The 71,592-nt window shown below is 43.8% G+C and overlaps 2 protein-coding genes across 4 annotated transcripts; one reads left to right on the forward strand and one right to left on the reverse strand.

The window, feature by feature from the left end:
* Positions 1-3,675: 3,675 nt before the first annotated feature.
* Positions 3,676-39,100, reverse strand: EXOC5 (exocyst complex component 5). The gene is made up of 18 exons (XM_061612487.1): positions 38,606-39,100; positions 32,603-32,697; positions 31,146-31,293; positions 29,617-29,811; positions 22,899-22,963; positions 20,463-20,491; positions 20,232-20,341; positions 18,079-18,123; positions 17,831-17,971; positions 16,196-16,278; positions 14,920-15,129; positions 13,932-14,079; positions 11,697-11,805; positions 10,928-11,048; positions 9,777-9,863; positions 8,993-9,101; positions 7,277-7,492; positions 3,676-4,086 (listed from the first exon to the last, which is right to left on the reverse strand). Exons 1-18 carry the CDS (start codon positions 38,720-38,722, stop codon positions 3,898-3,900), a joined length of 2,217 nt encoding a protein of 738 aa, XP_061468471.1. The 5' UTR covers positions 38,723-39,100; the 3' UTR covers positions 3,676-3,897.
* AP5M1 (adaptor related protein complex 5 subunit mu 1) lies at positions 38,646-59,379 on the forward strand. 3 transcript variants are annotated; one of them, XM_061612489.1, is made up of 8 exons: positions 38,646-40,076; positions 43,960-44,608; positions 45,747-45,974; positions 48,882-49,021; positions 49,986-50,071; positions 50,742-50,857; positions 51,105-51,201; positions 56,494-59,379. In XM_061612489.1, the coding sequence occupies exons 1-8, from the start codon at positions 40,009-40,011 to the stop codon at positions 56,559-56,561; spliced, it is 1,452 nt and encodes a 483-aa protein (XP_061468473.1). In that variant the 5' UTR covers positions 38,646-40,008; the 3' UTR covers positions 56,562-59,379. The 3 variants fall into 3 exon arrangements, with proteins under 3 accessions (XP_061468473.1, XP_061468474.1, XP_061468472.1); XM_061612488.1 differs by lacking the exon at positions 56,494-59,379 and adding an exon at positions 51,835-52,992 and having other exon boundaries at positions 38,650-40,076; XM_061612490.1 differs by lacking the exons at positions 45,747-45,974; positions 56,494-59,379 and adding an exon at positions 51,835-52,992.
* Positions 59,380-71,592: the final 12,213 nt, after the last annotated feature.

Genomic DNA, 71,592 nt, shown 5'->3' on the forward strand with positions numbered 1-71,592 from the left:
TAGCCACTTATGGAATGCTCTCTCCAGGTAATCACACCTGGCACCATCGTTACCTATTTCTAGGCGCCAGGCAAAAACCTTCCTTTTTACTTTTACTTTGTACTTGGGCTTTTGGACTCTTTCAGGGTAGCAGGTTTTGCAAAACCTGTCTTGAATTTGTACAGATGTGTTGGTAAGGTTTATGAGCTTGTTTGTTATACAGTAGGGCCCCGCTCATACGGCGGGTTCTGTTCCGGACTGCCGCTGTAAAGCGAAATCCGCTGTAAAGTTGGACGCATTGACTAACATTGAAAAAAACACCATTAAAAAAAGCCATAAAACCAGAACAAGCGCTGTAGGAGCGGGTCCTTTCTGCGATTGACAACGGCTGTATCGGTGGAACGCTGTAAAGCGGAGCGCCGCAAAGAGGGGCCCTACTGTACTTGGTTTCACTGTTTTACTACTGTTGTGAGTCGCTTTCGGTCACTTTAGCAAGGAAAGCAACTTAAATAAATGCATACCCGTCATAGACTGAGACCCCGCGCTTACAGTCCCTGCTTCTAGATGCGGAGCTGAGCTATGGGAAGAGCCGTGGCTCAGTGGCAGAGCATCCGCTTTGCATCTAGAAGGTCGCAAGTTCAATCCCTGCCATCTCCAGGAAAGACTCCCAGTCAGTGCAGGCAATATTGAGCTTGATAGGTCATTGGTCTGATTTGTTATAAGGCAGCTTCCTATGTCTGGATATCTTAATTATTTAAAGCAGCCTTGCTCAATCTCCAGATGTTGCTGGACTACAGTTCCCATCAGCCCCAGCCAACATGGCTGTGCTGGCTCAAGCAGACAAAACATGCAGCCCAAAACATCTGGAGATCAGCAGGTTGGGGAAGGTTGGTTCAAAGGACAAAGCAGCACAAATGGGAAATGAGCCCGTGTAACCTTTACAAGACATAATGTGATGCACCTCCAAAAGTTTCAGATGTGCCAAATCTGCCTCCATGAACACCCCAAAATGGTATTACAGCTTTGAAGGCTAGTTTGGTGGCAGCAAGTTCTGGCTCCTCTAAACTATTTTCTTTCCATGAGCTGAACACTTAAGACAATCTAAAGCCCCTATGAAGGGGACAGGACAGAACCTCAGGCAAGGAGCGTATGATTCAAAAGGAGCTGTCAACATTCTTCTCTGCCAGTATTGATGTTAACGGCCAGAGTAAAGAAACATCTATACAAGCTTTAAGACTTTGTGTGTGTACAACCATAGGGAGCTTTGAAGTATTCTTCTGGTGCCATTTGCAGACTTATGACAATGCCAAATGTTTCTTGCCATTTTGAAATCTTTTATAAATTGACTTTTTTCCATTTTTTATCTTTGGTAGAATGATTTATAATACCGGTTAAGCTTTTTTAAAAAAAGAGCCTTAAAATGCTGGCTCTTAAGATTCAGAGGTATCAGAGAGGTATGTTTGGAATCCACATCACAGCTCCAGAAAATGACAGCTGTACAGCAAAAGTGCCTCCTCCAGTGTCCACGAAACCCTTTGTGCCTCCGCCATGGCCAACGAAGAGAGCGATGCAACCGAATAAAGCTTGAGCTTTCCCAGAATGCTTTGGGAAAGCTTGGCATGATTCTCCCTCTCTTATTTATCACTGTAATACTGTGATCATTTTCCCCCCCTTCAAAAGGAAAATCTACAGCATTATAAACCAGGCAGTACTTACTGGGCCTGGAGACATTTAAAAGGTTGCAGGAGGATACTTGTGCCTTTCAATGTTAAGAGCAGGCTGCCTGCTCAAAGTGGAGGGGAAGACAAACGGGCTTTCTGTAAGATACACTGAAAATATAGGCCAGCCATCTCCTTGGGGGAAACTCAAGTGGGATTAATCATTGCATCCCAACAGTAATACAACATGCATCTTTGTCGTGACAAACTGCCCTCTGGTGCACATGCTCCAACTCAAAATGTTCTATTTGGCTTGATTTTATCCAACCCATAGGTTTTCCCTGCCCTGCTGCGGGCCCGACTGCCCAGTATCATCTCATTCCCACCGCAGAGCTGAGAAGGAATCCAGTACAAAGCCAGAGGGACCAAGAAGTCCTCTGGAGATGCGCCTCAGCACGCCAGATCTGTGCACGTAACACAAAATTAGGAGCTGTTTGCAAATCACGACGGCACAATCTTTCCCATGAACTGTCTACAGATATGTCTCCAATATATCTTCCACAGGTTACTTTTCTGTTCGCTTAGAGCTCATGCACGTGCAAACTCCATGCCACTTCTAAGAGAAGGAAAGGGTTAACATTTCACCTATTAACGTATGGAGGATATTAACTGGCAAGGCATCTCAGTGCAATGGCTTTGGCTCCAAGTTTGTGTCTAGTCAGTTCTAGAGTGCAAAAACTGAAGGCTTGTGTGTCATCTTCCTGCTTATGAATGGGAAAAAGAGGTCCCATTAAATGATTTCATGGAGGACTTCTTGATCTCACTGGAATTAAGTCAAGTGCATTCACTTAGTGACCTTGTGAAAATTACATGAAGAGATACTGCATATATGTAAGTCACTGGGTGGTATTTAACTAACCCGCCCCGTCAGTGCACGTATTACTGCTAGCACAGTGGGATACCTCCCTCCCCCCATGCATGCTCCACACCCTCCCCAAATCTGCTCCAGAGGGTTGGGGAAACTCTTAGAACAGATTAAGGGAGTGCACAGGGAAAGGAAGGGGGAAAGTTCTGTTGCACATCAATTAATTCTTGTCTTGTGCTGACCGAACTACTTATTTAGTGCTGTTGAATACAACCCCGTTAACTGGAGTGCTAGCACCACTTTCCCATCTATATACTGCCAACTTGTGTGTGTCATGTTTCTTTTTACACCTACATAACAGTCTATGTGAAGTTTTTCCTAATCCGACTGCTGCATCTGCACGATGGGGAAAAAGTTTAGCGGTTGAACTTCTACCCATCATGCAACAGTCAAAGGCGAAGGAGCTTTGCCAGAAAAAAAGGGGGCAACCCTGCTTGCTGTTACCTGCCCCACATACAGCAAGCCCCATCGCTACGTTTTATCAGAATACTTCACCCATGTGCGCAAACACAGAGCTGCAAAGAAAAGGAGGCTGCAAGAACTGGTCCGTTGGTGGCTACTGGGAATGAGGAGGGGGAAGAATGGAGACAAAGTGAATGGAAAAAAAGAAGAGCAGAGAAAGGAGGCTTGTTCAGCTAAACAGAGATGCCTGCTGTAGAACAGGAGCTCTGCATCAGCAACAACAGCACCATTTACCTCTGTGGGGGAGGCCATTCCTGATACTTTTCAACCTCGCTCACAGCAGATTCCAAGTTTAATCAAGAGCACATTATTACATGTGGTGGATGCCATTTTGAGAGATCACAAAGCGGTTTTAAGGAACACTCGTCTATAAAAGAGCAGATTCACAGGGCCGCTTCCCCCTGGCTTGTTCAATGTGCTTTCCACCACAGGGTGACTGGAAGGTGTTACCTTGTGGTGAAGGACAAGAAAGAGAGAGGGTAGTGCGAATCCATTTGGGATGTACTGAAACCTACGTTATTCTTTTTTTGGAGAAATGCTGAAAATATTTATTTAATTCGTTCAGAAGAGGAGAAGGTAGAAAGACTTGCATCCCTCCCTTTCTTACTTAGCAGCCACAAACTATTCCCATGAACAGACGACAGGAGGTGCTTTTCCAGAACCTTAATTTCTGGAGACTGTTTTTATTTTACAAGGAAGATGAAAAGAGGACAATGGAAAGGCCCAGTTAAAGTGACATCTGCCATTTTTCTACTGAGCACTCCCCTCCACCCCACCTCCCAGCCCATTCCCTCTCCCCCCAAAAGAAGCCACCACTGTGCTATCTAGTAAGACAAGTCCCAAACAATGCTTGGTTTTGCTTCTTCTGCACTCTCAGCTGAAGTGGCGGCCAAGACGAGCAGATCTGTAGTCAAGGCGGAGCTGTACAAAGGAATGGAGGATGTTCTTGTCCAGAATAGCCAGTTGCTCTCCTGAACAGACCTGCTTCAAGTTATCGGGAGCTACAACAAGGAGGTTGCAAAGGGAATGGAGCGTGTCAAAAAGCTGCAAAACCAGTGCAATCTGTAGCAATGGGGGAAAGCAAAGCGAGATCAGCATAAATATTCATTCATTCATTCATTGAATTTATGTCCCACCCTTCCCCCCCAGTAGGAGCCCAGGGCGGCAAACAAAAACACTAAAAACTCCCTAAAATATCATAAAACAGACTTTAAAATATATTGAAACGTCTTTAAAAACATGTTAAAACAAAACATCTTTAAAAACATCATTTTTTAAAAGCTTTAAAAACATCTTAAAAAGCAAGTCAGTAGCTTATGTTCTTATGTTCTTAAGTCCAGCACAGACGCAGACTGGGAAAAGGTCTCTGCTTAAAAGGCTTGTTGAAAGAGGAAAGTCTTCAAAAGGCGCCAAAAAGATAGCAGAGATGGCACCTGCCTAATATTTAAGGGGAGGGAATTCCAAAGGGCATGCGCCAGTATACTAAAGGTCCGTTTCCTATGTTGTGCAGAATGGACTTCCTGATGAGATGGTATCTGCAGGAGACCCTCACCTGCAGAGCTCAGTGATCGACTGGGTATATAAGGGGCAAGACGGTCTTTCAGGTATCCTGGTTCCAAAGCTGTATGGGGCTTTGTATACCAAAACCAGAAGCTTGGACATACCCCAGTAGCTAAGGGCAGCCAGTGCACTTCTTTCAGCAGTGGGGTGACATGTTGGCGAAACCCTGCCGCAGTGAGCAGTCGCACTGTTGCATTTTGCACCAACTGCAGCTTCCGGACCAACCTCAAGGGCAGCCCCACATAGAGCACATTACAGTAATCCAGCCTGGAGGTTACCAATGCATGGTCAAGCCATCCCAGTCCAGAAATGGCCACAGCTGTCTTATCAGCTGAAGCTAGTAAAAGGCACTCCTAGCCACTGAGGTCACCTGGGCCTCTAGCGACAAAGCTGGATCCAGGAGCACCCCCAGACTACAAACCTGCTCTTTCAAAGAAGTATGACCCCATCCACAGCAGGCAATTATCCGAACTTCGGAACCACCAACCCACAGCATCTCTGTCTTGCTAGGATTCAGACTCAGTTTATTGGCCCTCATCCAGCCCACCACCAAGTCTAGGCAGCAGTCCAGGGCTTGCACGACCTCTCCTGATTCAGATGTTACAGAGAAACAGAGCTGGGTATCGTCAGTGTACTGCTGACACCTCGCCCCAAATCTCCTGATGACCATTCCCAAGGGCTTCATATAGATGTTAAACAGTATGGGGGACAAGATGGTACCCTGCGGTACCCCACAGCACCAAAAGACAATCACCCAATGCTATTCTCTGAAAATGACCTTGGAGATAGGATTGGAACCACTGTAAAACTGCCTCCAATACCCATTTCACCAAGTCGGCCCAGAAGGATACCATGGTCAATGGTATCAAAAGCCACCGAGAGATCAAGTAAGAGTAACAGGGTCGCACTCCCCCTGTCCTTCACCTGATAAAGGTCATCCATCAAGGCAACCAAGGCCGATTCAATCCCATAACCAGGCCTGAACCCAGATTGGAACGGGTCAAGATAATCTGTTTCATCCAAGAGTACTTGCAATTGCTGCGCCACAACCCTCTCAATCACCTTCCCTAAGTAGGGGACATTTGCGACCGGTCGGGAATTGTCACAGACAATGGGTCCAGGGTGGGCTTTTTCAGGAGCAGTCGGATCACTGTCTCTTTCAGGGCTCCACTCCCTCCCACAACTATGCATTGACCACACCCTGGATCCACTCGGTCAAACCCCCTTGGAAAGCTTTAATAAGCCAAGAACAGCAAGGGTTGAGAGGACATGTTGCTGGCCGCATCATCACAAGCACCTTGTCTACATCATCCAGGGTGCATCAACTGAAACCATTCCCAAAAAGCTGCAGCAAACGTTGCACTGGACACCTCACTGGGGACTACAGTAGGTGTGGATGGGGCATCAAGATTGCTATCGAGGCGAGTAACTTTACCCTCAAAGTGCCTTGCAAACAATTCACATTGGGCCTCCGAAGGGTCTAAAACTCCATTTCCTGGAGTTGATGTCAACAGACTCCTGACAATACGGAAAAGCTCCCCTGGAACGCTACTTGAGGATGCAGTGGAGGCAGAGAAGTGGGCCTTCTTCACTGCCCTCACTGCCACACAGTAGGCACTATTATGATGTTTTACTCGTGCCCTATTAGCCTCACAGCACATCTTTTGCCAATTGTGCTCTAGCCGTCGTCCAGCTTGTTTCATTGCCCTTAGTTCAGTGGTGTACCTAGGTGCAAACTGGCTTCCACAATTCTGGAAAGGGCGCTTGGGGACAACCGTATTAAGAGCGTGATGCACCTTGCTGTTCCACAGCGTGACAAGGGCTTCAACAGGGTCATCTGCTTTATCTACTGGGAATTCCCTCAGGGCATTCAGGAATCCAGTGGATTCCATTAGTCTCCGGGGCAGACCATGTTAATCTGCCCACCACCCCTGCAGGGGAGGGTTGGAGCCGTAAGTCTAAACTTCAGCAGGACGTGGTCTGACCATGACAACGGGGTGACATCCTCCTCCCCATCTACAGAACATCCCTTCCTCCATCTGGAGCAAAAATCAAGTTGAGGGTGTGCTCTGCCCTATGCATCGGGCTGGTGACAACTTGAGACAGATCCATGGTCATCATGGAGGCCATGAAGTTCTGAGCCAGAACACTAGAGGCAGACTCAGTGTGGTCATCGAAATCACCCAGGACTATCGTTCTGGGCTTCTCGAATACCACAGCTGAGACAGCCTCCGCCAGCTCAGTCAGAGAAGCTGCCGGGCAGCAGGGTGGACAGTATACCAGCAGCAACCCTAGTTTCCTGTCTCCTTGGCTGGACACCCTCACAGCCAGCTCCAAGACAGAGTGGATTCCTGGTGACAGAGATGGAAGTTCTGTAGACCACAGCAACTCCTCCCCCCCCCCGGTCCCTGCAGCCTGTGCTGGTGTTGCACCGAGTAGCCAGGTGGGCAAAGCTGGGTCAGATCAACTCCTCCCAGCTCACCCACCCAAGTCTTGGTAACAGCGCTTTACAGATATCCAGAGATTGTTTACACAGTGCTCTTAATGCACAGTCACTTTTGTCACTTTGTTCATGAACACAAAAACCTTGGAAGTAGATTGTTTAATTATTCCCATTTTACCAAAAAAATCCCCATTTCAGCAGAAGATGCTGCTTCTCATATAGCATCTGGCAAGTCTATCTGCCTCTTACCTTGAACTCTTTGGCACATTTCCTGTATTCAGCTACATCGCAGATTGCCAACATACCGCCCATGCAGCTGTAGGAATATTGTTGCAAATGCTCGTAGATGAGCCGATGGAAACGAACTCCAAACTCCATCAGGACACTGTCCACATTCTTGCCATCCATAGAATTCCTGATTTTTTCCACTTGCTTTCTGACATACATACAGACTTTGGCACAGGCCTGAAAAGGTAAGTAGAAAAGTTAAGAGGAGAAAAGAAAAGGGCTTTCTCAAGCTTGACCACCACTGAGGGCAGAAATGGTGGGTCCAGAATGAACAGTGTGTGCAATATGCAAGGTGACATCTTTTGCTACACACATTTCTCAATAAAATAAAGAACTGACAATTTTCTCTTTCTCCAGTCTCTCAACTGCCATCTTAAAAAACTAGTACAACACTTTTAGATGACATTCCTATTATAATGAGTACAAAAGACAAGTTGTAATCCTATGCCCACTTACCTGAGAGTAAGCACTACTGAACTCAATGAGACTTGCTCATCAGTAGACATTTCTAGAATTGGGTTGTAACTCTTGCTTACCACTATGTTACACTTGTTTCAAGTGAAAAAATATTGGTTGTGTAGCAACTATATGAAGCGACTTGTGTAAGAATCATACCTGAGATTTAATCAATTTTCCAGTTTGTCTAACAAATAGTTCTGTGTAACCTAAAGGCTTGCATACTCATATATACACATAGAGAGAGAGAGATGCTGTTGCAACCTTACCTATTTCATATCTCTTATTTTAAGAAGCACTCTGACATCCCAATATACACATAATTTACCTGAAAGTAAATTCTACTGACATCAATCAAACTGTAATATCAGGTAAGCCATAGCAGTGGTCTTAATGTGCCCCCCATCTCTTCTCCCTCCCTCCCTCCCTCCCACACACTCTTCAGATAAATACAAGTCCAATAATTACCCCAATACTTTGGATGCTCCCAAGGCCAATCAGGATTCTAGAGTTATACTGTATTTATTTTATGTAATGCACAAAAAGGCCTTCAAATGTGATTGCAAAAAGTATGTCACTATTAAAATAAGCACCTTGACATTTTAGGCATCATTCATTCTGAATGTGTTACTCTATGTCTAATATTTTGATTTCTTCATAGATCGTGGCTCTGTTGACGGCAGAAGTCTAGAAGCACGAAGGGCACAGTTAGGAGCATATCCATTGACCTTTGGTGGTGGGAACATTTGTATCCTTGCTCTTTGCATGAGTCGGGATGTTGTGAATTACTCCACAGGGTGGGAGGGTAGTTTGGCTGCTGGTGCTATATAAATGCTAAATCACAGTGGTAAATAATGTGGCTTAGTGCATAAGAAGATACAACCTTATTGCAGGGGGCTGGACTAAATTATCTGCAAGTCTCACCCTGCTCTACGATTCCTCGTTTTTATGATTTCTATACAGCACGACACGACACCCAAATACTATAAATATGCTGAGCATTTAGGAACTACTATTGTTCTCACCCAGGCTGAAATCACACAATGGAAATGTGTCAGAATTCCTAGAAAAGTGGAAGAAAACTTGACTATTAAGTGAGGCGCACGTGTGATAAAACGTATTCACCAAGCAGAGACAGCGGCCTGGAGGGGAGAATGCCAGCAGCAGTCCAATTACTTGCTGTGCCACTTGTCATTGACTAATCTATATATAGTTACTCACATTAGTGTACTGAATCAGAACATTGTTCTCATCTTCTGGTTTGAAATCGGTCTTCTTTTGTTCCGCCGCCAAGATGTGCTTCATCTGTCCAATCATGCAATTCAGCGTCCTTCAAAGTTAAAATACCAGGTGGCTGTTTTAAAGAGAGTATTTTGAGCCCTACGAAGCCCCAGCCAACACGATCCCCTTCTTAAAGCAACCACTAACTTGTGGTGAAGTGTGCAGTGGCATACCTATTCCCAGGCACTACTTGAAACGGGTGGGGTGGGGGTTGCTAAGAGTAGCAAAGATGATTTTAGAAATTACTGCTCAATTATGGGGAAGATGCACACATATTATTTATATAGCACCAGCAATGTACGTGCCGCTTCACAAAGAAGAAAGGGGCTTGGAATCTAAAACAGATACAGGGAACAACAGAAGAAGGGGGGAACTGGAGAAATGGATAGGCACATACCTACAGTTCCCCCTCTGAATTTTTCATTATTTGCCAGAAGAATGAACTGTCCAAGTCCATGGAACAGTTGATGTAAAAACAGAAACTGAGGTCCGTATTCAGTTAAATAATTGCACAAGTGCAAGGATTACCACAAGCCCCACGCACACGCCATCCCCAATCTGTTCCAAAGGGTTGGAGGAACCCCCTGAACATACACAGGGAAAAGAGAGGGGGAGAATGTTCCATTGCTCAAAGAGAAATCTTTGCGCTGACAGGATGTTCACCTTAGCACTACACTAAATACAACTCTTGAGTGACAGCCTGAAAGGTGAAATCTTTACTTGCCTATCAATGCCCATGTCCAGTTTCACCTCCATTTGTTCCGTGATGTCCTTTTTCTTCTGAAGACATTCAGAGAGCTTAGGGGAAGAACTGTGACAAATCAAGGGAGAAGTCATTATCTACGTGAATCAACTCCAAGCACCGGAGATTCCAAAGCAGTTGGATCTGCAAGGATGTCTCAGCTCATCCTCCCTTTTATTTTCGCCTCTCATGAAAGAGGCCTCCAAGTCACAGTTTCCCAATGAGAGTCATTCAGAGGTAATGTACGGCCATCGTGTTTAATCGCCTTATACTTTATGACTTGTGTAAAGCCTTTTCTGGGCACCAGCATCTGACAGCGTTTGCAGAATAATCTCAGTTTACAAATTAACTATTTAATCAAAAAGAAAAAGCAAGAGCAAATTTCTAACCCTTGAGAGGATTGCATGAATAGGTAAGTGATCTCAGGATGGAGGCTTCTGCTAGATCAGGGAGCAAGACATGCCACCATCAATCCTCCTCCAAAAACCGCAGGACCCTTTACTGCCCTCCTCCAAATCCACTTCCATGAGTGCTCTCTTTCCTACAGTCTTTGCCAACAACAACTATATCCCAGTCTACATCTGTGTTGGAATTGCTTTTTAATATATTTTTAAACCTTTTTTTTAAAAAAAGATGTCTTGAAAGCTTTTTAAAAAAATGTTTTTAAAGATGTTTTGTTTTAATGTATTTTAAAGTCTGTTTTTATGATGTTTTAAAGTGTTCATAGTGCTTTTGTTTGCTGCCCTGGGCTCCTGCTGGGAGGAAGGGTGGGATATAAATCAAATAAATAAACATACATACATAAACATGTGCAGTAAATCAGGGCTTGTACGTAAATGGGCATAATCACATGGCTAAAACCTAGAGATAAGGAATGGAAAATCCACACCCCAGTTTGCAACTCAAGGGCAGGCAGGCTTCAGGCAGTGAGGACAAACCACTGACTCACAAGGTGCAAAGAAGGATCCTACTGTATCTTTACCATGCTAAAGCAGGTTTCCCGCTTGTTCTGGACCTTCTTTATGGCCTCAGCCAGGGGATGATAACACTTTTTCCTTTATGAAGGAATATTCACAAGTCAGAATGCAAACTCTAGATGGCTCCTGGGCTCAAAGACACAACACGTAACCTACCTGACCAATGGCATCAGGTGGTCATTGAACTGTTTGTCAAAGAGATGAAAAATGGTGTTAGCCTGGTTCACGACATCCAGGAAGTAAAGGTTTGCATTTTTGGCATCAGGGGAAGGAATGCCTAGACGCAAGTAAATAATGAAACTAGTAAAACCATATGAAGGAGGCCAAGCAAATAATCCAGTCAATAAGCAACACTGCCAGAGATAATTAGAAAATTGACTTTAAGCTGCGTGAAGACAAGTGTTTGATTAACTCTATTTAAAAAAAAAAAGTTGAGCATAGAACTATTTTATTTATTTATTTATTAGATTTATTAGTCGCCCATCTGGCTGGTTGTCCAGCTACTCTGGGCGATGTACAGAATAAAAACATACAAATACATTAAAACATTAAAATCTCAACAGTAGTAATAAACCTAACCCACCCCAAAAGCCTGTCTGAAGAGCCAGGTCTTCAAGGCCCGGCAGAAGCTCATCATAGCGGGGGCATGACGGAGATCGTTTGGGAGGGAATTCCACAGAGTGGATGTTATTTCTAAGCTATATACATATAAGAGTGTTTTATTTTACACTACATTTTATTTGTTTAGTTTTTTTACATTACCGTTGTTTGTTTGGAGCCTAAGCCACTAAGGCAAGTATGTTAAAATAGTGCACCCTAAGACTAAATGACATTTTTCAAATTGTATAATTTCAAGAAAAGGACAACAATTTTAGCTACTTTACAATATAGTATTTAAAGGGAATAAAGGCAGTACTGCACTTACCAGCCAGCCCAGTTTCCAGAGCATAATCAATGTGCTCGATACACAAGAAGTCCACAAGCAAAGAGAAAACTCTGAAGGCGTTTTTCGGCAAATCTGAAGGGTCTGAAAGCTTTAAAAGTGGAAAAGAGCCTGTTAGCACTTTTGTAGCATTGAGATGTGAAGAATTCTGTGCAAACTATTTCAAACACAAGACTATTTTGCATGGATTCATGCAAATATCAATAAAGATCATGAAACTATGGAGAGGTGAGGCAACATGCAAGTGGCAGGTTTGTGTTAGCATCCCAAGAACCCCTGCTTTTATTTCCCAGATAAAAAGTCTAGCCGTCCTGGGCTCCTACTGGGAGGAAAGGCAGGATATACATTTCTCCTTTTCATCTTCTTCAGGTGAGGCTGTCAATGTGCTGAACCGGTGCCTGGCTGCAACAATGGACTGGATGAGGTCTAATAAACTGAGGCTCAATCCAGACAAGACTGAGATGCTGCTAGTGGGTGGTTCTTCTGACCAGATGGTGGATGTCCAACCTGTCCTGGATGGGGTTGCACTCCCCTTGAAGGAGCAGGTTCGTAGCTTGGGGGTTCTCCTAGAACCATCTCTGTCACTTGAGGCTCAGGTAGCCTCGGTGGCACGGAGTGCCTTCTACCAACTTCGGTTGGTGGCCCAACTACGTCCCTATCTGGACAGGGATAACCTGGCTTCAGTTGTCCATGCTCTGGTAACCTCCAAATTAGATTACTGCAATGCACTCTATGTGGGCTGCCTTTGAAGACGGTTCAGAAACTGCAGCTTGTGCAAAATGCAGTGGCCAGATTGGTAACAGGGACCATATGGTCCGAACATATAAAACCGATTCTGGCCTGCTTGCATTGGCTGCCTGTATGTTTCCGCGCTCGATCCAAGGTGCTGTTTTTGACCTATAAAGCCTTACATGGCTTGGGACCACAATACCTGATGGAACCCCTCTCCAGATAGAAACCCACCCGTACACTACGTTCAAGATCAAAGGCCCTCCTCCAGGTGCCTACTCCAAGGGAAGTTTGGAGGGTGGCAACAAGGGAGAGGGCCTTCTCAGTGGTGGCCCCCAAATGATGAAATGATTTCTTTGACGAGGTGCGCCTGGCGCCAACACTGTTATCTTTTCGGCGCCAGGTCAAGACTTTCCTCTTCTCCCAGGCATTTTAGCATGTGTTTTATACTGTTTAAATTTTTAAATTGTGTTTTAAATTGTTTTTATAAGATCTGTTTTAAATTGTATTTGTTTTAATGTTTTTAGTTACTGTAAACCGCACAGACAGATTCGGCTATGAGGCGGTATACAAGTATAATAAAATAAAATAAATAAATATAAATTCAATAAATAAATAAATGGCCCTTGTGGTGATGCTTAGAGATGTACAGAATGCATCTGCTAAAGGGGGAGTAGCCTTTTTTCAGACCAAGACCCACACTGCCTTCTGGGCAACCTTCTGAGGGCCACATGGCTGTGGTGGGTGGGCAAACGTGGGAAGGAAAATTTTGCCTTTGTACAGTAGGCTGGTTTCTAAACACACACACACACACACACACACACACACACACACAAACACACACACACACACACACACACACTCCTCTACCTTTACTCCCCATCGGGACAAGCAAGAAGTATTATCAGAGTTCAAGGACACATTGCCAGCCAGACAAAAACACTCAAGGGGAGTAGGAAGAAAAGTTGGCGAGGGGAGAATTCTGAGGGCCACAGAGAGGCCTGGAGGACCACATTTGGCACCTGGGCCCAAGGTTCCCCACCCCTGTGCTAAAGTCTCCAAACATTCCATCCACCTTCAGAGTCCTGTGCAGCTCCTTGTATTTTGCACAAAACAACTCTTTCTGCTCCTCCTCTTGACCATCTCTCCCTCTCTCCCAACTCAATACTATCATCCTTTCCTTCAGCAATTTCTACAAATGCTGAGAGCCCTTGAACATGGAGGTGAGCTTTGGAACCTGGACTGATGATCTCAGTGATCGAGCTGGACATAAGAGCTCAGACAGAAACATTTCATCTACTCATATGCCACTTTTCTACTGTTTTTTTTTTTCAAAAGTGGCGTAAAAACATATAAAAAACTATTAAAAGATGTAAAAACAGCAAAATACAGCAGAGACTAAGATCATGCGTACACATTCACACGCACAATGGATTTTAGTAAATCATTAGAGATATTCTAAAATAATTATATTGTGCCTATACGTACCCTGTGGCACCTTTCAAAAGCTTGTTTAGTTTCTTGCAAGAGATTAACCACTACATCCTGGGACAGGAAAGTCTCCCCGTGGGTATCGATACTTGGGCCCAATGGCAGGTTTGTCCGTTGCCGTATCCTCTCTTTGAGGTCCTGAATGCTAGAAAGAGATGCCCCAAAGTAGAACCATTTATGCAAGTAAAGTTACTTGAGTTAGCTTTTCAGACACACAAAGAACATCACTAGCAACTTTACATCACTAGCAACTTTGCCGCCCTGGGAGGAAGGGCAGGATTTAACTCAAATAAATACATAGAGCAAGCAATTATCTTGAGTTTTTGAAAAACAACAACACACATCAATGCAGAAGAGTTTAACTAAAAAATGAAATGTATCTACATTTGACCAAGAGCACCCTCTCTGGCTGGAGACAGACAATGTTTTTAAGAAAGATGACGGATATGGCAGAGGCAAACTTACCTGTGGGATACAGACCCATTTCTTTCGTCCTGCTATTGTCTCTTGTCTAACAGATTTTGCAGGTTCGGTTGTGCTTCTGAACCAGCAAAGCCTACTGGACCAGGAATAATCACAGGACAAAGATGTGAATGAGCCCACCACAGGCCATGATGACTCCCGTCTGATTGATTGATTGATTGCATTTGTATACTGCCCCATAGCCGAAGCTCTCTGGGCAGTTTACAACAACATATTTCCTCCACCACCCTCTTAAAACCTACAGCTTGACTCCAGACTTAGCCTCACTACCCTATGTATGGCAAGTTAGCACAGCCAGGAAACAGAGAGGTGGTCTTGGTGGCAATTATCTGCAATGGGGAAATGTCTTTCTGCTGGAGTATCACTAGAGCCTGGACAAAATCCCTGTAGCTAATATTTTAAAGCAAAAGCTGTGGCTTTAAAGTGGGGTTGAGAACACTGCAAATTTAAAATTAACCAGAAAAAAATACAGTAAATAAGACTGAAAGCCAAAAAAACTTACCCTCCACTTCCAATGGCTCTCTTTTGGTGGTTTTTCGACTCATAATAGCGCTGTAAAATCATGGAGCTCCTGCTTCTCAAATAACCAATTTCCACCTCAATGTAATTCTCCAAGTAGGAAACGAAGATGGATTTGATAAGCTTAGACAAGAAAGTCTGCTTATCAGTGCCCAAGTTAAACTCCATCAATTTGCTTGAAAGATTAGTAGTCCTTTATGTTAAGGAAAGGGGGGGGGAGAGAAGGAAGCAATGTATTTATAAGAATGTATTCAGGAATAAAGTTTTTGCAGTGTTCACTAAAGGGGAGTAATGAGGAGTCTGGGTACACCTAATGGCCCAGCATTGCTGAAACTAAGCAAGTGTGGGCCTGGTCAGTCCCCTGGATTGGAGAGCCCCCTGTAAGAACAGGATATAAGTTGAACAAATCAGTATTTTTAAGTTCAACTAGACGAGGAGTAGCCAAAATAGTGCCCTCCAGATTTTTAGGACTAGGGAGTTGTGATGGCCCTCTGATATTGGCCATGCTGCCTGGGGCTGATGGGAATTGTAGTCCAAAACATCTGGAGGGCACCACGTTGGCTGCCCCTGAACCAAAGAATGCCAGCACCAACTCCTCCCAGTTTATTTGTATTTGACTGGAAAAAGAATAGCTTGCACAGTCTAACACAGCTCCCCATACCCTGTTAAAATTAGCACTGCCCTCTCTGTTTATTTAGCATGAAGCTTCTTATTTCACGAACAGGCACCAACCTTCATGCGGACACAGTGCAATCCTCTCTTTCCCCAGCCACCCCCCTGCCACTTCTCTTCCATCGTCAATCAAAGCTTTTCTTCCCCTCTGAGTAAAAATAGTCTTGACTATACTTAGATCAAATATTCACCTGGAGCCACCAACAATAGTCACTTTTGTCTGACAGGTTTCTTTTGATGCTAGAAAGCCCTGGCTATTGACACTTTTTGAATACCACAGCGGCAGAGTGGTCTAGCCTTCTCCCCAGTCCTCATCGTCCCCTTTCATATTCTAGCAAAGTTAGGCATGTGTGTGCATGTAAAGGGGCACAGCTGTCAGGAAGCACATCTTTTTTAAAAAGAAAGAGGATTCAGTTCAAAGAACAGCCCGCTGTTCTGGAAGGAGGCAGCACCTACGGACAGAATATATCCACAAAAAGCTGAAGGAGGACAAACCAAATGGGACAGGGGGAGGAAAACAGACCTGGGCCTTTCCCAATCTTATAAATGTTGTGATTTAAAAAAAGGTATTACAAAACAGCACCAACCTTGTATACAGTTCATGGAGGTTCTGAAGATACTGCTCCGCATCAGATTTCTTATGCTCTTCCAACTGTTCTTTTATATAACTCTGAAATGAAGGCCAACATTTCCAGTTATCTATCTTTCTTAAGGACGTAGGCAACCTGTACAGTGATATATAATTATCCAGTTTGGGAGAATTTCTTATCCAAGTCATTGGGAGTTCTCAGAAAAGCAAAGTTTCCAGAATAATCAATAGCAATATCGCATGAGAATATAGGAAGCGCCCTGAAGCTGAATCAGCCCAACAGTCCATCTAGTCCAGCATCCTGTTCTCACAGTGGCCAACACCAGATGCCCCAATGGGAAGCCTGAAAGCAGCACTCTCCCCTCCTAAGGTTTCCAGCAATTGGTATACAGAGCTATACTGCCTCCGACAGTGGAGGTAGAACATAGCCATTGTGGCTAGTAGCCACGGATAGCCTTATCATCCACAAATTTGTCTAATCTTCTTTTAAAGCCATCCAAGCTGGTGGCCGTCACTGCCTCTTGTGAAAGCAAATTCCATAGTTCAACTATGCACTGCGTGAAGAAGTACATTTCCTCCATTAATCCCTGCCATTTCAAAAGCCACACTCTTTTATTTCTGCACTGATCAATTTCACCTTTTCACTGTAACCTAACCACCACTGTTCTCCCTCTTCATCTATATGCCGGAGGAAGGTGGGGAGTGGAAATGTGGCTATTTTTATTCCCCTTCTACCATTTCCACTAACGTGCTGCATACACTTCCCCTTGAACAACCCACCTCCCCATTACATAAGAAGTGCCAAAATATCTGAATGCTCAATTAACTACAGGTGGACAGACGGTCAGCACAACCATCGGGGAGCTTTGGCCTACTCACAAATTGTTCCTCTATCCCAGCCTTTCCCAACTAGTGGGCCACCAGATGTTGTTGGACCACAATTCTCATCTTTCCTGACCATTAGCAATGCTGGCTGAGGCTGATGGGAGTTGTGGTCCAACAACATCTGCTGGCCCACTAGTTGGGAAAGGCTGCTCTATCCCTTCTCCACACTAAGGGATACAGCCAGGGGGGAAAGCCCAGGGGGTCCAGAGAGAAAACAGCGCAGCTCATAAGCCAAGGGACAACAGGCAATGAACCAAAGTAGCTGCTCTCTGGCACGTCAAGCTCACTTGGCAGCTGTTTGAGGTGGCATTCCGTTCTTACCAGCAAATTGTTCCACAATCCATTTCTTGCCCATGCATGCAGGTTCTGTGCAGTAGGTCATAACTATTTTCAGTGTGCAAATGGGAACCTGAGGCTGTTTGTGAGGATTAGCCAGTTAAGCCTAGCATGACTACAGGCAAGCTAGAGTTCAATATTCTCCACACATGATGACTCTAGCCAAGGGAGAGACCAAGCAGGAGGCACAGCACAGAGCCATAACTGCATATTCTGTATCAAACTCAATGCATTCCTTCACTAAAAAAATTGCTAACATTTGTTGTAATTAAGGTCTGAAAAGTTGCTACAGATAACCATGGTGGGCAGGTATGTACTACGCAAAGAACACAATGAAACAAAATGATTTATATTAAAAAACACTTGAAACTGGGCAAAAAGCTTTTTAAAAGTACAAGTTCTTGTAAGTCACCTGAAGTCTGATTTCAAAGATATTCTGGATAAGTTTGGCCATTACAGTCTCTGGGCTGCTAAATATGTCGCCAACCTGCTTGTTCACATTCTGGCAGAGAACAGCAGTATCTTCAAATATATCATTCCTCAAATAGGCACCCTGTATATTAGAATAAAATCAGGAGAAAGTTTCCACCATTAAAATATCCAGTTGAGAAACAGCAACATATTTATATATATATATATCCTTTGTTAACAAAACCTTACCTCTTGGCACTGTTTTATATACACATCAACACAGTGGGAATAGCCCTATGGGGGAAAAAAGAGATTGCAATTCAGCCACATTGTTAGTATTGTTAATGGCTGTTTCAAATTCTATTTTGGTAGGGGCACTGGGTGAGGAGCATCCTTCCTTCCAGCTCTTTCTTTCCTCAGTACCCTGGGAGCTCTACACTGAAGATATTAGCAGGAGAACAAAATAGATGGTCTATTGAATAGACCACTGGTCTCTCCCCAAAAATGCAAATGCTTATTTCAGCCCCATATGCAATATACTGTACTTTTAAAGCATTATCATACCACCTTAAGCAGTCATGGCTTCCCCCAAAGAATCCTGGGAACTGTAGTTTGTTAAGCTTGCTAAGAGTTGCTAGGAGACCTCGATTCTCCTCCCAGAGCCACAGCTCCCCAAGTGGTTTAATAATCAATCCCTCTTCCCAGGGGCCTCTGCAAATTGTAGCTCTGGGAGGGGTATAGGGATTCAGGAGAGTGTTTAAGGTGGCATGATACTGCTTTAAATATATAGTACAGATGGGGGCCTTAGTTTGTCAATCTAAACAGCCTGTCAGGCCTACAATTTGCAGAACAAAATGGGTAGCGAAGGGCCTGGCGCTATTCGTTCAGAACAAGGCCTTCGTTATGAAATATTTGGAGCGCCAAACTGCTTCACCTTGAGATAGGTAAGAAAAGAATTAACAGGAAGTATTAACACTTCTGTTATTAACAGTATTAACACTATGCCCCTAAATATATGTGCCTTTCCATGTAATTGGTGGCCATGTAATCATGGCCACCAATTGCAGCCCACATAGATCTTACAAAGTGCTTCCAAAAGATACTCAGTTTTGAGCCTGGGAAAGTTTCTAGAGAAAAAGAAACCCACACTTGTGGGGCAGTCACTGACAGTTCCATTCTATGGGTCCCAGTGGTCTGAACATGCACACAGATGTTTGACTCAAATATGGAGTTCTCTGTCAAGACAGAACAGACATTTTGATTCAAAGGACCTTTCCCCGCCACAAGTTGTTTACAGCTGTGTTAAAAATACAACTAATAGTATGTTTCCTGAATTCCTGATTTGCATTGTTAGATGTGAGAACGCTTTTTTGTAATATTCATGTGAGTTTTATATAGATATAGATATACACTGTAATTATGTTATATTCTATCACTGTATTTTTGTTCTGTATATGATTCATTTGTGTTTTCATTTTATTTACTATTATTTTTTCATTAGAAGTATTAGCCACTTGGTACCCAAAAGTCTCCAAGTGATTTATGACTTGTTTAGATTTATTGCCCAATTGCGTTACTTACAATGCAGATTATTGATATTATTGTTATTACTATTAGCAGTTGTATTGAATGTAGAATTTGTATTTTTATATAATACATATTAATTTTTCTCGAGATGTATGCTGCTTTGAGATTTCTTGTAATATCAAGTGCTATACAAGTTGAATTAACGAACAAACTGCGAGATGACAGCATGGCAGCACAGGCCTTTGCACATCTGCATGTGTTTCCATCAGTTTGGGTGAAGGATCAGAATCACACTACTGGAAACATACTGGAAGGAAGGACTGCACAGTTTTTTGGGGAGGAGTGAAAGAGAAACTAAGAAAAGGAAATGGCGCAAGCTTTTGAAATGATAGGTAGGACAGGAGAACCTTGTGACATTGAGCAGGGGGTTGGACTCGATGGCCTTGTAGGCCCCTTCCAACTCTACTATTCTATGTGACGTTCCTTGCAGTAACCACTGACTGCTACCCATAAACACCAGTGCAACTGCCATCCAGACAGGTAAAAAAATAAAAAATAAATAAATAAAAGTACAAAAATAAAATGTGTAAAGCACAAAACAAACAACTTTTCCCAGCAGCAAAACGTATTGCTAGGAAACTCCTTGCTGGAGCCAAGTAATCTGGGTGGATGAAACAATGGCTGCAATTTGGAAGGCCCTGTTTTGAGCTAAATTCATTCAGGTACCTGTAGGTCAAAAACCAAACTGGGCCCAGAGTGGCTGAGGTTGCAATCCTACACATATCTCCTTAGAAGTAAATCCCCCTGAGTTCAATGGGGCTTACTCCCAAGTAAGTGTGAATGGGATCGCAGCCTTAGAAAGACTCGCTGCTTACCTTAAAGTGAAGCAAGACTGCAGCTACTTCTCTCATCCTGTAGATTTGCCCTCTTCTTTGCGCACTGGTAAACTCCTGGATCAGTTGGCACTCTAAATCATGATACTTACCTGAGCACAAAGAGGCAGGGGGTGAGGGGTAAAATAAAATGTCACCATTAGTGAAGAAGGAGCAACAAGATCATTTGCAAGTAGATTAAACAAATCAAGGGCAGCAGAGAGGGGAACTTACTTGCTATTTTGGATTTTACTTCAGAAAACCTGTTGACAAAACAACATTAAAAATTAAAGCCCTCTCATTTCAACCTTCTAGCCAAGAGCCACTTCACATTGCATTTTTATATTTATGTGTCACCTGCCAAGTCTCAATGTGGTCCACAACAATATATTAAAATATTAATATTCAATACAGTAAAATACATATCACACCATTAAAACGCACAAAAAAATGCAAATAAAAAACTGGGGCAGAGTTACAATTATAGTATAAAATTATAATTATTTTTTAGTTGTAACATCCAAGATGTTTTAGGTGGCCACTAAAACATGTAAAACACGAATGCAACAAGATGTGTGGGCTACACAAGCACACTCTCTCAGAAGATGGACTTGAGAGCCACTCCCTGCCAAGCTATACTTTGAGGTCTCCAACCTTTTGGGGCCTGTAGGCACGTTTGCAAACTGGAGAAACTGTCATGGGCACCTCATACACACTGCAACCGAGAACCTACCACATCCTTTTCTACTGGCAATAGAGTGCTTCTTTCAAGCCTAATTTCAGCAGGGGGAGGGGACTCTGTGGGTTCAGTATTTTTATCTGTACAATTCTAACAGTCACAAACTTCTCTACCTACATTTTCAAGGGGAGGTCTGTGAGGCAGCAGGCTCAGAGACACTGCTAGAAGATGTACAAGACAAACTTTCAACATGTGCAGTGAAGAATTTATAGCTAAGCAAATTTCCCAGGACAATTTCAACCATGCAAGTTCTTCCTCAGGGGCCATCCCAATCAAGATATGAAAGTAGCCTTCTAGAGAGCAAGAGACTAGAACATTTCTGCTTTATCTTAGTTGTGATTTTCCCCAGAGAAGAATTTCCAAGTTCCAAATGTGTCAGGAATCAGCTGGGCAATAAAATTATTTTCCATGCACACTGGTTTCTACCTTTCAAATCGTCTTGCCAGGCAGCGTGGCCCTCCTTCTATCTGAAATTAATGGCTTAGCTGCCTGACGTTCTGCTTCTAATATTATCCTGAGTTATAGAGCATAGGCAGAGGACTCCAAGGCCAAGCTCCAAAACAGGAAAGACAAACAACAACAAATAAACGCAGCCTTCACTTAAAATAAGGACGGCTAACTTTTCTTTTTGCTAGAGGGTCACATTCATCCCTGGCCAGCCCTTCAAGGGCAACATGCCAGCACAGGGTGGGTCAAAAATGGGTGTGCCCACCCACTCTTCTCCCACCCACACCCACAGAGCTCTGTACAGATCAACTGAGGAGGGAAGGCTATCACCCCTTCTCTGCTCATTAAATGATTAATCTGATGACTGGGGAGGGGGCAATTTGCATACGTATCAGAGAGCTGAGCTCCACCCACCCCAGCACTGTTGGTGCTGTTTAGTATACTTGCTTTTTGTTGCTGCTGTACAAAAAAATGTGTTGGGAGGCCAGAGCAGGCCCCGAAACTGGGAATCAGCCACCCCTGCCTTAAAAGTAAGTGAACCCTACAATGAATAACCATATAACCTGCAGGCTAATTGGGACAAATATTTGGAGAGGCAAAACCCCAACAGGTTGCAAAGGAAGGGAGTGGCGCTCAAGGAGACCCAATGGGGTGTAGCAAAGAGAGTAACGGACTGAGACTCGGGAGATCTGGATTGGGTTCCATTCTCCACTCAGCATGGTATTGATTGTACGGCCTTCAAGTCGATCTCGACTTATGTTGACCCTACGAATAGGGTTTTCATAGTAAGTGGTATTCAGAGGGGGTTTACCATTGCCTTCCTCTGGGGCTGAGAGGCAGTGACTGGCCCAAGGTCACTCAGTGAGCTTCATGGCTGTGTGGGGATTCGAACCCTGGTCTCCCAGGTAGTAGTCCAGCATCTTAACCACTACACCACACTGGCTCTATTTACTGGTAGCCTTGGGCAAGTCACCATTTATTGTTGTTGTTGTGCTTGTTAAAACATCTTAAAAGATACTTTAAAATAGATTAAAACATTTAAAAAAACATTTCTCAACGTAACCACCCCCAAGATTCCAGGGGGGGGGGGGAGTCCACCTATGCCACTCTGAGCTCCTTGGAGAAAAGGTAGGATTAAAAAATTGTTTAAATATCAAGGTTCTTGGGTAAAGTCTGCCTCCTGCTGATTGAATAATCCTGCAGCCCTATGCCTAGTTACCTGAGAGCAAGTGCCTGTGGACATAGGAGCACTTACTTCAGAGTAAAGAGGCACAGGATTTCATTGTAAGTCACCATCACCTGGCACAGAAGTGAAAAATGTCATTAAGCAGATGGTGGTCTATAATGAAAGTATTTTTTAAATGAATTTTTTCACTTGAAATGCATCATGCCCTTAGGATTTCAGCTCATGAAAGCTAGCAAGAGACAGGTGAAATCCAACAGAAATCACAAAGATAATTTTACAGCTGTCAGTCACACTTCACCTGTCAAAAGGCAATTCCTGTGCTATCAGATGCAGCTTCTGGATAATATCAGCTGCCTCTTCAATCTATAAGGAAAAGATATACAATCCATCGTAAGAGAAAAACCACGCCAATAGATCAATTGCTCCCACAAATGGAAATAATTTCTCAGTGCCCTTTTTCATACACAGAAGTTATATATACCACTTTTTTTAAAAAAAACTGAAATATTTCCATAATCCATCTGTTGAGTACTTCTCACCCCCCACCCCCCCACCCCCCACTCCATTTCAAATCCTCTTTCTAAAATGTCTTGCCAAGAGTTTATTTCAAACTTTATTTTCCTGACTTCATTCCTGAAAGCTACAACAATCTCCTTTATGGAAATGGACCAGACTAATGTCGTTTTGTGGGACGTTCCTAACAGCTTCTTGCATCTGCCACTCCTTTTGGCGCAGTCGTTGCTTCACTGCTTTTCTGCACAAGACAGGTAAAGCACAGTATAATGGCTCTCTGATAAGTCAAGGGATAAATTATACTGCAGCCTTTGCACACAGTCCAGGGGTGATGCTAACCTTTCCTCTAGATGGTTTTTCCCCCCATTCTAAAGCCAGAGCCAGTCTTGACACAGTGTTTACTGTGCTGGACTATGACAGGGCAGCTCCAGTTTCAAATCTTCACACAGATCACAGGGAGCACCACTAGCCCAGTGGAAGTGCACATGCTTTACATGCAGAGCGCAACATCTCAGGTTCAATCCCCAGCATCCCTAGTTAATACTGGAAAAGATCCCTCATCTGAAAACCGTAGTGAGCTGCTGCTGCCCAGTGTAGGCAAAACTGAGCTAGGTGGACCAATGGTCTGACTCAGTATAAAGCAGCTCCCTCTGTTCTCACTGGGTTACCCTCAGCCAGTCACCTCACTCAGTCTAATATACTTCACAGGGTTGTTGTATGGATAAAATGGGAAGAAGGAAGACTACCCTGAGCCACTTAGAAGAAGGGCATGGTTAAAAACATAAAATATATAATCTTACACTCTTTGGTCAGGAAAAATCCTCAAAATAAATTAAGAGTAGCTCCTCAACACTCCAATTTTTAAAGGCTAAGAGCTGGCCTTGGGCCTGCATGAAGGAAACATTCACCTAACGATCAGGGCCAAAAACATACCAACTGCATAAAAGAGGTTCTGCAGAATTCTAGTCTGTGTGGCACAGCGCAAGACAGCCTAGCCTGACAAGTTGAAGGGAGTGATTCATCTTTTTATGACCGCTTTTCATGGCAGGCAAGGGTAGCTGAGCAGGTTTTATCACCCAGGCTAGTAAACGTCAGTGAGATTTATAAAGTCAGGCTAAAAATAGGCAAAAAGCACCGTTCTGAAAACTGCTTAGCAGGCAGTTAAAAACCCTTTCAAGTATGAAGTGGCCCTGTGAACAGAGAGACATTTGGGCATTTGCTTGTGGAGAAAAAAACAGAGAACATCCTGTGGGAAGTTATGAAAATTTCTTGCCCAGATATCACAGGGACTTGATGTCACAACATTTAAAAAACATCTAGGAAGGGGAGATCACAAGGGAGGACTGTTCTCCCTTGCCTGGGCTTTGGTGTTCTGTCCCCAACTCAGATGCACTTCGCCAGGTTCAACTCATCTGCTTTGAGCAAAAATATATTGAATGAGGCAGGGGGAGGGAGAGGCACAGGAGGATAAGAGGGAGATGCACACAAAATTCAGTGGGGTTCTATTTAGCCCTATTAGGACCTTGCACACATGGACAGCATGGCCGCAGTACAAATAGATCATGCAATAGGTATACCACATACAGAAAACAATAGTAACCTATAAAGCTGAGGATGGAAAGAGATTTCTGGATTATATAATCAAAGAGCGCCCTCTAACATATGATACCTCCCCAGGACAACTTTTCTCAACCTGATGAACTCCATATGTGCTGGCTGACATGGAGTGACGTTAGAAACACCTGAAGGGCACCAAGCTAAGGAAGGCTGGCCTAGGATTATAATACCTCTTGTCACTGAGGCCCCAATTCCAGGTCCATTTGTTCCTGAGGCCATATCATCATCTACCATAGGAGTGAGGAACCTGTAGCCCTCCAAATGTTGTTGGACTACAACGCCCATCATCCCTGAGCACTAGCCATGTTGGCTGGCTGATGGAAGCTGTGGTCCAGCAACATTTAGAAGGCCACAGGTTCCCCATTCCTGTTCTACTGGGAGCAGGGCCTTCTCTATTGTGGCCCTCGGCTATCCAATACTCTCTCAAGGAGTTTATCAGACTTCTACCCTCAATGCTTCAGAAGCAGGTTAAGAGATACTGATTCTACCAGAAATTTGAAAACTGAGATCGTTTACTATTAATTTTACTATTTTCATTGGTTATACAGAGATTACCAAAACAAGCGGTAAACAAAAAAAATCTAATTTTGTTATATATTGAAAGATTTATAAATACTGTTAATAAAATAAAGAAGAACAAGAAAAGGGTTAAGAAGGAGAGAAAATTAAGGCATATACACAAAAAGAAAAGAGTTCAGTAGAGGATATAAAAATCAATGAACAGAATTACAGCCAGATTCTAAAGCATGTCTGGTCTAACGTGAGCCCTAATGTATTCAGTGGAGCTTATTCCTATGTAAGTATATACAAGATTGTAACCTAGAAATTTGGAGAGGTTAAGAAAAAATTATGAGAAATGGGATGGGTCCAAAAGGAGGGAGTCATTAGAAGTATAATCACTGGAAATATGTCAGAGAGACTTACTATCTACATAGTTATCAATAAATAAAAATGAACCTAATACGCACACCCAAAAATAGCGGATTGGACTTTATGTTATGTAGAGTGAAAGACTGCTCATACAATGTGGCTTCCCTGCACTTTCTCAACTGCAGCCCTCTGAGACTTCCCAAAGCAAGTTTAGAGGATTGCAACCTTAGAAACCAAGTGGAAACTATTTTGTTAAAATATCTGGAGGCCATTACCCTCAGAAGACAGAGATTATACATTCTTCCCTTGCCCTCATGGATCATATTCTAGAATATCTTTTTAAAATGCAAATGTATTGCCTTCAAGTCAATTCCAACTTATGGCGACCCTATGAATACGTTTTCATGAGGCTGAGAGGCAGTGACTGGCCCAAGGTCACCCAGTGAGCTTCATGGCTATGTGGGGATTTGAACCCTGGTCTCCCAGGTCATAGTCCAACACCTTAACCACTACACCACACTGGCTCTCAGAATCTCTTTTTATGCATCACATAAATGGCATATAATGTTAGAAAGAATTGTGAATATTATAATTACATGTGGAACCTATAACACTCCATTCCCTAATCCTGGCTTTCTGTCCTGTCCCCCACACATATTGGACAATCAACATGCCATGGCCAGTAAGCATGCTCAGTCTTCACAGGGCTATTTTCAGATCCCCAGAGGTTGTTTTCTAGCTGTTTTGGCACTTTTCCAAACCTTGAGATTCCTGTAAGCCAGCTGATACCTCCCTCTTGTGCAAGCAATGCGCTCTTCTGGCTACAGAAGAACCAGCAAACAGAAGGCTGAGTTTGCTGTTAATATATATGATGTAAAGGGGGGAGGGAGAGAAAAAATGGTTGCATTTATTGATGGGGAAAAGGCATTTAATTGCATGGAATGGGAGTATGCCTTTCATAGGTTAAAACCTGCCGTCTTTCGAACAACATTTATCAACTGCATCCTTCCACATATGCATAGTCATGAATAGTAATTTAACACTGACAATTGAACTGACTTGTTTGACTAGACAAGATGGCCCCTTGTCTCCCACTTCTGTTGAAATTCGGAGCTACTTGCTCTTATGATAACAAACAATTCTAAAGACCAAAAGGTTAGAAATCAGTGGGAATGAATTTAAAGTGTGCACAGATGCTGGCAATGTTGCTATTATTTTGTACTCAACCAGAACATTCATTAAAATAAACAACAATGGAAATAACAACAATCAACGGAAGTATCAGGTTACAAACAAACAAGGAAGTCTGACGTATGGTGCTTTGAAAGAAGAAGATGGTAATATACAGGACATAAATAACTTGCTTCAGGTTTTAGAAAGAGAACAAGGTGTTTAATAAGTACAACCATGGAAGCTTGAAAGGAAAAATAAAATCAGATTTAGATAAATGGACTCTGTTGAAACCTATTTTTGATGGGAAGATAACAACAGATACAATGAACATTAATTTTTGCCGATAAGCTCAAGTTTCACTGATGGAGAGAATGCTGAAAAATTGGCAACACCTATCTTCATCTGGGAGAAAAAACAAAGCCCAGGGGAGACACAAAGACAATGGCTTGGATCCAAATTGCTCCTCTATTTAAGAAAGAGAGGGAGCAATTTTGCCAACTCCCTCCTCCACCTGCAGCCCTGCACCATTCCCAAAAGTTCCCCAACACCCAGGAGCAGCATTTCAAGAGCACAGGGTCCTGCAGACGAAAGGGGGAAGCAGGAAAACTCTGATTCACAGAAGGAAACTCAGGGTTTAAACCATTCTGTAAAAACAGAGAAGAAAGAAGCAAGGCGTTCCTAGCATTTATCTGCAATACTACACAAATTATTTGAACTGGGTCATGGAATGATATAGAAATGTAGAAGTTCAAAACACTAGACTACACTTTCTGCTTGCAGTGGTCTACGCTGGCAGTACAAATGGAAAATGAGCCCATGTACAGGACATGATATGATGCACCATTCCTGGACCATGGTAGCCTGACCACAGTGGTCTGTGCATTGGTCACCTCAAGGCATGATTACTGTAACAAGCTTCATGTGGGGCTGTCCTTGTATCTGGTCCGGAAGCTGCAACAAGTGCAGAATGCAGCAGCCAGATTGCTCACAGGAGCAGATTATTGGCAACATGTTACCCTGCTGCTGAAAGAGCTGCACTGGTTGCCAATTTGCTACTGGGCCAAGTTCAAGGCACTTGTGTTAATTCACAAAGCTCTAAACAACTTGGGCACAAAGTACCTCAAGGACCTCCTGACTCCCTATGTTCCACCTTGCTCACTAAGATCTTCTGATGGGGCAGTTTTGGTGGTTCCCCACACCCCTGAAGTTCAGTTGGCCTCCACCAGGGACTGAGCGTTTAGCGTGGCAGGCCCTGCCCTGTGGATCTCCCTACCAATAGAGGTTCAGCAGGAACCATCCCTCCTTTCTTCCAGGCATCTCCTAAAAACTGAACTTTTTAGACAAGCCTTTTAATGTGATTTTTTTCTTCCAACCAATGCAGTATTTATTTATGCTTTGTATTGTTGTTAATTATGTTTTATTGGTTTTTAAGTTTTATGCTATCTTTGTATGTTGTAAGCCGCCTTGATGTACTTCTATGAAAAGTGCAGCTTATAAATAAATAAACTACAAGCCTTGTTGTAGTTAAAATATAATTAAAGATATTTTAGAAACAAGGAAAAATACAGTTCTAGTTTCCTTATAGAGTGTCTGAGATAAATTTAAATAAGTGTTATCTCCAGATCTCTCCCTTGACACTCAATCCAAATTTCAGTGAGTTTGGAAACACTGGATGTTTTAAAATGTGAGACCCTTTTGGAATTAAATAAATATATGAACCCAACTGAAAATCTTTCAACTGTATGAGAACATACGATCAGATTAAGGAAGCAGCTGGAGAAAATAAATCATCTTTACTTGAATTATTATATATCAGCAATATCTTAATTGAAATTATAAGGATGCTGAAAGGCCTTACAGAATATAAAATAATATTAAAAAGACACCAAAGTACTGTCATATATGTATAAGCTGTTACTACAAATGAGAAATAAAATGTAATTTATGTATTAAAATGGGGTGGACACTGCTGGAGGAAAAGATCTGGGAAATATATATGGAAGAGGGTAAATCTGTACACTCTATGTTCAGAGAAAATTGCTACAAAAGGTTACCTCAATGGTATTTGATGTTTGTACAGAGAAGCTGTGGCTTAAGCATGGCTTGCAAACTAGGATATAAAACCAGGATCTGACTGAACATCATGGAAATCTATGAGTTAACAAACCTATCTATCCCAAAGACAGGTGTAAAGGGAGGAGAGAGTGCAAAGGTGCAAGGCTTATTCTTGGTCCAGCAAATATGGTTTATCAAACCAAGATTGCTAAACCTGAACTAGGTTACAAGATATTTTCAAAACGTTATCTTGCTTTAAAATTGTGAAGCTAGATTTGCAGAAAGAGGTGAGACACACCCCATATCTGCAGAGTTTGTTTTAACAACACATCTCAGTTTTCACCGTTATGTCCCCTGGAAGATGCACATTAACCATCCTTTAGAGCCAAAAGACATACGTTCTGATAATATTTATCTCTACAAAGAGAGATTACCCAAGAGTCATGTACAGGGAAAAAATCTTCATTCACAAGTGAGAAAAATTAGGGCAAGATGTACAGAAGAAGGAGAGGAAGAAGACGAAAACACAAGAGTTTCCCAAAAAGTTACTCCCTCAGCGTTCTTCCAAGTCACTTATGAATTTGCAAAACGAAAAAGTGACAGCATTGCCATGTTGAGAACAGCTGAATCTGCAGGCAAATGAAGTTAATCTGTGCTCCAGAACAATGGAGCTTGGACAAGTCGCTCACTGGGGAGTCAGACCATGGAAACATTACAGCAAGGGGTTGTAATTAGGGCAACTCAGCTTATGGTGTACAACCTTTTTCAATTCTGCTGACGGGTCTTACCTTTTCAGGGTTGGTGAAAACGTCAGACTTCAGCTCTCCATCTAGAAACTCATTAAAGTATTTCATCAGTTTGTGAGCCTCCACTAGACGTTGCCGGGGCGTGTTTACCCCCTCCAGCAGGTCGCCAAGGTGACAGACTTTAGTTGCCACGTAGCTGACATGCTCATCTAGTTCTTGGAAGTGTTGGAAGGCAACCTGGGAGAAGCAGGCAGACAAAGCAATAACGTTTGTGTTTACTGTAATTAAGCAAAGTCAAGCTATTCAATAAGATTCCAAAGAACAAAAAGCACAGAAGCCAATACTGGGGAAGACTCAGCACTTTTCCACTCTCCAGTAAAGTGGAGAAACATCCACATAAATCAAAAGCAAGCTGATGAAAGGACAGAGCCTCAAGTTGCATTAACTGAGCTAATTCCACTGGTATCAAGTATGGAACATCACAGAATACGGTTAGTATGCGAAGTGCGTATCTCTAGCTGTTCAGGCAGATTGGTCCCAACAGTTTGGCAAAGTATACAGAATCGTTCACATTAGTCACCTTAAGCTGAAATTTGTGTTATTTGTGTTACAAGCAGTTTTTTCTCATTAAATCGCATGTGCCATTGATCCCTGGAATTTGGAGTTCCACAACTGTAGACTCCTGGATAACCAGCAGGACTACCTAATTGTTGCAGATATACAGGTTGATACAATCAAAGCAACTGGAGAAACCTCGCTTGCATATAAGAATACTTATATAGCAATTAAGGTAAGTTGAGTTGCCCTATCTCACCTCCCATTCCTCCACAATGTTAGCCGATGAGAGGCAACAGATTAAGTCCACTGTCACAGCAACTATCCATTTTCTCTATCCAGAGCAGTGAGGATGCCTTCTTTATGCCTTCTTTTGCCTAGTTGTCAATTATGATTTAAAAATGTGGAACTTATACTTTTTAGCTGATTTTATTATTTATTTATTTATTAAATTTATATCCCGCCCTTTCTCCCAGCAGGAAGTTCATATTTTAATTCCTGATGTTTATAGAAGATATTATGTCTAGCTGTTTACTATGTTTTATAATGTGGTATTCTGTATTGTTGTAGCTAATTTTTATGTGAAATGTTTATTTTGATGCTAAAGAGCGTGCTTTATTTTGTGGTTAATTGTGTATTATACTTTATTTCTATTTGTTTTTTATCTGAAATGTCTTAAGCTATGTTGCAAGCTGCTTAGAGATGTGTTTAAATATAAGCAGTATATAAATTGCCCAAATAAATAAATTAAATGCCTTCTTCCTGAAGACACCCCTTCCTCCAAAATAAATAATAAGACGCCTCTCCCTCAAATTTTGTTTGTGATTGGGTGTGTGGAAAGCAAGTGCCAGTGTGTACCTCTCTACTGCTCCTGAATTAAACATTCAAGGGACAAAAACGACTTCAATAACTGGTGTATAAGCTTAAGGCACAATCCAGCACAAATTTCTCTGTGTAGAACTCACCAAAATGAATGAGAGCAGAGCAAGAATGCAGACTGAGCCTTTACTGCCTACCTGGTTGCTTTTCTGCAGCTCTTGAACCTTCTTGGCAAATTCCTTGGCTTCTCTCTGGACTTGCTGCTCTAACTTTTCCACCCTTCTCTGGATTCTTTCATCTAGCAACTTCAGTTCGTTGATATGGTTCACAAATTCTTCTTGTAATCTGTAAAGTTTTTTTAAAAAAAAAACTTTGATAAGGCGGATTTTAATATGCAAAAGCTTATGGCAGTAAAATGTTAATGACATTATGTGAGGGATGTTACAAAATAGTGCTGAAGGCTCGTAAACCAGGACAAACATTCAAACACTGGTGTGCTTTTTAAAAAAGTACTTCTATACCATCATGTTATTAAAAAGCATTTCTATCTTCCCTTCTCCCCATCTGCCTAGAACTTCAGCCCCTAATCTAACATAAATCTTCTTACAGGATTCTAATTTGACCCATCAAATGATACTTTCACAGCACACATGTGGCCTTAAATTGGCTTAGTTAAGCACAACCATATTTTTCCAACAAATCACATAGGGTAGGGGAGTTTGCCCCATAAAAAAGGCAGGCTTTACACAGCTGGTCATCCTCACATCATAAGTCAAGTAAATACATTGTCCAGGAAACCAACCTTGGGATCCCTCTCTTTGGCTGACTAAAGACCTTCTACATAAACTGTGTGTATAGTTGTGTATCACAGGAATCCCAAGTTGGGCAAAAGCCATGTAGAGTCACATATGGGACCCAAGTTCTTGCCCCAGTTAAAGGATTTCAGAAGGACTAAGAAAGGCCTTTGCCCAGAACAGCAAAGAACTAGATTCAAGGTCCAAAGCCATTAAAGGTTGGCAGCCTCTTACACCCAGCTACTTACCAGTCACCTGAGTAAGCCACCCTGCCAACCCTAAAAATAGCAAGAATGAACTCTAAAGGCAATGGGAAAATAAGACAGCCATAAGAAAATCGATCTGCTTATTAAAATGGATTAAAGGAATTTTGTGAAATGGCACTTAACCTTATCAAAATACCTCTATTCGTTCTGCAGCACCCATACCTAGCAATTATGTTATATTGAATTCTGCCCTAAACTAGCAACTTGCGAGAATTGGTCAAGTATAGCAGCTCAGGGATTAATCTTCAAAGTTACTTAACCAAGCTCTTAATGTTACTTGTAGAAGCCAAAATGGCCACGTCATTAAGCCACATAAGACCCATTCCTTCTGCAATCGGAGCTTTCAGAAGAAAACTTCTCTCTCCCATTTTCTTGTTGCTTCCTAAGTTATAATTTCTCCCCCCCCCCGCCCAAACACACCATTCTGAAAACCCACTAAGGAGCTTGCATGGGGGCTGGAGGGTCATAGAGATCCAGCAGCTTTCACAGCTGGAATGCTTATTGGGTACTTATATGATTCGCACACTACTTGCTCTTTGTTAGAGATGGTTAAAAGTATTCATTATATAGCTGGATTATGCCACTGAATTTTACCTTTTGGGATCAAAAGCTTCCATGCCACCTCGGGAACCTCCGCCGGGAGTCCTCCACGCCAGGCGTTCAATGTACTCATCTGCCACAAAGGGCTCCTAACCACACAAGAAAGAGTCTCTTTTTACAGCAAGCCGCAGCGGGAAGTGCAAGATACATATTGTTTATACCTCACTAAGCAAAAGCGGTTGAAAGCTTTTTCCGCAGTGAATGCTTTGCAAACCATAGATAATGGGGCCAATGGCACTTTTCTCATTTGTGCACCTAATCTAAAAATTAGGCATTTTTAAAACGGTGAACATCTCGTTCAACATTTGCAGAACTGGCCCGCTTAAGCAGCAGCTCCCAATCTTTTACACTCCAGGACCTGCCATTCATTTCAAAGCTCAATCCAGGATCTAGGCCCAACACATTCAACAGTGTGCTCACTCAACAGTGGCGCTAACATTTTGTGCGCAGGGACCTTCCAATCCAACAGCTCAAAGACAGGCTGGATTACACAAGGGAAGTCGCAAGCTGTTCCCTTACTTAAGTTTGCCAGCCTCTGCTATCAACATCCCACGCGCTGATCTTGTGTCTTTTTGCCATACAGCTTGGGGAGGTCATAGCTCAGTTGTGGGCACATGTTTTGCACGTACAAAGGCCCAGGTTCACTGCCAAAATTTCCAATTACCAGGATCTCAGATAGCAGGATGGAGAAAGACCTCTGCCCAAGACTTCTTAGGAGAGCTGCTACTGGGCAAGGCTGATGGTCTGCCTCAAAACAAGGCTGCTCCGCATGTTCTAAATGTGCTGCCTTTCTATTCATCAAGGGACATCCTTCTAACTTCATTAAGAATAGACTTCCTGGAGCAGACCAAGAGTCCATGTAGTCTAGTATCCACTGTTTCCAGCGTTCATCATTTCCAACAGTGGCCAACCAGATGCTTTAGAAGAGGGTGTAGCTCAGTGGCAGAGCATCTGCCTTGCATGCAAAAAGTCTCCGGTTCAATTCCTGGCATCTCCAGGTAGGGCTGGGAATGTCCCGTCTGAAACTCTGGAAAAATGCTGCCAGTCAGTGCAGACAGTACTGAGCTAGATGGACTAACGGTCTGACTCAATACTAGGCAGCTTCCTATGTTCTGTCTCAGAATCCCACAAGTAGCCAACTCTTCTTTAAGTCCCTTTCCCAAATGCGTTTTTCACACATTCCTTAGATGTACCTTACCAGTCCCGGCACTGCCATGACTCCCACCCTACCATCCCATATTACTCATCTATATGCCCCAAACCCTGGCCACATTCCTGTCTTCTGTACGTTGTAGGCCCCATGGGAAGACTGTATCCCTTCTGTACAGCACCAGTTACACTGCTGACACTATACATAGATCTTGCCTTTTATGTTGTAATTTTAGATTGTGGGGTTTTTTTTAACATTTACAAAATTCATTCAAATAAATTAGCTGGACCAGTCCTACACAGAAGAACTGATCAAGAACACACATGACAGAGTTTTTAAAGAAGTTTAAAATGCAAAATAAATTTATTTCCAAAAAAAGGTCCTAATAATATTTGTGAAAAAAGCAAGCAAACTCATTGCAAAATGTTATCTATTTATTTGACCTAATTTTAAAATCCAGTTTATTGGAAGGAGAGATGAGGTCTTAAAAGCACTACATTGACAGCATTAGGAATAAGCCATCTTTTCCAGATTCAAAGTGTTCAGAGACCACAGTGTTCAGTTCTAGGTATTTAAATATCAGTGCCAGAAGTTAACATCTTAAAATATATCATCTGACTAGACAGACAAGTTCTTCCACACCTACAGTGTAACAAAGTGATACTGAAAGTTTGTTCTACTTATTGGCTAAGCAAAGCATACTTTGGTTTAGCTCATCTGTTCAGCATTCTATTACTGACATGCTTGTCAGTATCAAATCGCAGTATTTTCCCCATTTAATCCAGATTTACCCTTTCCACAGAAAACCTGACATGTTAAAAAATCCAGGTGCCAACAACCCACCTGCAATATCTGAGTGACCCACTTAAGCCCCCATCTGGAAACACCCTAAGCTTTATTTAGTACCTGAGGATTATTCCCAGGTAAGGAATGTCTATACTGTTAGTTACTGTAAACCGCCCAGAGATCTTCGGCAATGGGGCGGTATATAAATACAATAAATAAATAAATATACATTTTATTAAATAAATATTCTGGATTGGGTAGAATACAAGGGATGCACGATGAAGTGGAAAGCAGGCCACCAAATGATAGCCAGTGTGCTAGCCAAGCCCCACTGTGACTGTGAACCACCTTTGAAGATCAATGGAACCATAAAAGAAATGCCTCAGAAGGACTTTTTTTCCCCCCTCACAGACCACTTAAAAATTGCTAAGAGTCTTAGGTAGTGATTTTTCTGCCTGTAGGAGCAATTGCAATGAACTGTGCTAGAAGCTGTATGACTTTTAATTGTATTTTTACACACATGCCACGGACCACTTAAAAAAGCTTGTCCACAGAACACAGTCTGGAAACCCCTGATCTATGCCTTCCTCTCTCCTCCATTAATCTGAGAGCTCATATTAGGATGTAGCAAGTGCATGCCAGTGTTATATTATGTCTGTGTAACTCAAACTGCCTGGCAGGCCTACCCTCAGCTGCCACTGAACTGCCATTTGAACTATCACATAATCACTGTCATCTTCCCTTCACTGCTGCTATTCCTGGTATCCAACAGTCGGGCTGATTATGCTTCCTTATCATGCTTCCCATATACAAATAAATATGGCAGTGTTCCTGCATTATTAATTAATTATTAATTAAATAATACAGTGCCATCAGCATGCACGACACTTTACAGAGTACAAGAGGACAGGTCCCTGCCCCAAGGAGCTTATAATCTAAAATCTGATGCAGAGGAAACAACAGGGGAAGGTGAGAAAAGTGGAGGCAGGGTAAAACAGGAAGCAATACAAGCAGTAGTGTAGTGGCAAATTCAGAAGTGCAGGGTCCCTTCATTATAGTCATGTCATGCCCCCTCACAGCCACACCCCCTGACTTGCTTGGCTGCTATCTGTCACCATCTCCATTCCTCTGTCCTTCCCGCAAGTGCCTTCTCCCACAACAACAGGCATCCCTAGGAGCTAATCAGTGTGAAAGGGGTGTGTGTTAGCTACTGAGAAGAGTCTTCTCAGAGGCTAACTCACTTCCTTTCACTCTGATTGGCTCTAATCAGCAAGAAAGGGCAAGGAAGCATGATATAAAATTCTTCTTAATGGCTAACACACTCCCTTTTCATGCTGATTAGTTCATAGGACACTGGAGATATAGCAACCTGGCTGGGACCCTGCTCCTAAAAAAATCCAGGGTCTAAGACTCTGGATGACTACTCCCTTGAATATAAGGCTCTTTCAGTTGCACGTGCCTGGGTTTAGTTACAGGCAGTTACAGCTGGGCATCAGAACTAGAGGATTACGGCAACAGCAAAATACCTTCATTCATCTTCATGCTTATTTGCAACATAAACCACTTTGTGGGTCTTGCTACATATTGAAACATAGTGGTATAAATTTAATAAACAAATCAATGCTATTTAACACCCTTTGCTTTTATTTGTCTGGGATGGTTGGTTGTATATATTATTTTTAAGTTAGAAGCTGCCTTGGGGCCTTAGGGCCTGTTCTTGGACAGAGTGGCTTCGGCCAGATAGGCGGCCTAAAAATTTTATTATTATTATTATTATTAGAAAGGTGGAATAGAAATGTTTAAATAAATAGATAAAATGTGATGGTTACTACCTATACCCTGTAAACGTACACACAAACACATGCATATGCATGATATTACAAGGAAACATGTCTGGCTTAAGGTGGTAATGGCCACTAAGGTCAAAGATCACGGGTAAAAGTAAGGGCAGACTCTCCTCTTTGTCACAGGCATAGTCCACTTTGGGATTTCTCAGAGTCCCCTGCATGAGAAAAATCCCACCATCTCCATCTCTACAGCTCCACTTTTCAATTCCTCCAGTGACATGTCACACACACACACCCAACTCCACCTGACTGCATGGATATGCTTTCTCAACAATCCACCACTGGACACCTTACATTCCTCTGTGCAAGGAAGAGAGAGCAGACAAAGAATGCCGTGTGTGAACCAGTTCCTAGAGCGAGTCTGAAGCTCACATTCCACACTGCTATGTGAACAGGGAATTTCAGACTGCCAGTTTCTTCCCTAGCAGAGCTCCTGTGCCTTGAACAGCTACAGGAGGGGAGGAAATTCAGCAAATGAATTCACATCTCCATGCCAGCTGAACTTCTGCCTGATATGCAGTTGTTACAGACACAGGAGGAAGCCCTGAGAAGAAAAGGAAAAGATGAGAACCTTAGACAATCTATTAATACAAACTAGTATGTTACTTCTTCAGCAGCTTAGGGTTGCAATGAATGTGGCTCTCAAGACCAGATCAGTGAGGCTGGTCCAACAGGGTGAGTGGGGCACTGTTCCACTACTGCCAGTCTGCTCTCAGACAACCCCCTCCAGCCTGTCTTCTTACTTACAACCAGTCCAGGGGGTGGCACTGGGTGTCAGTGTCCTCCTTCTGAGTTTCAGTGTTGCATTTGTAGAATTCATCAGGAAAGAGGATGGAGACAAAACTGGAATTAGTTGGCCCTGCTAGTCAAAGGCTCAGGTTCTGCCTGCCATTGACCTGGCTTTCCTTTCTACCAGTCCCAATGGGTACCAGTCACCCCCTGACCCACAGCACAGAAGGTCTGGGGCTGGCTTGAATGCCCCAATTACCTGAGGGACGTGGGCTAAGAGGCCATTTGTCAATCAAACTGTTAGGATCTCCACCCACCCACTTACCTACCCATAAATAGCTATAGCAGTGGTATAACTATAAACTGTTAGCAACAGCAGCGCCAGGTCCAAAATTTTTTTTTTTACTGCTCCTAAATTCTTCCCTCTGGTTGAACATCAACACTGTTACAGGAACACCCTATGGCAGCATCTCACCTCCCCGCCCCCAGACTGCTACACACTGAAAATCTTCTACGATCCCCCCGAAGAGTGTCTCCCCAACTCCCATCCACCTTTCGCCACTCCTCAGTCACATTCTCATGTGACCTGTGCCAAACATAAGGGTTCCCAACTTTTAACTTTTAACTTTTTATTTGCTTATTTATCCTAGCAAAGCAGCCAATAACCCAGCAGAAACATTCCCCCTGCCCGCCCCGTCACTGCAACTCCATCTCTGGAAAAACTTGGCTTGCTGAATTTCTCCGTTTCACGTGGCTGTCAAAGAGGGTGGAGGAGATAGCAACCCTACTAGACACCCAAATGACATCTCCCTGCCCCATTGTTCTCAAGCCCCCACCCCCATATCCTCCTCTCTTTCTGGATCTAACATTTAACTATTATGCCAATGATACCTGCAAATATACACCCCACACTCCCTCTCCTTACCTCCCCATTGCGGTCTCCGTTAAGTGCCCCACTGACAGCTCCCTTCTCCATCGCCTGGCTGGCCATCTCCCCTTTAGAGAGACCCCCTGCCCATCTACGCAATCTTACCCTCCACCCCACCCCCAAAAGCACCTATTTCCCCTCTAAAGCCCCAGTAGGGCAGTTCAGCACCAATTCATCAGGTGGGGCGTGCGTGTCTCATCTGCACCCCCTTTCCTGCTGAAGCTGGCCCTTCACACACCCTTTTTCCCTTCCCCATCATTTGCCTTGTCCTCAGTACTCCCCCCCAAAATCTCTGCCTATTTCCTCCCCCAAAAAAGAGTAGGAGCAAGCTCCCCTCCCTCTGGGGCTACCCCACATATCACCCCCTCACTCACACACCCCATCCTTCCTCCCTGCCTTGCTGACAGCTCCCGTTCCCTATTGTGTGGCCTCCTGCGGAGGGGACCCCGGCCCCATTCCGTTCCCCCTCAGCGGCGGCAGAGAGGCTAGACGGGGCGCTGTCCCGCACCCCCGGCCCGCCATCCTCTCCTGCTGGCGGATATGCCCGCACCCCTTACCTCGAAGAGCTCGGGCGTGACGGCCGCCATGGTGCCGCCACCTCCTGCTTCGGCCTCTTTGTCCCGCAGCCGCCCCCTCAGGCCCCCCGCACGGCGCCCAGCCCAGGCCTCCTCCATTGTCTCCCGCTCGCTCTCCCCACGGCGGCGGCGCAGCTCGACCTGACGGGCCCTGGCGGCGGCGGCGGCGGCGGCAACTTCCAACCCCTCCTTCTCCGGAAACCAACCCACAGGCCTCCCGGGCGGCTCCCACTCGCAGCTCCGCCCAAGCGCTTCAGTCAGCAGCCGCTGCCTCCTCCGACGCCTAGGCCCGAAAGCCGGGCCTCGGTGCAAGGGAGAGGCCCGGTGGAGTGGGGTCTCCTCAGTCAGTCAGCCGCCCACCCGGAGGTCCCGGCTGGCGCGAGGAGGGCCCGAGGACGGCCTCCTTTGAGGGCCTCCCCGCTCTGTGCGGGTGAAACGGCTTTCTTGAGGCGATGGGAAATGAGGCTCTGCTTAAGGGGAGGGGGAAGGCCTGTTTTTTCTGAGGGGTCTTAAATAGTGGGGGGCTCCCCTGATAACTATAAGGGAGTCTGGTAAGAGTGAAGGGGGGTTCTCTTTCTGGTACAAGAAGGGGGGTCTCCTGGATATACAGGGAAAGGCTGTTATCGAGTTTAGGGGTGCTTTGATGTAAAAAGGGGGTCCTTAAGCTTCATGGGGGGCGGGATCTGCTGAAGGAATCGGGAGAGGGGGGGCTGTTCTGGACCGCACTGCGCTTGCAAGGGAGTCTGGCTTTTGGTAAGAGCTTCGGAGGGAAAGGCGACCCTTCCTGTCTGTAGAGAAGTCTAGCAGAAATGTGGAAGGGTTTCTTGGACCCTTGAAGGTGGGGTGCATGCTTAGAATTGCAAGGGTGCAATTAGGGTGCATGTTTCCAATTGCAAGGGAGTAGCCTGTGGGGTGGGGGTCCTCAAACTAGAGTTAGGACTCTCCCAGCCAGGGAGCTGGGGTCTGGAGCATAAGAGGACTGCTGCTCTGCATAGCGGGACTTTTGATTGGGGTGTATACAAGGGCAGACAGAGAGTGGTTCTTGGACCTGTTTTTGGGGCAGGGGTGTCTGTGACCTTTCGAGGGACTGCTCCCCAGGGAACGAATGTTTCCCTAAACTTCAGTGGGAGTTTCTGCTAGATTTGGCAGGGAGGGGGCACAGCTAAGAAGGAGTGCCCTGATCTGTGGGCTGAATTTTGGTTGAGGAATTTTGGTTGTGCCTGTTCCTCCGGCGAGGAAGCTAGTGGTGGTGCTGGGGTCAAGGAAGAGGAGGAACTCCTGCTCAGGAATTCGCCTTGGCACCCAAATGATGCCTGCAACAGGAAGCTCCTTGGCTGTGCGGCCATCCTGGATATGGTGATCTTGCGACCCGTTAGCTCCCTGCAATGGCCTTGAGGGGACTCTGGCTAATCAGCCACGAACAAGGGGCAGGTGGCACCATACTGTTTTCCAGGTAATATGTTACAAGGTCTGTTCTGAACCTATGTGCACTGCCTTCAAGTCGATTCCGACTTATGGCAACCTTATGAATAGGGTTTTCATGAGGTTGAGAGGCAGTGACTGGCCCAAGGTCACCCTGTGAGCTTCATGGCTATGTGCGGATTCGAACCCTGGTCTCCCAGGTCATAGTCCCAACACTTTAACCACTATTTCCATCCCTGAAGCAACTTGGCTATGTTGATGTGTTCTTTAGTTCTAAGATCTGTCATGTGCATCTTAGTATGCTCACCTCTGCGGCCTTAAACCATGGTTTTAATGAAAGGCTCTGTGTTTAATGCTGTGCCTCATGATGGGCAATGAGTAGATCATAATTTTGGATTGAACCACGAGTTCATGTTTTGCTGATACGATGGAAATAGAACTGGTCAATAAGTGCTTTCCACTGCCCAGTCACCCAGTGGCAGTTTCCTGCCCTCTCTCGGCTTTAATGGGAAGCAGAACTGCCCTCATGAGTAGGGACATCCTGTAGAGCGCATCAGCCACTGTGTACAGGAAGGACCATCGTTCGGTGTTAAGGCACCATGCTTTGCATCCAGAAGTTTCCAGGTTCAATCCTTGACATCTGTGGTGGGAAAGGGGTTAGGTAGTAGCAGGTGATGAGGAAAGACCCTTCTCTATCTGAGATCCCGAGGAACTGCTGCTAGTCAGAGTAGACAGTATTGGGCTGGATGGGCAAATAGTGTGATCTGCTGTAAGACAGCTTTCTTGGTGGTTGTTCCTACGTAGCTTTTCTACAATCCAGTTTTCCTTGGGATTCCTAGCGTGAGATACTCTGTAGATGATCCACTACATTAAATGAACCAGCCCACCGGTGATATTGTGACTTGTCATAATGACATGCTAATCAGAGCATCTGAAAACAAAGGGTATATTTACACAACATTCCCTCTCCCCAAAGAACTGGTCCTGATGTCTTGTGAGAGGGCAGTTACCAAATACTTTATAAACTGGGGGGGAAATGTGGCCTGGAGTGCATGCAGGGGATAGCTTTATAGCAAACGATATTCCAAGATCCTTTTCGGAAATCATGAGTTAAAATTCTATAAAATCTATATGTCAGAGTAGACAATACTGGCCAATAAGGCTTCTTCCTATGTTAGTAAAGTGGATCCTCTTTGAGTCTGTTGCACTAACATTGCATTTGGGGGGGGTGTACACTGGAGGCGCCGCAGGAAGTGATTGTTTATTATTTCAGATGTGTGTTTTCTGTGTCTGTGCTTCAGAGTTTGCATTGTGCAACCGTGGAGGGCATAGCAAGAAGGATTGCTAGCCTTATGCACAATAATGTCCTCCTGAACAGGATCAAAGATGTGGCTGTTGCCAGTGGAACGTTGCAATCATAAAACCCGAGGAGGAACTCAGACCATGAGCAATTTCTTAATGCTTCCATGTCTCTGAGCTGCTCCAAAGGCCAACATAATTGCAGGAGTGAGCCTTGCATCTTCCCTAACTTCATAGCTGGAAAAAAAGTCTGGAGCTCATTAAACTCACCAGAAGGTGGTGGAATACTCTCAGTAGCAAGCAGAATTGTGGATCCCTGCCCTGTTTTTCTGGGGCGGCTGTCAAGGTCATAGTACAAACAAGACAGAAAACATCTTGGTGACCTGCTCTTCCATATTGCAGATATGGTGGCACAAACCGTAGCTCAGAAACACGTCAGACAGTCATTGTGTGCTAAACATAATGAGTAGTCTGGCCCTGTTTTTCTCCTGTCTTCCCACAGGGTCCAAATTCTTGGTTACCTTGGGTGGGACACTATGCTGGATCATATGTTCACACAGGAACATCAGAATCTGCTTTATGCCGAGTTAGATCAGTGGTCCCCATAGCTCATTGTTGTCTACACTGACTGGCAGCAGCTCTCTAGGGTTTTAGACAGCTCTTCGCATGGTGAAGGAGTGGCCAACACCCCTCTAATCACTGTGCATATGACATTACATATTATATGTATGTGGCACGTGGATGCATAATCATGCAGACGCCTCATTTTGCCTGGAATGCCCTCCTGGTGCCAGGCATGCTGGGGGCCTTGTGCTCCAGCCTGCCCCAGCACCCACCCACCCACCCACCTTTCCCTTGAAGTGAATGCTGGCCGTGCTGTACACACATGCCTGCCGTCGACCAAGATGACAGCAGGGGCATCAGCCCGTTAGGGAAACCTCGGTGCCATCTTGGTTGATGGCAAGCAATGCGCCCTCAGTCCAGCCAGCATTCACTTCAAGGAAAAGGTAGATGGGGCATTTAGGCAGGCATCAAAGGCCTGCGCAGTAGTAGGGGGGTGCCTGGGAGCTCCCTCTCTGCAATCTGCTGCAAGGTCGGGAGCCAACACTGCTGCAAATCGCAGAAGAGAGCGCTACCCACCCACCCTTAGGAGGGGCCCTCGGCTAAGGCCCGACCTGGCCACCCTCTGGCTCTGGCCCTGGCCCATGTTATGGATGGGAGAAGAGAAGGGCCCGAGCTATTCCAGTATGCAAAGACCTGGTGAGTATATGAACAAGAGCACACTCTTTCATCCACAGTTCTCCCCTACATTCACATGAACGTTGGGAGGGTTAAAACGAGAAACAGAAAGGGCAGATGCTGATTCTGTGAAATCTCTACACAAACTGTGATGGTGATTATTGAGGTACAGCAGTAATAGTAGTCTGCATTGTAGATTCAGGAACACTTCAGCCATCGTTCAGCCAAAAAGGGAATTAAAGACAACAAATAAAAACCTTCCACCATGCCAGGTTCAAACACCGATTCTACATAATGCCAATTATCCCCTTTTGTTCATTCCTACTGTACTTTAAAGTGACACTGTCAACTTGACATTTTGGAATTAAATTAATTTTGAAAAAAAATCAAGCTTCTGACAGTGGAGTCTTTTTAAACTAATTACTGTACAACGTAGTAGTTAAATCCGTATGTAAAAAAAAAGTTTTTTGCTCTCCCGTTGATATTACAAGGGTTTGATATTTCTTTACCCCTTCAATTAACAGGAGAATTACGTACAAAACTGTAGTTAATAAAGAAGGATATTGAAGCAGCTGACAATCAGTTGACAAATCAGAACCAATAAATACAAGTCATGTTTCTCAAATTTAGGGGGTAGGCAAAGAACAGAAGGGTGAGCATAAACAATTTGCCTGTTTTATTAGTAATAGACCTATGAACATGCAGGGTTCTGGGTTTCCCAAAGTATGGGGTTGCAACCACTCGGGGATCAGTGTGGGATCATAAACCTTTGAGTGTTTGCAAGGCCTTACTTCCCTCCTTATAGATAACAATGTGAGAAGTGGGAGCTTCAGATGGAGGCCTGAGTGTACAATGGCCTGGTTCATGCTGTAGTTAGCCCTCAGAAAAGGATGAAGGAAGACTGTGCAAAAACAGCCATTGTGCTTATAGGTGTCTGGATGTACCACTCTCCTCACATGTGATATGTCAAGGGGAGCCAGCATGGGAACTGGAACAGAAATCTGGTGAACCAGCCTTTAGTGTTGGCCCAGTGTAGTGTCAGTTTTGTGCCATGTAACTAATCACTTTCAGTATACTGATTTGAGCCCACTTTGGGGCATCATTCATCATCATTGGCGATCACTCGTGGCCGAGTAAGATTGTCATCCCAGATAAGGTCTTTAACGGTGGGTCCGTAAGTGACTGTGGAGGCCAATTCTGGATCCACACAGCCTCCCACACTGAGGACATAGGTTTCCAGATGGAAGATGGTTGTGATTAGGATTTGTTTGATGTGCCTTCCGCTTAGCTCATTTGTCCTGTTTGCCCTGTATTCGTAACTGTTAGCTGAGTAACAGAATGTTGATGTTCCTGTTGTATATCTTTCCACATTGCAGGCGTTACCCCACAGTTGAAAAGCGAGCAAAATGCCTCAATGGAGCAAGTTATGCCCCTGTGCCGGAAGATAGTTCTTTCCTTAAAGCATTGCTTTTTGAACTGAGACTGACCGATGAAGATCAAAACTTTATAGAGCGTAGGGATGGCTGTTCCCAAATCAACAAGACTTCTGTCTATGCCCTTCAGGCAGAAAGTGGCGATCTCTGGCCTGTTGTGGCCTTCCAAAAGAGTGGGTTGATTTATGTCAGCCTCCCGTTGGTTGAGCAGCCCGTCACGCCACACCCACCTCTCATCAGCATCAGTGGGATCTCTCAGGCTTTTGCCATCTTGTCCGGGTTGCTGGCTTTCATGAACTCCAGTCAGAAGAGCAAAGCAGAGAGGACTGCTAAAATTGGCCAACTCCCAGGCTTGCTTATGCAGGCCTGTCCCCTTGGCACCCCACTGGATAGGAACTTGAATGGCTTGTCGTTGGAAAACAGTCACGTCGCTCCAAGTAGCCATGCTCAGAAACCGCCGGCTTGGAGAACCAGCACGTACAAGGGGAAACCTCAAGTTAATGTCTGTATCATTGAAAAAGTAAAGTCTGTGCAGTATGACAAAAGGGATGTGGTGGACATGTGGCAGGTATATGGAACTGTAACTTGCAAGGTGAGACACTTTCCATTCCAAATCTCTCTAACCTATTTGACACATGAATGCACCTGGAAAAGCAAATGTTCAGCTCTTTTTTATCTTGTCATATGGGGAAGCTGAACTTAATAATTTTAATGCTTGAGCATGCCACAGAGAAGCTGCTGCTTTTTTTAGATATGTGAACTAAAGCAGACTGAAAAATCTCAGTTTATGGTTATGCCCTTGCATACCTCATTCCTAGTTTTGCTAACTTAATAAGAGTTAAAAGGTGCATGTAATAATTTCTATATCATTTTTCAGTGTATAGTTTTCAGCATGCAATCCATATATTATTCATCTTTATAATAGCCCTGTGTGATAGGTTAAGCTGAGAGACACTGGTTCAATTCAAACTTCATAGCAAACCATAGTTAAGAAAGCTTAACTGTGGCTTGGTGTGATGCCTGAATTGACACGCCATGCCTTGTAATCAGCTCACAAACCAGAATGGAAAAGCAAGGTTTGAAATAGGCTTGCCAGCCATAGATTGTGTCAGGGGTGGGGAACATATGGCCCTCCAGATTTTGCTAGACTACAATGCCCATCATTCATTACCATTGTCCATTGGCTAGGACTAATGGGATTTGTAGTCCATCAACATCTGGAAGGTCATAGGTTCCCCACCCTGGTTTATAGTAACTATCAGTAGCCGGCAACGTAGTGGGGTGGCACTGCTCACCTGACCTCCTGAAAGCTGAGCTGCTGCTGCTGCTGCTGCTGCTGACCAGGAAGGGGAGGGGCGAGGTGGCAAAGAGGTCAGTGCAGTACCAAACGCACCAACAGGAGCACCAGTTTGGCTCTGCCAATGCAATTGCACTGCTCCGACCTCCCTGCCACCTCGCCACTTCCCCTTCCCAGTAAGCAGCAGCGACTCAGCTGTTGGGAAGTCTGGTGAGTGCCGCCACCCCACCACGCCATCTGCTACTGTTATCTATTGTTCATGATGTCCGAATTAAAAAAACAAACAGAGGAAACGGAGCCCTGAGTTTGCCATTATAGCTATTTTTACATAAACCATTCTGAGAAGTTGTGAAGATCATTCTCTAAAGAGATCGGTTCCAGTTTTCATGGATATCCAGGGGTGCTTTGAAGACTTTTGTTTTTGTCTTTGAAGTGTGACATCGAAGGCACTGCTCCTAACGTGACTGTCGGCTTGAACCTCCCTGCCAATGGCTCTCCTCTCCAAGATGTTTTGGTCCATCCTTGTGTTATGTCCCTTAACTCTGCCGTTCTGACCTCCAGTAGTGTTGACGTAATGGATGACTCAGCTTTCAGTGGACCTTACAAATTCCCTTTAATACCTCCTCCGGACCTCTTTGATCTGTGTTTTTATACTTCCCAGGTAAGGCGGCGTGAATCTGGCATCAGGGATCAGCATAGTTATGTGCTTGCCAAAGTCGCTACCCCCACAAGGAGTTCATTGGCAAAAGCCCTGGCCCTGCTGCCCTCCTCCTTGCAGCTGCTTGCCTGCCCACCTGCTCGTCCACCCTCTGGCCTGGTGGAGATGAGCAAGTTGAGCAGCAACAGTAGTGAGATTAAGGCGCAGCCGGCGTCCCTGGTGGTAAACTGGATGAGGGAGAAGGCCACTGGAGGCATCTTGTCCGAGGACCCCCCCAAACCCAGAGGGAGCACTTTAATCAGGCCCACACTTGGGACGAGCAGTCCAATTTTATTCGCTCAAGCTGGACGACTCAGCTGCCTGTGCAGGTCCATTCCCTACCCCCTTCTGCTAACGGTAATGAGGCATAAAATAGTTCTACAGTAAAATCCATTATGGAGACTGCAAAATGCTTTCTTGGTGTGGCTGGTGGACAAGGTGCTGCATTATGTCTCCACCTCCACTGGCCAGAGGGCAAGGTAGATGCAGGAGAGAGACCTGCAGAAAGCTGTGGGTGCTTCTGGGTTTGAGCCCATCACAGGAAGTGGCATGGGTCATAAAAATAATTTATTTATTTATTTTCATTTCTAGACCGCCCATAGCTAATAGCTCTCTGGGCGGTGTACAAAACGAGATTAAAATACAATATAGAATAAAATCAGTAACAAAGAGGAACACATTAAACTAAAACATTAAACATTAAAATGCCTGGGAGTATAGCCAGGTCTTAACCTGGCGCCTAAAAGAAAGAACCGTAGGCGCCAGGCGTATTTCCTCCGGTAAGCTGTTCCACAATTCGGGGGCCACCACAGAAAAGGCCCTAGATCTAGTAACAGTCCTCCAGGCATCCTGGTGAGTTGGTACCCGGAGGAGGGCCTTAGATACTGAACGAAGTGAACGGGTAGGTTCATAGCGGGAGAGGCGTTCCACAAGGTATTGCGGTCCCACACCGTGTAAGGCTTTATAGGTCAACACCAGCACCTTGAATCTGGCTCGGAAACAAATAGGTAGTCAGTGCAAGCGAGCCAGGACAGGTGTTATATGCGTGGACCGATTGGTCCTCGTCAGCAGCCTGGCTGCCGCATTTTGCACTAGCTGAAGTTTCCGAACAGTCTTCAAGGGCAGCCCTACGTAAAGCGCATTACAGTAATCCAATCTAGAAGTTACCAGAGCGTGAACAACGGAGGCGAGGTCGTCCCTGTCCAGATAGGGGCGTAGTTGGGCTACCAGACGAAGATGGATAAAACGCATTCCGTGCCACCGAGGCCACTTGAGCCTCGAGCGACAAGGAAGGGTCAAAAAGGACCCCCAAACTACGAACCTGTTCCTTCAAGGGGAGTGTAACCCCATCTAGAACAGGATAAACAAAATAAGGGTCCCCAGGAAGACCAGTGACCAAACTTTCTACACAGATTGGGAAACGACCTGATCTGGAGAAAGAGAGGAGAGAGAGGGAGAATGAACAGGAGAGAGTTTGGGCTGGCACGCTTGCCAGATTTGTAAAGCATACAGAAGTGAGGGAATTGGACTCAATGGCCTGATAGGCCCCTTCCAACTCTGTTATTCTATGATTGCCTGTCTGACCTACAGTAGTAGTTGTTGTTGTTGTTGTTATGTGCCTCCAAGTCGACTGCGACTTATGGCGGCGCTATGAATCGGCGGCCTCCAGTAGCATCTGTCAGGAACCTGACCTACAGTTACCAATGTAAAAATAATTGTCTTAAGTATTTAATGGATATAGAATTTATGCATGTGGGCTCAGCTTCATTAATTTATTTATGGTATTTGTATGCTGCCCCATAACAAAGTTTTCTGGGCAGCTTATAGTAAATAACTTCTTTTAAAAAAAGTAAAATACACAATCATTAAAAAGGTAGGAGAAAACTATATAATACAACAAAACAGGACTCATCACATCCCTAAAATTAAAAAAGGGTTTTAAAAACAAAGTGCCCAGACTACCTAAGTGGTTTGAAAGGCCTAGATAAATAGAAAGGCAAGCCTCTCTTGAAAGGCTATTCTATAACAGGGGAAAGGCCTTCTCCCTGGTGCTTACCCACCTCACTTCATTCAAGCAGGAACACCCAGAGAAGAGCTACCAAAGAGGGCCTTAAGGTTCAGGTAGGTACACAGGGGGGAAGGCAGTCTCTCAGGTAGCCTGGTCAAGCTGTTTAGGGCTTTAAAGGTTAAAAGGTGGGCCTGGAAATGGACTGGGAGCCCAGTGCAGCTGACAGAACACGGGTGCAATTTGATCAAACCACTCGGTCCCGGTTAATAACCTTGTGGCCCTGTTTTGGACCGACTGCAGTTTCCAGCCAGTTTTTAAAAGGCGGCCCAAGAATAGCAACTTACATGTATGAATAATGGCAAGGTTGCCACCATACTTCCCTGTACAACAACTTGGCCTCTCATGACAGTGCATGGTCTCCCCTCATTTCTGTGACTCTGAAAGGAATCTGCAAGTTAGCAACGGCTGTCCATCTCATTACATGCTTGGAGCGTGGTATCAGGCAGGTTTTTGGCCTTCATCCTAGAAATATTTCCAGCACCCTGCTGATCGGTGGTTTAGAGAATCTAGCTTGCAAATGAGTTGTTAATTCCTATTTTCCATCAGAATTAAGCACTTTCTGCCTAATTATCTTACTTTTTAGCAGTCAGAGAGTTTATATCTGACATCTGGAAGCTGTTGTCCCATTTTTTAATTTATTTCACTTTATTTTAGGATTTTCATTCTTTTATCATACGCGCTCAAGGAGGCCTCTGGGTAACTTACAACTCAACCTAAAAAAACCCTAAACAACAATTGATAAAACGCACAAAATGGTCTTAAAATATGAATATAAAGAATTTGGACTTTCTCCTCCCACCCAGGTACCTGTTCCACCTATTTTGGGATTTTATCAGCTGAAAGAGGAAGAATTACAGTGGAAGTTCACCATTCACCTGAAGCTTCATGAGAGCGTGAAAAACACTTTTGAATACTGTGAAGCCCGTGTTCCCTTTTTCAACAGGTGAGAATAACACAATCGTCCCCTTTTTTCTGGGAATGAGATTTTCAAGAATTGCCATGTTTCCATCATTGGGTGCATGTAAAAATTGTCATTGGAACAACAGTGTTAAAACCAAAAAACAATATTCAACAGCAGCAGCCAAGCTAACAGAGTAGAGGACCAGATAACATCTTGCCCAGTGGTGGGAATCTGTGACCCTCTACAACTCCCATCATCCCTGACCATGGGCCATGCTGATCTACCTCCTCTTGTTACCTTTAATCTAGCTTTCTCACAAGAAAAGCTGTTCAACCTACTTGTAAGGAAGCTACTAGGGCCTGGCTAGACATATGAACAGTTATGCTAGCCAGAGATTGAGTCTGTCTCTCTGTCTTTGTCTCTGTCTGTCTGTCTCTCTCTCACACACACACGCACACACTGGTTTGGGCTAGCAAAGTGTAGGTTTACTTGCAAGGACTATTGAAAACACTGATGGCACTAGGGTTGCCAGGTTCAATCCCTGAGACTGATCCTGTATCTTTAGGAGAAGAGAAAGTCAGCCAAGTGCAGGTGTTCTTGGAACCCTGTAATAGGAAAAACCACAAGGTGGAATTCTGCCTCCCCCCTGCACAACTTTTAAAGATACAGAAGACCTCTTGGATGCCAGGCCCGGCAAAATGTAAAATGTACTGCCTTCATGTTGATTCCAACTTATGGCGACCCTATGAATAGGGTTTTCATGAGGCTGAGAGGCAGTGACTGGCCCAAGGTCACCCAGTGAGCTTCATGGCTGTGTGGGGATTCGAACCCTGGTCTCCCAGGTCATAGTCCAGCACCTGAACCACTATACCACACTGGCTCTAATTCATACCAAGCGCACCTCATATAGAAAGAGTTCATTTTTGCACTTAGCGAATAGTTAACAAAGCGGTTCCAAGTAAATCCCAGGTTGCTGTAACTTGGCTGGTTCTTCTCTTGTTCACAGGGGACCCATTACGCACTTGGAATACAAAGTCAGCTATGGCCAACTTGAAGTAGCAAAAGAGAAAAGCTTGCTGGTTTGGATTATAGGTAAGATAAACATCTCTCTCTCTCTCTCCCCCACCCCTTGGATGAGGGAGGGCACCTTGTTGAGCCTGTATGAAAAGACAAGCCATCACAGCCACTTGGCTGACTTCTACATCTATTCTTGGGCTGCAGAAAGCAGTTTAGCCAAGTCCATGTTAAAGCCCTTTCCCTCCTCAGTGGGCTTTGCTGACATGGATTCCTTTTACTTCTCTAGTGTAGAGTTGGTGCCCAAGAGCGTGAACTATGAACCAGGAACTGGCTGGTCCTCATCGAAGGCCTAACCTCAATACATGCTACTTTAGACAAGCCACTGGCCCTCAGAATCCCCACGTGTAATGTAAGGATAAGAAGAAGAAGTCTGGATCTGCTCCCTCCATTTAGAAAGGGGGGAGCGGCTCTGATTTAAAGAGTGCTAGCTTCCTGGATTGGGCTGCTCCTTTTCAGCCCTCCCTCAGGGCACGCAGGTCATAAGTACCCAAGGGAAAGTAGAAGTCAGCCTGTCCCAACACTTCTCTCAGGTTGTGGTTGGTCCCTTCAGGAACTGGTGATCATGTGGTCCCTGGCCTAGGTTTCTTGGCTTATTTGGAGAAATGATACATAAATATTAACTATTAATAGTAGTAGTAGTAGTTGCTCTAAAATCTTTCTAGAAACCTTTCTTTCCTTTTTCAAGGACAAAAATTTCCCAAGTCGTTAGAAATTTCCCTTTCCGGGACTGTTGCTTTTGGTGCTGTGAGCCAGGAGCAGCCAGTTGATCCTGTGTGTACCGGAGGCACTGCCTACATCAAAGTAAGCCATCATCTACCAGGAATGCCAGGGAAACTGGGTCTTAGCTGCCCACCTGTGGCAGCCCATGAGGAAGGGGCATCCGTATCCCTAAAAATGAAGGAGCCTGGCTGCTGCTTTCATTCAGAAAGATCTTTTGGGCTTTCAGTCTGGATTATATGTATATTGTTAGAATATTGGGGGGGGGTGTTTCAGGAGAAATTAAGAGTCTGTGCTTCTCTCTCAGTGTTTTCTGCTTGGCTGTGCTTAGCTTTATTTTAGAATCCTCGATTTCACGCTTACTGGGTGTTACACGGACCAGCATTCCATCCAGGTCTTTTCATCGGGAAAACCAAAGATCAGTACAGGTGAGCACACTAACATCAGTTAATTTTACCTATTGAAAGAACACATTTAGGAAGCAGAAATGTAAATAGGCAAACTTTTCATGAATTGGCAATTTCAAAATTACATTCTGCAGAATTTAGCATTTAACAATATAATTTGGTAAGTAAAAATATTGTGACCTTTTGTTTTGTCTTACAGAAACATCTCTGTTCTTAAAATTATGAAATATTTAAAATCTTAAGACATATTTTAATTATTTGTGTTTTTTGAGGTACTGCCTAGTAGCAGATACCATGGACCACGAAAAAAATTGGGTGTTAGAACAAATTAAACCAGAACTATCACTAGAAGCTAAAATGATGAAACTGAGGTTATCATACTTTGGCTACATAGACATGATTCACTAGAAAAGATAATAATGCTGGGGAAAACAGAAGGGAGTAGAAAAAGAGGAAGGCCAAGCAAGAGATGGATTGATTCCATAAAGGAAGCCACAGACCTGAACTTACAAGATCTGAACAGGGTGGTTTATAACAGATACTATTGGAAGTCGCTGATTCATAGGGTCGCCATAAGTCATAATCGACTTGAAGGCACGTAACAACAACAAAAGCCTAGTAGCTTATTTTTTTTCCTCTCTGTTTTAATTTTAGCTCGAGAATTGGTTTCTTCAGATTACTACATCTGGAATTCCAAAGCCCCAGCTCCTGTTGTGTATAGAACTTTGCTTTTCTAATTTCCCCTCAATTTTGTACTAGAAATGGGGAAAAAAATAAATGTACTGAAATGTTTTATCTTAAGCTCTTGTTTTTGGGAAAACAACAAATTGTTTGTTTGTAGTTTAATAACATATTTATTGTTTGGAATGCCTCCCTTCTATCTTGCCTGCATTGTTTCAGACAATGCATGCTATATAGCTGCCATTATCCAACCCTTGGGTAGTCTGTAGCTACCTGTAGTCAAGTATACTGTATGCATTCTTTCACCAACACAATATATATCATTGGCACTATGCAAATTGTCCTGCTTTTCTAAAAAAAACTAGATATCAGAATATTATGGACTGGGATGTAAATATGAAGAAAAACCTCTTCTGAACTGTTCCTGTTAAGCACCTCCCTCTCTCATATTTAGCCAAGCCATTTTGGTACTCACCCAGAAATGGGAATAATCCAACAATAATGAACAAAAAGGAAAAATATATGTGAAAGAATCCAAGAAGATAATTTTATGCAATATGCCTGACACATTTCAGCAAGAATGGCTCGTAGGCAGATATTGCCCTACAAATTCTTTTGTAGTGGAAGGTTTTGTGATCAGTTCACTAAGAAATAAGAAAATAAGCCCTTAATAAAGACATTCTTGCCGAAACATGTCTACCGGCCCAAGTTCAAGGTATTGGTACTAGCATATAAAGCCCTGTGCAGCTCTGGCCCAGGTTACTTGAGAGACCGCTTTATATACTGTACCCATTAGGTCACTGTGGTCTGCAGGGGAACTTCAAGTTCCAAAGATATTAGAAGCCCTCTCCGCGGGAATCTCAGAGCAGGGCTTCAGTGTGGCTGCCTGTTCTGTGGAATAGCATTCCTGTTGAGATATGATAGGCGTCCACTATCTGTACTTTCCGGAAAGGACTGAAAATATTTTCAGGCTGATGGGCTTCCCCAGCTAGAGGAATGGGTTTCTGCCATGGGTGTCTACTTTGTATTTTAAGTATATCTGCTTTTTTGTATATGTGTGTGCTTTTAGCTGTTTTTATTGTACAATGCTGAGACACTGTGTGGAAAGGTAATAATAAAATTATTATTGTTGTTGTTGTTGTTATTAGTAAGAAATTCAGGGAAAACAAAACCTGGGTCTGATCTTATGGGTCAGGGAAAACCTAGCCAAAAGATACGTCTTTACAAGACGTCTGAAGCAACGGTTAGACCCTATCCACCCTCTACTTTTATATATGTGAATGAGACAGACGTGGAATGGTGGCCCTGTCTTGTCCAGCTGGTCCCTAAGTCTTCCTTTTCTGCTTCTAAACCTGCGCACAGAACCTTTGCAAGGGGAAGAGGTCCAGGAGTGCTATAGGCAATGCGGATGCTTCTCCAAAATGCTTCAAATAGAAGTGAGAGTACTTGCAGTGCAGGTGTGGTCTACGCAGTGTATATAATTCATAGCTGCACATCCTTCAGCCTTCCTTGGAAATGCAAGCAGTTGCCAGAGGAAGGTTCTGCCAAGCCTAGGGTTTTTGTGTGTGTGAGAGAGAGAGAGAGAGACTGTCTTTCACTATGTCAGACCATTGGTCCATCTAGCTCGGTATTGTCTATGCTGACAGCGGCTCTCTGGGATTTCAAGCAAGGGACATTCCCAATCCTGGCTAGAGATGCCATGGATGGAACCTGCTGCATGCAGGCAAATGCTCTACCACTGAGCTATGCCCCTTCTCCATCTTCACCGAATCGGAAGGCAGGGTGCTAATCTGCCCTTTCTTCCTGCTCCATGTATTGTTTGTAAAATGTATTCAGGTATACTTAAGCATTATACAAGATAATGGTCAGAAACTGAGCTTTGAACAGAACAAAGAAAAGCAGAGAGATTTTGAAAAGACATGGAGAGAGAGGAAAAAAAGAGGTTTGAAGAGGAGGTCAAATGAAATAGGGGAAAGAAGAACAAGGAGAGAAAACAAGGAAGGGAAGGGATTTGTTTAAAAGGGGGTGGGGGAAGAAAGGAAAGACAAAGATCAAGGGGAGGCTAGTGCCAAGGATACCAAGAGACAAGGGATGGAAGAATCTATTGTGCATGTTTAGCCTTGAGGAGAGAAGACTGAGGGGAGATATGACAGCACTCTTTAAGTACTTGAAAGGTTGCCACACAGAGGAGGACCAGGATCTCTTCTCGATCATCCCAGAGTGCAGGACATCGAATAATGGGCTCAAGTTACAGGGAGTCAGATTTCAACTGAACATCAGGAAAAACTTCCTAACTGCAGCGGTACAACAATGGAACCAATGACCTCGGGAGACGGGAGGCTCTCCGACTCTGGAGGCCTTCAAGAGGCCTCTGGACAGCCACCTCTCGCGTATGCTTTAACTTGGATTCCTGCACTGAGCAGGGGGTTGGACTTGATGGCCTTATAGGCCTCTTCAAATTCTACTATTCTTTGATTCTGTTATATCAGTTTCAGTTCTCTGTTTCTCATTATTCCAATCAAATTCAGTTCTCCACCTTTCTCCAGCATTTTGTGGTTTTGTTTCTTTTTTTTAAAAAAAAAGATCCTCATGAAAATTCTTCAGCATTTTAGTGTGAACTACACCTAATAAATACATTTTTATGCACACCTTAACGCAGTGCGGGGGCTTGAGAGTGTCGAAGAAGGTGAAAGCAGTGTCGTCTAGACCAATAAGCTATACTAGCAAGGGCACCGAAGGCAGAATGGTCAAAGCTGAGACACCAGACTAAGATGCATCCAGACTCAGAGGAAGGAAATGGTAAACCACCTACGAACAGAGTATCCAGACTGCAACACGAGATACTGCTGGATAAAGGAAGCCACGGACCTGAACTTACAAGATCTGAACAGGGTGCTTTATAACAGATACTATTGGAGGTGGCTGATTCATAGGGTAGCCATAAGTCAAAATCAACTTGAAGGCACATAACAACAACAATGCAGTTTTTAATAATTACACATTTTTGCAAGCAACTTTTAGTATAATGCATGACAATTTTCACTAAAACATTTATTTTTATGCACATTTTCCCCCATTACATGTTTTTGTAAAAATTGGTTAGTTGCAGAACTGCATTGCAAAATTCAGAATGTATGGATTTTGAGGGATGGCTGTTAATATGATAAATTCAGCTTTAAACGTGAACAGAATCTAATTTCTTCCCCCATCCCTACAATGAAGCAGAATAGACAAAGGTGAGGGATGGCTCATAAAACTGGGTCTTGAAAAATGGACTTGACTAAATGGACAGTTCTCCCAATGGAGGGCTGTAGAAAGTGGAGTCCCTCAAGGATCGGTATTGGGACCTGTACTTTTCAACTTGTTCATTAATGACCTAGAATTAGGAGTGAGCAGTGAAGTGGCCAAGTTTGCTGACGACACTAAATTGTTCAGGGTTGTTAAAACAAAAAGGGATTGCGAAGAGCTCCAAAAAGACCTTTCCAAACAGTGAATGGGCGGAAAAATGGCAAATGCAATTCAATATAAACAAGTGTAAAATTATGCATATTGGAGCAAAAAATCTGAATTTCACATATACGCTCATGGGGTCTGAACTGGCGGTGACCGACCAGGAGAGAGACCTCGGGGTTGTAGTGGACAGCACGATGAAAATGTCGACCCAGTGTGCGGCAGCTGTGAAAAAGGCAAATTCCATGCTAGCGATAATTAGGAAAGGTATTGAAAATAAAACAGCCGATATCATAATGCCGTTGTATAAATCTATGGTGCGGCCGCATTTGGAATACTGTGTACAGTACTGGTCGCCTCATCTCAAAAAGGATATTATAGAGTTGGAAAAGGTTCAGAAGAGGGCAACCAGAATGATCAAGGGGATGGAGCGACTCCCTTACGAGGAAAGGTTGCAGCATTTGGGGCTTTTTAGTTTAGAGAAAAGGCGGGTCAGAGGAGACATGATAGAAGTGTATAAAATTATGCATGGCATTGAGAAAGTGGATAGAGAAAAGTTCTTCTCCCTCTCTCATAATACTAGAAGCTGAATGTTGGAAGATTCAGGACAGACAAAAGGAAGTAGTTCGTTACTCCGCGCATAGTTAAACTATGGAATTTGCTCCCACAAGATGCAGTAATGGCCACCAGCTTGGATGGCTTTAAAAGAAGATTAGACAGGGCTATCAATGGCTACTAGCCATGATGGCTGTGCTGTGCCACCCTAGTCAGAGGCAGCATACTTCTGAAAACCAGTTGCAGGAAGCCTCAGGAGGGGAGAGTGTTCTTGCACTCAGGTCCTGCTTGCGGGCTTCCCCCAGGCACTTGGTTGGCCACTGTGAGAACAGGATGCTGGACTAGATGGGCCACTGGCCTTACCCAGCAGGCTCTTCTTATGTTGTTATGACCATGCCTTGTGAATGAATGCGAATATCCTGAAGGGAACAATATATATCACTCTCCCACTCATCCATCTAACACCCCACATTTTTTCAAACATATTCTCAGTGACTTTTTTTAAAAAAAAGAATCAGTTTTTCATAGTGCAAAATTTGACACTGATGTTTTCATGTGTCCCCCTTTCTCACACACACACACACAGAGTTGTATTTGAATTCTTGTTTCTGAAACACAATTTTGCAGGCCGCAGCGGCGGTAGAGTGGAAACACGCCGCCCAGCAACGACCAGCCACGGCCCCGACGAGCAGTAAGAGCGGCCGAACCACAGCAAGGAAGAAAGCAGAGTCCAGCAGCGCCGGAACGAAGAGCACAGCAGCAACGACGATGGAGGAGACAACACAAGACCATAGCACACAGCAGCGATAGAATCAGTCCCAACTAAAACAGCTAGGTTGGTGGGGACTAGAGAGAGGGCATTTTCAGTGGCGGCCCCCACTCTCTGGAACTCCCTCCCGTACGATCTTCGGCATGCCCCTTCCCTGAATGTTTTCCGCAAAGCCTTGAAGACCTGGCTTTTCAGACAGGCCTTTGGGACTTCCGGGGAGGGTTAATTTTCAGGACTAACTGCCTATTACTCTGAACTGTTATCATTCCTATTTATGGTTTCCTTGTTATATTGTATTTTATGTGTATTTTATTGTGCTGCATTTACTGCAACTGATTTGTACGTCGCCTAGAGCGGCCGTTGGCCAGATAGGCGACACATAAATTAAATTATCATTATCATTATTATTATTATTATAACCAAAATCAGTAAATAACTCCTTGTTGTGAGTAACAGAAAAATGTAGGGAAATTTGCTTGCAAAAACGTGTCTGTCAAAACTACCTACAAAAATGTGTTTATTAGGAGAAGTTTGCACTAATATGCTGAAGAATTTTAATGAGAGGGTTTTTTAAAAAATATTGCAAACTGCAGCAATGCAGAGAACAGAGTTTAAGACTGGGAAAGCAAGAGAACCCAAAGTTGACAGATTCATCCATCCCTAAGTCAGCAGCATCTGAGAGTTAAACTTTGAAAATTAGCCTGAAGGATGTTGGCATTCTGTATGGAATCCAGTAGACATCTTTTATTATTTTGTTCCAAAAGCTGCTATAGGAACTTAGGAAGCTGCCTTCTACTGAATCTAGGTCAGCACTGTCTACACTGACTGGCAGCAGCTCTCCAGGAGTTCAGAGAGGACACTCCCATCACTACCTAGAGAAGCCGGGGATTGAACTTGGGACCTTCTGCTTGCAAAAGCAGACACTCTACCACTGAGCTGCGGACGTTCCATTTCTTGAGATTGGAGCCTTCCTCAACTTTGCTTTACTGGCTTTGAAAGTGATTAGCTCAAGTGGCACAGAACGAAAAGGAGTCTAGGAATGAGCAGATGATCCCCAGGGGAAGAAATCAAGGGTGCACACAAGGAAGCATAAGACTCCCTGCCGCTTGGCGCCAACCAGACTGAAACGCCTGTTGGGCAGAAAAAGCCCATTGCTCTCTGTAGCAGACTCCCCTCACTTATCAGGGCAAATCCACCCCTGTTCACATCCCAAGGAGATCAGCTGGTCATCCCAGCGCTCCTTTTGATTCTGTCTAGAAACCTATCTTTTCAAGACAATTTCTTTCACGAAACGAGAAAAGGAAGGGAGGGTGGAAGACAAAAGTCTGTTTCCCGTTTGGTAGGTGACCTGTTTAATGTTTTCTCTGTGTCTGGGAACTCCTTAGTGTAATTACCGACCTTTGAACTCTGCAACTAATCCGGAGCTATTTTGTATTCCTGACTCATCTTGAAGGCTGGACCTTTCTTTTCTTCCAAGTCCGCTGCCACAATTAAAGGAGAAACAGCTGCATTTCAAAGGGATTCCAATTCCAGAAGCTTAATCGTGATTGACACGTTCTTATTCTAAGCTATAAGAAACTCTAAGAGTCCTTTCTTGGGTTCAAACTTCAATCATTTTCTAAAAAAAAAATCTCAATATGGATTTTATTCATTTTCTTTGATAGCCGTTCTTTGCCTACATATATATATATATATATATGTATATATACATATACACTTTGCATTGATGGTGAACATGAATTGCTAGCATGAGGGACCCTCAGGAATCTCAGACATCTTCTAGAGACAGAAGTGGGTAAATTCTGTTAAGTGTCAAGAAATATGATTAGGAAATCAGACACCTGCTATATAGCCTCGCATGCTTCCAGACAGGCATTCTTGAAGTTAGACACCAGCAGGGAAGGCTTGTCATGAACCCAACGATAAAAGCTGGCAAGAGGAATTCACAGGTTTAGCACTTTAGGAATGGATAATCTGTTATTCCAGTTTTAGCATAGCTTTCAGTTCCCTAATCCAAAGAGCATTGGTTTTGCACAGATACAAATTATTTATTGTTTTTCTCCAAATCTATGAATGCCTGCTTAGCAAAATACTGAAGGCTGAAGAAGGAGCTTTTTAAAATAATGCCGACAACCGTTCCTGGAATCAGAAAACCTTTTATTTGAAGGAGGGCCTCTTCAGATAATGCCTTGGAAGTTGCCTAGGGAGGCTTTTCTGGCAGTGCCATCATTGACTGAGATCAGGGGATTTACAGCAGAGACAGACAACATGGTGCCCTCCAGGTGTTGCTGGACTACAGCTCACATCAGCCCCAGCCAGCATGGCCAATGGTCAGAGATGATGGGAGTTGTAGTCCATTAGCATCAGGAGGGCACCACATTGGCTATCCCTTGCTTGCCTGAGAGCCACTCTGCCAATACCTCAGTTGTCAAACACTTTTCCTACCAAGCTTCAACCAGCATGGATTTTGCCTATCTTTGGTGCCAGCCAGAAAAAAAATATCATCCTGAATTGGTTGTGTCTTCGATGTATATGTACACTGACAATAATATTTAATAGACGGATTGGAGATTGTGATTTTAATTGCATTTTATTTTCTGTGTTCATGATGTTGTATTTTAAACTGCTTTCACCTGTCCCAAGATCACTTTTGGAGAGTGGTGGGATATAAATTAGGGATAGCTAATGTAATGCTGGGCTACAGCTGCCATCATCCCTGACCATTGGCCATGCTGGCTGGGGCTGATGGGAACTGGGAGTCCAACATCATAAATTGTATAAATAGATTGAAGACTTTAAAAAAAGGCTATAAAATCTTCCTCAAATCACATGCTTTTAGTGTAATTTATAACACTTTTTTGTTTTTTGTTCTTTTGGTGCAAACTACTTCAAGCTTGTGGAGATATTTTTAAACATTTTTAAAATAAACTCCTTTGGTTTTAAGCCAAGACCATTCCCATGAAGGTTTCAAAAGCTTATGCAGCTGTTGTGTGATATAGGAAGAGTGTAAACTTAGTAAGCTGAAAGGTGCATAAGAAACTGCCAGGTGTAGTGAAGATGGTAATAAGTGTGTGCACAGCAGGGATGGGCCAGAAATTCAATTCAGGTCGCATTTAAAGCTGAACCTATCAAATTTGCACTTTCTGAAACAACATGAGAAGTGAAATGCAGCCATCCTTCAAAATTCGCACTTATCTGAACGTTGTCATATAGTTCTGCAAAAATGCATACATTATGGGAAAGTGTGCATAAAAATGATATTAATAAAATAACATACCAAAATGCATTACATTAGGAGGAACTGCTTGCAAAAACGTGTGTGTTAGCCAAAACTGCATGCAAAAATGCGTTTAGTAGGAAACATTCTCATGAAAATGCTGGAGAATTTTCATGAGGGTTTTTTTTAAAAAAAAAAATGCAAATTGCTGCAGAAATTTGAAGAACCAAATTTAAGATTGGAAAAATGAGAAACTGAGAGAACCGAAATGGACAGATCTTTCCATCCATCTGGTGCCCATTGGGACTGGTAGGGTGGAAGGCACTGAGACCAGCAGTGGGTCTGCCGTTGTTCAGATGCTCTAACGCTGGAGCTATAAACTTAACCTCTGCTTTGTTCAATCTGGTCTTGCTAGAACCTGACATGTGCTTAAAACTGACTTGGTTTCCTGGATCCTGAGCCGGTACTAGTAGTGTGTGAGCTGGTGTCCCCAACCTCTGTGCCTAGCGTGCGCTCCCACTGTCTGCTGGCAGCTTTTGACCAAGGCGGTTCAACCCTTGGCTCCCCACCCTTTCAAAAAGACAGACCTTGATCTTTTTTACAACTGTCTGCATCTATTATTTGTCCATTTTACTGAGTCTTACGCTTCCTAACGGTGCACAGTGGCACAGCATCTGCTTTGCATGCAACAAGTCCTGCGTTCAGTCTCTGGCATCTCCAGGAGAGACCCCTGTCTGAAATCAGATTTATTTGGAAAGCTTTGTTGAATCTGACCTTTTCAACCCCACACCCCTGCATTATAATTTATAGATACTGCTGGATTTTGAGATGTTGAGGGAAAACAAGGGTATAACAGGTTTGCTTCTTGCAAATTTATAGCGAATACTCTTTCCATAAAAATCACTTGGACAAGTTAAGATTCCTAGTTTTCTTTTCAAAGTATGAATTTTCAATTAGTGCAAATTTAATTTTGCCCCTTAAGTTTTTAGTAAAACATGATGTATATTTGGAGAGGCAAATATGCTTCCCATAGCCTTTCAGAAGATGATCTCCTCAGACCTCTAGTGCTCTGTTTATTTCCTCAGTTCCAAAATTTGTTTAGTCATTCAGTGCAGGAATTTTTCATTGGTGGTATTATTTATGCTCTTGGAGGTCATTGAATCATAGGGTCGCCATAAGTCGTAGTTGACTTGGAGGCACATAACAACAACAACATTATTTAGCACTACTTCTATTTGTGTATTTTTTTTAAAAAAATTTGCTTTGATTTGGATTCCTGCATTGAGCAGGGGGTTGGACTTGATGGCCTTATAGGCCCCTTCGAACTCTACTATTCTATGATTCTATGAAATTTCAGTAAACACAAATGTTTTTCAACAAGGTCACAATAGCCATAATATCTTGCTTCCCTCCCCATAAGTTCACCCATTCATTCCAAATTTGGTGTTCGAAATTTGGGGAAATTATGGATGCCAATCATTGGTGAAGCAAGAGGAATAAGTCTATAAAGGGGGGCAGAGAGAAGAACAAGAGGAGCATAGTGGAGACTGGTGGCTCCAATGTCAATGGGGCAGTGAAGTCATGCTGGGTTGTAGTCCAGACTTTCAAGGAGCTGTCCAAGGTGCTGAGCAACTTATACAATTCCTCAAGAGGTTGGACCAGCCTTTCCCAACCAGTGTGCCTCCAGATGTTGTTGGACCACAATTCCCACCTTTCCTGATCATTGGCAATGCTGGCTGAGGCTGATGGGAGTTGTGGTCCAACAACATCTGGAGGCACACTGGTTGGGAAAGGCTGGGTTGAACTAACACGCAGAGCGGCTTCACTGCCCCACTAACATGGAAGCCACCAGCCTTCGGGGGGACGGGACTGTGGAAACACACTCCTAACTACACAAGCATCACTAGTCACTAGAAGTTTCCTTAGCCATCTAAATATATTGTTAATCTGAAAACAGCTGAAAGAATCCCTGCCGAACATTTTGACACTTTTCCCACACAGTCTTGTTGAAAGCCAGTTATTTGTCCTCTTTTGCAGCCAAGTCAATCTAATCACAGATCCACTATTCAGTCCTTGTGCCTGAACTAGTGGTCCAGCACAGCCAGACTAATCCTTTAGCCCCAATTGCTGCACATAACCACCCTTCCTGATATTTGTTTAGCTCTAGAGATGTGGGGTATCTGTGTTCTAAAAGGTTTTTTTTAACAGGTATTTTAAGATGTTTTAATATTTTCTTTTAAAGATGTTTTGTTTTAAAATGTTTTAAAGACATTTGTTTTTTAAATGTTTTAAAGTACTTTTAGTGTTTTTGTTTGCTGACCTGGGATCCTTCTGCGAGGAAAGATGGGCTGTAAATTTAATAATAACAATAATAATAACAACAACATTTATTCATTCATTGGTGATCACTCATGGCCAAGTAAGATTATCTTCCAAGATAAGGTCTTTAACGGTGGGTCCGTAAGTGACTGTGGAGGCCAATTCTGGATCCACACAGCCTCCCACAGTGAGGACATCGGTTTCCAGGTGGAAGATGGTCGCGATGAGGATTTGCTTGACGTGCCTTCCGCTCAGCTCGTTTGTCCCGTTCACCCTGTGTTCATGCTTCTTCAAAGTCCACAGCACCTTTGATAATAGCTTTGATAAATGTCCATTTGGGACGTTCATGGGCCAAGACTTCCCAGTTGTTGATGTTCATGTTACATTTTTTTAGATTCGCTTTAAGAACATCTTTAAACCTCTTTTGCTGTCCACCGATATTTCCATCCTTAAGTTGGGAGTAAAGTAGCTGCTTTGGAAGACGGTGATCAGGCATTCGAACATAACAACAACAATGATGATGATGATTGATTGATTTGTGTAGGGCATGAATTAAATGATATGCTGAGGACCATACAATGAACCTGCACCCATGCTTTATTCCAGAAAGGCGAGACAAAGCAAGATGGCATCTCCTGCACATCTGAGCCATCAGGGGATGGGCTACAGCTCATTTGGTAGAGCATCTGTTTTGCATGCAGAAGGTCCCAAGATCAGTTTTTGTCACCTCCAGGTAGGGCTGGGAATGTCTCCTGTCTGAAGCCCTGGAGAGCCACTGCCAGCCAGTGCAAATGATGATGAGCTTGCTAGATGGACTAATGGCACACGAGGTTTCTACAAACATAGGAAGTTGCCTTATAACAAGTCAGACTATTTGTCCATCTAACAGAATTGTCTACACTGGCTGTCCAGGGTTTTTCAGGCAGGAATCTTTCCCAGCCCTGCCTGGAGACACCGGGGTTTGAACCTAGGACCTTCCGCTTGCAGAGCTCCACCACTCTCTTCCTATTTAAATCAGCCCTTTCTTCAGAACGATGAGGACCAGAATCTTGCTATTATTCTTAAGGGAAGCGCTATAGCTCAGTGGCAGAACACATGTTTTGTATGCAAAAGGCCAAGGTTTAATCCCCTGGTATGCCAGGGGATTTCACCTCCATGAAAGCATGGACAGCTGCTGCCAGTCAGTGTAGGCAATACTGACCTCAATGGACTCTGGTCTGACTTGGTATAAGGCAATTTCCTACTTGGAAAAGAATCTTCTGCTGAAGTCGATGAAGGCGCAAACCTAATGAGAATGTGCTGATCTCCAAAACAGCCCACCTTTCCAAAGGCTGGATTTGTGGTGTAATCGCTACATTCCACTGAAGGCAAAGATGACCAAACTGCTTTCACAGGATTTTTTTTTTAAGGGAAAACTTCTTTTTTAACCTACCAAAATGGTGCAAAAAAAATTGTAGCAGGTCAGACGGAGGTGGTCTCTCGAAGCTCAGCTGGGTCAAAGCTAGCTGTTGGAGACTTCCTTTGGGACAGCGTTTGCTGCCAAGCATCACACAAGGCAAATCAAAGTCTTTTCAAATGGGGAGCTGTTATTGGAGAATACCCCAGTATGATGTTTAGACTGCCAGGCTAGGGCTGGAGAGAACCCTAAGATACTGCCTTATACTGAGTCAAACCAGAATTGGTCCATCTAGCTCAGTATTGTCTACACTGACTGGCAGCGCCTCTCTAGTCTTCTCCCAGCCCTACATGGAAAGGCTGGGGATGGAACCAGGCACGTTCTGCATGCAAAAGCAGATGCTCTGTCACGGAGGTGCACGCCTTTCCCCAGGGCCTTGACACAGATCCTCACATATCCATGAAGTTCAGTGAGAGACAGACCCATAGCCATGGGGGGGAGGGTGCCCCCCTAATTATTTTCTGCAAAAAACAAAACATTATTTACAAAAAATAATTAAATTTATTATACACACAAACATTCTATCCCTCTACTTTTTTGCCCCCCCCCCAAAAAACTTTCAGGCTAGCAACTGGCCTGCTGGAAGAACTTGGACCAGTCACTGTGTCTCAGCCTAAACTACCTCAAAGGGTCGTTATGATGATAAAATTTGAGGGGGGCAGAAGGCCTGTGTACTGCCCTCACTAAGCTCCTTGTAGGGAAGATAGAGTATATTGTAAATTATAGATAGACCGGGGAACCTGCAATAAAATGTTGCCATGTAGGATGTTCCTGTTCACTTTTCTAGTCAGTCAGCTAAGTCCTTCTTCACAATACTTCATTCTACTTCCCTTTCCGTTCTCCTATTGCCCCTCCTCCAACCAGTCGGTCAATATTCTGTGCCCACAGAGCACATTTAGTCCTCACTGGCCTAACTTTGGGGTCACCCCCTTTAGATTTTTTTTCTCTTAAAAAATTATGTACTTCTGCAAATCTTGGGAGTTCTCCCAACCCTGTTCATACTTCCCTCTTGTGCGCGGATATATAGCATCATTTCATTTATTTTATTTCAATTATTAATCGCTTCCCATAAAATATCTCAAAGCAATTTCACAGTAAAAAACATCAACTATTTATTTATTTAGATACATATACCACAATTGTGGGGTTTTTTTAAATCAAAGCAGCTTACAACGATGATATCTATACAATAGAGACCATGTAAAAAAATTAAAACTGCAGATCGTCAGCTGACTGATCTCTTCTCGATCATCCCAGAGTGCAGGACACGGAATAATGGGCTCAAATTGCAAGAAGCCAGATTTCAACTGGGCATCAGGAAAAACTGTTAGTCTGCTACAACAATGGAACCAATTACCTAGAGAGGTAGTGGGCTCTCCGACACTGGAGGCATTCAAGAGGCAGCTGGACAGCCATCTGTCGGGGATGGTTTGATTTGGATTCCTGCATTGAGCAGGGGGTTGGACTTGATGGCCTTGTAGGCCCCTTCCAACTCTACTATTCTATGATTCTATGATTGCCTTCACTTTTGGATTCGTCAGTGATTAAGCACAGGAAACTTTAGTGTATAAAAATGGAAGAGTCTGCTGGATCAGGCCAGTGGTCTACTGGAACAGGTTCAGAAGAGGGCAACAAGGATGATCAGGGGACTGGAAACAAAGCCCTATGAGGAGAGACTGAAAGAACTGGGCATGTTTAGCCTGGAGAACAGAAGACTGAGGGGAGATATGATAGCACTCTTCAAGTACATGAAAGGTTGTCACACAGAAGAGGGCCGGGATCTCTTCTTGATCGTCCCAGAGTGCAGGACACAGAATAATGGGCTCAAGTTGCAGGAAGACAGATTTTGACTGGACATCCGGAAAAACTTCCTAACTGTTAGAGCCATACGACAATGGAACCAATTACCTAGAGAGGTAGTGGGCTCTCTGACATTGGAGGCACTGAAGAGGCAGCTGGACAGCCATCTGTCAGGAATGCTTTGATTTGGATTCCTGCATTGAGCAGGGGGTTGGACCTGATGGCCTTATAGGCCCTTTCCAACTCTACTATTCTATGATTCTATTATTTTTCTTAATTGCCTGCATAAGATTGGCCACATAGAAAAGTTTTCAGCAGGCGTGTGAAGGTTAAAAAAGAAGGTGGCTGCTGAATCTCTATTGGATGAGCCTTCCACAGGACCGGGCCAATGACATTAAAGGACCAGTTTCATGTCGATGTTAAACAAGCCTCACCAACTCAGGGGACAACCAGTGAACATCGTTCCTACAGATGATCTCAGTGATCAAACTGGGAAATAAGGGTTCAGGCAGTCCCTAAGGTACTCTGGACCTAAGTTGTTCAGGGCTTTGTAAATTAATACAAAGATCTGGAACCAAGTACAGTTTTTTTTAATTCACAACAATTCCATATATAAAAATAATTCCATACATTTTGTCTGCATTGGCACTCACCCTTGAACAGTGCAAATAGAAGGAATGATAGATAGATAATTTTTTAATCCCTTTTACAAGGTTTTGTCCCCAGACTTATTTTCAAACTCAGGGCAGGAATTTAAAGAGCAGTTTGGAGATCCAAAGGTAGTGATGGTGGTGAGTCATCTTCTGTAAAGCCAGTTCTGGGAAATTCAGGTATACCCACCAACATGTACATCCTTCTGCATCCCAGCCACGTTATCCAAAGGATGCCCCCAAACTCTTAGAGGCCAGAATTTGAAAATACAAACAGTCCTCCCTAGGCACACAATGTGGGAAGAAAATGTAATAAAAAATTCTATATCACTGTAATTTAATGGTGCCCCCCCAAAACCTGACACCGGAAAGAGACCACCTTCTGTGCCTCCAAAAAGAGCCCTTGCCTAGCCTAGTCCTGGCTCCACAGATATAACCGAAAATGTGGTTTTGAATATGACCGTGGCCGAATAGAAGGGTTGCAGCCAACGCTTAGAGCAGGGATTTCTAAGACAAAGGTCAAAAAGAAAAGCAAAAGCAAAAAAAAGGAGGGGTGTTAATAAACAGCCTTTGGGTTTAAAGGGCTTTCTCCGTCTTTTTTTAAGGATTACATCGTAAATTCCAACAAATCAGATTTAGCAGTTACTGAAATTGATCCATCCCTCATCCAAACTTTGCAATACTTGGCTGTCCTGACATCATTTAGATAGTGAGCTGTATTATCAGATTAGAGGGATCTATTGTACCCGCTGCTGAAAGGAGAAAGACCTCAACGAGGCTGGCTGAATTCGGAACCTTTTAACCTGGCTGAAGCATGTATGGTCCCTGTTATGCAAATACCTCCAATCCTCTGCTAAGTTCACTGGAAATAATTTTCTTGAATGACAGGTTTATTCAGCAAGGATTCAGTTGGTGATTAATCCCCCTTTGATCTAGGGTATTTCACTTAACTAGCAGTTACCTCGTTCTGACAAAGTGCAACCGAGATTAGGGGTGGGGGGGCAAGGAGGATGCAACCAGGGTGTGTGTTTCATTCTTCCAAACCTTCCCCCCCCACACAAAAAAAACACAGCACCCCACCACCACAAGAAAGGGGTTTGGAATGCTATCTGCTTGCAGTATTTGAAGACAGCTTCTGAGTTTGAAAGTCAATGGAATAGCAAATGAAGTTTGGTCCATACACAAGAGGCAGACGTACACCCTAGGTTCTGCCCAGGGGGAGGCCTATATTTTCTTATGGAAACTGATCTCATTCTTAGATAACAACTGAAAAACCAAATGCTACACCCCGAAAGCCCAGGATCTCCAAGGATGTCTGAAGCAGAACGGATTCTAACACGGATTTTGCACATTTTATGTGACGCAACACATCAATCGGCTGTTGATTGAATAGGCATCAGTTCCCTTCAGCATAGCTGGTGAGGAGTTGAAGCAAGACAATGGGTCTCTCCCTCCCTGCTTGTCCCCTGCTAGGCTAGGTATTATCACTATTAATTAAATTTCCCCACAGTGCCCTCAAAGCAACCTGCCGAACATACGGCGCAACATAAAAATGCTCATAATCCATCCATGTCCACAATTTAAAAGAGAGTACAAAATGCATCAGAAAACTGCATTAAACCCAACAAAAAGTGCAAGGCATGTTTTGCTGCATCTGGGGCTTCCACATAAGGAAGGAAGTTCTCAAGAGGATCAAGATTATAGTCAACGTTACTCCTATTTAGAGTAGACCCATTCAAATTGATGAGCATGGCTAACTTGGGTCAATATATTAATTTCAGTGGGTCTACTCTGGATAGAACTTAGTTGGATACAATCCTTAGTTTTACTGATTTTCTGGAAGGGGACAGTGAGGTGGCCAGATCAATCTCCCTAGGCAGGGAGTCCCATGGGTGGGATGGCACTACAAAGAAGGTTCTAGTCCTCATTGCTACCCAGCTGAGTTTCTTTCTTATGGGACATAAAGGACATAACCTTATATTTTGTGATGTGATTTTAAGTTGTTTTTAATACTGTGGTTTAAACTGCTGTAACCACACTAAGACCTCAAGGTGAGGGGCGGGTAATTAATGATAATGATAACATGTTCCATTAGGTATTTATTTATTTCCCACCCTTCCTCCCAGTAGGAGCCCAGGGTGGCAAATAGGCTCCTAAGTCACATAGGACCAAAAGTAAAAAAAAAAGTTGAAAAGGGTGGCTGTGTGTCCCACTTTATGAAGACAGTCCTCAGTGTGAAGAACTATTAGTGGAATGTCCTCTGAAAAGGGCTGTCTGGGCCAAGTCCAGATGTAAGATGGAGGAGAGCAGAGATCTTGAAGTTTCCCATCAGGAGTGAGCAACTGGACATCAAGCACACAGGTCACCTGGTCACAGTCTCCCCATCAGGGTGAGACGCATTGTACTTCTATTTAAATTGCACTAGTTCTTTCTACATTTGCACCTATACCAGCCTTTCCCAGCTAGTGGGCCGCCAGATGTTGTTGGACCACAATTCCCATCTTTCCTGACCATTGGCAATACTGGCTGAGGCTGATGGGAGTTGTGGTCCAACAACATCTGGTGGCCCACTAGTTGGGAAAGGCTGACCTATACCATATTAGGGTTCTTGCAACTCTATAATGAGAAAAACCACAAGGTGGAATTCTCCCTTCCCCCTGCACAACTTTTAAAGATACAGAAGACCTCTTGGAGGCTGGGCCTGGCAACCAAGAGGTCTTCTGTATAAGTTGTGCAGGGGGGAGGGAGAATTCCACCTTGTGGTTTTTCCCATTACAGGGATGCAAGAACACCTGCACTTGGCTGACTTTCTCTTCTCCTAAAGATACAGGATCAGTCTCAGGCCAGAAACCTGGCAACCCTATACCATATACATTATTTACACATTGTATGCAAATCACTGTCCTGTTCTGATGCATTTCCTCTTTTTATGGCAGCCACCTTAACTTTGAATTTGTCCTATACTGGACCTGCAGAGAAGCGTGCAGGGCAGGGGTTGTAGCGCCACAGACAGCTCCAAGGGCACAACTTGCTCCAGCAACGATCAAAAACAATCTGAGCCATTTTAAGCCTCTGCCCCCAGATGACCTCTTTCAGGATCCACCCCCTTGGAAAGGGCCAGCCCTCTGGCCTGAAGATGGGCACTCCTCCTATGCTTCATGGCTTTTGTCTGGTGCATGCCCTGCACAGCTACACTGGTGAGGTATTGTGGGAGGCATCAGGCTCACACTTAAAAGACGGACGGACCTGTGTAATTCGCACTTTATGAAACAATGGAAATGGACGGCCTTCAAGTTGATCCCAACTTATGGGGACCCAATGAATAGGGTTTTCATGGTAAGCGGTATTCAGAGGGGGTTTACCATTGCCTTGACTGGCCCAAGGTCATCCAGTGAGCTTCATGGCTGTGTGGGGATTCAAACCCTGGTCTCCCAGGTCGTAGTCCAACACCTTAACCACTATGCCACACTGGCTCTCTTATGAAACAATACACAGACTGAAAAACAATCATCCTTCAAAATCTGCAGTTCAGATTTTGCCATGCAGTTCTCCAGTCAAGTAACATCTACAAAAATGCATGTATTAGGATAAAGTGTGTGTAAAAATTCACACATCAGTGAAAATAATATACATAATTGCATTACATTAGGGGACATTGCTTTGCAAAATTGTGTATATTAGGCAGGATTGCATACAAAACTGTATACTAGGAGAAAGTCACACGAAAACACTGATGAATTTTCATGAGGGCTTTTTAAAAAAAAATCACAAACTGATGTGGAAATTCTGAGCAAATTGAGCTGTTCATCATCAGCACAACAGATTGACAGCAAGTATGTGACTTTACCTATGGTAGCAGACTTTTACTCTACATACTATCACTGAAGCTTCATACTTGGTAAAAGAAGAAAGTTGTTTACTGAAATAAATACATACTTGATAGTTAAGAGTTTCTAGTTCTGACTAACTAGCTTAGCTGGAGGTGCCAAGAGCAAGCATAGTCTTTGACCTCGTGCTACAGGAGAGAGAGGCAAAGCAAAGATGTCTTCCAGAGATCAAAGAAGAAGGAAGGCGTAGCCAGAAAATGCGGTCTGGAAGAAGAGTTAGCAGAAGTTCAGGGGAGAGCTATAGTCTAGGAACCTGGAGGTCTCGTCTCTACTTTCCATTGGCCCCATGCAAACCACAGTTCCAGTTGCAACAGGAATGTGGATAACTGGACTTAAGCTTTGAAAAACAAGCAACTGAGAGAAACAAAAAATGATCAGTTTCCCCATTCCTGCTCAGGGGAAGGTGCCTGTGAGCTCCTGGCTCCGACTCTACAGACTAGGGTTGCCAGGTTCATGTCCTGAGACTGATCCTGTGTCTTTAGGAGAAGAGAAAGTCAGCCAAGTCCAGGTGTTCTTGCAACCCTGTAATGGGAAAAACCACAAGGTGGAATTCTCCCTTCCCCCTGCACAACATTTAATGATACAAAAGTCCTCTTGGAGGTTGGGCCTGGCAACCAAGAGGTCTTCTGTATCTTTAAAAGTTGTGCAGGGGGAAGGGAGAATTCCACCTTGTGGTTTTTACTTCGCTTTCTCTACTCCTAAGGATTAGGGTTGCCAGGTTGGAACCATCCAAAAACCTGAGAAAATGGGGGCGGGCCCTAGTGACATCATTAAACGTGATACGTTGTATCAACCACAGTTGCTTGGAGCATACCATTCAAAAAAAATACTCTGATTGGAGATTAAAATAGAAATCTTACCTAAAATAGGGTGTTCCTAGGTCTATCTGAAGTGACAAGGTCATTCTTTCTCACAAGCTTAGGATGATGCAAAATGGAAATGGACTGCCTTCAAGTTGATCCCAGATAGGGTCTTCATGGTAAGCAGTATTCAGACAGAGGTGGTTTACTATTGCCTTCCTCTGAGTCTGAGAGGCAGTGACTGGCCCAAGGTCACCCAGGGAGCTTCATGGCTGTGTGAGGATTCGAACCCTGGTCTGCCAGGTCACAGTTCAATGCCTTTAGGGAACATTTAATCTCGCTTACTTGCTTCTGGCAAGAAGGGTTTACGTGCCCTCAGGCCAGGCCATTATTGGAAGAAAGGAGCCTAGTTTTGCAGAGATGTTAGATGGGAGCACAGATGGATGCCCCTGAAGGCAGCAACTGTAAACATGCTTATTAAGGAACTAAGCCCCATAGAACTCAATAGGAGTTACTTCTGAGTAGATATGGTTGCAGCCATGTTAAATTAAACTAGAACTATCACTAGAAGCTAAAATGATGAAACTGAGGTTATCATACTTTGGACACATCATGAGAAGACGTGATTCACTAGAAAAGACAACAATGCTGGGAAAACCCATCTGGCCGGTTGTCCAGTGGGTTGAGCTCTACTTTTATTACTCATCATTTATAAGCTGGGTATCTTGAAGAGAAGCAAACTCCTTCGCTGTCAGATTTTATCATTTTGTCCCTCACGCCAAAATCTCATGTACTGAGAATGCTTCATGGCTATCTTGGCTTGTGCTC

The sequence above is a fragment of the Rhineura floridana genome, chromosome 2, assembly GCF_030035675.1.
Source record: "Rhineura floridana isolate rRhiFlo1 chromosome 2, rRhiFlo1.hap2, whole genome shotgun sequence".
Classification (NCBI taxonomy): Eukaryota; Metazoa; Chordata; class Lepidosauria; order Squamata; family Rhineuridae; genus Rhineura; species Rhineura floridana.

What these genes read in the sequence shown, in the direction of transcription:
- EXOC5 (XM_061612487.1), bottom strand. Translation starts at nt 38,722, where the DNA reads ATGGAGGAGGCCTGGGCTGGGCGCCGTGCGGGGGGCCTGAGGGGGCGG. An exon ending in AGTAAAATCCAAAATAGCAA is followed by an intron (nt 20,342 to 20,462) that starts GTAAGTTCCCCT and finishes CTTTGTGCTCAG; the next exon opens with GTAAGTATCATGATTTAGAG. An exon ending in TCTGGAAACTGGGCTGGCTG is followed by an intron (nt 11,049 to 11,696) that starts GTAAGTGCAGTA and finishes ACTTGCGTCTAG; the next exon opens with GCATTCCTTCCCCTGATGCC.
- AP5M1 (XM_061612488.1), top strand. Translation starts at nt 40,009, where the DNA reads ATGGCCTTGAGGGGACTCTGGCTAATCAGCCACGAACAAGGGGCAGGT. An exon ending in TGTGTTTTTATACTTCCCAG is followed by an intron (nt 45,975 to 48,881) that starts GTAAGGCGGCGT and finishes CCTCCCACCCAG; the next exon opens with GTACCTGTTCCACCTATTTT. An exon ending in AAAACCAAAGATCAGTACAG is followed by an intron (nt 51,202 to 51,834) that starts GTGAGCACACTA and finishes TTTTAATTTTAG; the next exon opens with CTCGAGAATTGGTTTCTTCA.